We start from the raw sequence: 72089 nt of genomic DNA on the forward strand, positions 1-72089 counted from the left end.
TCCCCCTCCTCCACCCCACACCACCCTCCTCAGGTGTAAAGATGTTGATAATAGGCCTAAAAGGCCCCCTGTTTATCTGGTTCTGTGGTGGCCAACCAGAGCCCTGAATATCGATCTTGGAGATATGGGATCAAGTGTGTTGATGGCATAACCTATAGCAGTCCTCCCTGAGCAGGTGGGTCTCTTGTAAAACAATTATACAAGGGACCTGCTATATTAGGTAGCTCTAGACCTGTCAATGTTTGTTGGGGGAGTTGAGCCCTCAGACGTTTAAGGATAGGAGCTTTAAGTTGTGCATGGAATCCATACCAGTGTGAAAATGTGCAGCGTGCAATAGTAAGGACACCCCTCTACACCAGTGACAACCACAAGAGGTGGTAACCCAGGCCGTCGTCCCCAGACCCCACTGTGGGTAATGTGGATGGCATGGAGACCTGTTGGGAAGGATGGAAATGCGGGGGAACTTAAGGGGCGAACTGTGCCCACCCTGGTGAACCACTCCACTATGAGCCAAGTAGAGAGATCTACTTGACCCTATGGAGGTGTCGCCCTCAATGGGCAAAAAAAAGAGGGGTATGGAGACTGGGAAATCGCAGCAGAAGAGCAACCTCGAAAAAATGGCAGACAAATGTAGCAAAGAGGTGGTTAATACTGCTGGCGATTGAATGGGTCAGTGAGCCAGGAGATGATCGATGTAGATCAGGCATCACCAGCAGAGGAATGTGAAGATTCCTGTTTCATGTTTTGGAAGTGCACAATAATGTCTTCTTTGGCGGTATGGGAGACTTTTGCTGCTTTGTTGCAGTCTGCCAGGTAGGACACCAGTCGCCAAACAGCTAATTTGACGGGTTTCTTCTGGGCGAGTCCCCCCGCAGTCCAAGCATGCGTTCGGCTTTGGCAAGAGATTGTACCATCCTCTGTCATTCCATTGATAAAGCAGGCCAAAGGGATGGGCCCACTGGTATTTAATTCGCTGATCACGCAGCTTCTCCGTAATGGGTTTAAAGTCTTACCTCTTCTTCAGAATCAACAGGCATGGGTCTTGGACGATTTGCACAGTGTGCCCGCAGAAAAAGGAGTCTTAGTTCCCCCTTGCCACTTTGAGGATAGCTTCCTTGTCCTGGAAGAAGTGAATTCTGGTATGGATGTCTGGGATAGCATCCGGGTGACTGGTCATGACTGTAATACTGTGTACCCTGTTGAGAGTTAGAGGTTGGTCCTCCGAGCCTCCTTGGATGGCCCCCAATAGGTCCCTGGTGAATGTCATTCTCTCTTCAACTTCTGCTCCATGGGGAGCTTCCCTATTTTATATAATGTTGCGCTGATTGCAATTTTCGGGATCCTCCTGCTTTCCCTATACTTCAATTTGATGTTCTTTCAGGGCATTGACTCCACGACATCTCTTCATCTTCAGTGTGGGAGCCCATTGTGCATTCCACGTGATATACTCAATCAACCACAGCTGTGACATTGTTGCGAAGGTCATGGAGACATCTCTTAAAATAAATTTTCCGACAGCTAATCTCCAGACCAATGTCATTCAAAAATTTCTCCATATAGTGTGGTGTGACCGAAAGGGCCACCATGGCTTGAAGGGAGATCTGTCTTGTAGCTCTCTCAAATGTGGTGGATTTGGACCAGCGGAAGACTACAGAACTGTCTCTGGTGACTTTCTCCCTGGTCACAATAGATGGGCAAGCAAGTGGAGTCGGTCCAAAAGTGCCAGGGAGCATTCTGCAAGCAAAGCCAGTTCACAGTCTCCAAGTCAGGAGGCCCTACTAGGAGAAAAGCACCCAGGAGGCCCTCCTCGCTCTGTGATGATTCTGAAGGGCCCCAATGGGCTAGTCTGTGGGGCTAAAGGCAGATGGCCTGTCCCAGCAAAAATCCTGGAGAAACATTTAAACTTCCATCTTAGTACATATCTGGAGGATCATCAGCTGCTCAATGGCTCACAGCATGGGTTCAGAGGTGAGTACAGTACCAAGACGGTGTTAACCGTTGTATTCAACAACATCCGACAACAGGTTGACGCTGGTCATACCACCTTACTGATCTTTCTGGACCTGACAGCAGCCTTTGATACCATCTCTCCTCTAAGATTGGCTAAGAGACTCCGGGAAATAGGGATTGAAGGCCTCGCCCTTAATCTGCTTACATCATTCCTTATGAAACGTTCACAAAGGCCAATTCTTCTCAGCTCCTAAACAGTTGTTCTGTGGAGTTCCTCAGGGATCCTCATTGAGTCCTACCCTTTTTAATATTTATATAGCCCGCTTGCCAGAGTGGTAAGATCTTTCGGCTTAGAAGTGTTATCCTGCGCTGATGACACTCAACTCATGATTACCATCACTGAGAGTGTTGAAGCATTAGCTGCAAACTTTAAAAACTGTATGCAGGCTGTGGCTTCATGGATGGTAGAGAACTATCTAAGACTCAATGGGGACAAAATCGAGATTTTAATTTTTGGAGACAGACAGGAGATTTGGTCCAAGGCCTGGTGGCCTGATAAGCTTGGATCTTGTCTTTCCCCTGGCCTCAGTGTCAAAAATCTAGGCATCATAGTGGACACCTCCCTCTCTCTGGGCCCTCAAATTAATTGAACAGTTTCCACCTGCTTCGGGATGATAAGGACTCTTCAATTTCTCTCCCACACCTCCCGGAAACAGGCAGTTGTGGCCCTTGTGCTGTCTAGATTAGATTATTGCAATGTTCTTCATGTGGGGATAAATAAGGAGCTCCTGTATCGACCTCAACAAGTGCAGAATGCCGCTGCCAGGCTGGTGATGGGCCTTTCTAAATACCACCCTGTTTCGGCCACTATCAGAAGCCTGCACTGGCTTCCACTGGGGTGGAAAATTGTGTTTAAAGCCCTGTGCCGGGTGCACAAGTACTTTTACAATAAGGGGTCAGAAGGCATTAAAAAACAGTTTTGAAGATATGTCCCCGGCCAGCAGCTAAGATCAGCCAGCAAGAATCTGGTGACAGTTCCCATGGTTTAGGAAAGCCAGATGGGGGGAGGGTTTTTTCACTGGCTGCGTCGAACTTGTGGAATTCCCTCCCTCCTTCAATTTCAGCTCTGGAAATTCATTCTGCATTCCGTAAAGCCTTGAAAACTTGGCTCTTCACCATCCTGAATCTGTAAGCTCTTTTCATGGGCATCTCTGATCCCTGATACCTTTCGACTGTGCCTTGATGCCCCTGGGCTAGGTTCACACTTTATAAAGCTTGTATTTATTCATTCATTCACACTGCCACACAGAGAGAGGCGAATCAGGCCAGGAAGAGATGGATGCGGCAGGGACAAGCAACACAGAGCAGCGGTCCCCCTGTGTCTTCCACAGTCCGGAGAATATAGGTGAAAATACAGCTCCAGCCGGGTTGGTAACTAGCCTAGGTCCCACTGTTGAGTCAGAGAGCTAAGGAGTATGAGGGTGGCACCCCCAATCCAGACTCCAAATGATGACAGGAACCCCCCTTAAAGTTGGGCACGGCTCAAGTCTAGTGCTTTCATCTTGTCAGGTTTAAGGAGTCCAATCTAAGAGGTGGCCTCAGGGCGAGGCCAGGCATAAGGCAGCTAGAGCGGCCGACCTTGAAGCTTGGGAGCCAGGTATGAGTCTGGCGGAAGCCTCAAATGGCCTGTGATTTTGGGTAAATGACTTATGCAACTGGTGCTCATGTAAAGTCCTCTGATACTTTTGGGTCTAGATCACGCTATATAAAACTGTATTAAAAAAAAGCACTTGGCAGGCAGTTACATGTAGTGGCATGCCCTCCAGCCAGCGATGCAGGCAGTAGTTAATGTGAGGCAGAGGGGGGGCTACCGCGTTAGAGGTATAGGGATAGCAAAGGTAGGCCACCAATCGGGTCTCGTTGCAGCGAGAGCAGTGAGTGTTGCTCTCAGGCGCTGTGCACTCCTCCCGGGCCCAGACACTGCTGTATCTGACAGCCAGAGTGGGGGGCTCTGTCTCACCCCAGCAGTGTGACAAAACCACTCTGTCCATGTGGGGCTTTATTTGGGCAGACTACCTCATTCCCGGCTGCCTCGCATGGGACTGCTGAGTCCACCTACCTGACTGGCACCTTCGGGACCCCACTTGAATCCTATGGTCTGCACTTTGCTCAAGTGGGCCCCGAAGAGCATGGGAAACAGAAAAGGTCCCAAGTTCGCCACACTCCAGTGAAAACAGTGAGTATTTGGTCCGATAATACTTAGACTGCAGCATGCTAGACAAGTGGAATGTGCCCGCCCATAGAGTTCTGCGACAAAGAGGTCATACTGGGTGGCGGCCCCATCTCATTGCCCGCGACTCTGTGGCCACAGCACAGTGAGCTTCACTGGTCAAACACACCCACGACAACTGCAGGGGATGGGCAGAACTAGTGAGACAGCGGCCTACCCCTCACTGGCAAGTCCACTCCACTATGCCTTATGGTCAGCAATGCCCGGCACCAATGCCTGGGCCAGAGAACAGAGGGCTCGGTGCCTCACCTTACCTTGCACCTGAGTCCACTGATCAGACTGAGGTGCAGTCAGGGCCATTTAGAAACCACCTTGCCCTCTGTTTTGAGAACACCTGGAAGACGGAGATAGCGGAGGCCCAGCAACAGTCGACAGCACGATCACAGTGAGATGTGCGCTCTGGGCAGCGCTGCACACCGCAGAGAGCCCAATTGCTTGAGACATTCCTCCATTTCCACAATGGAGAAGGAAGAGATAGGAGAAACCAAACACCCCTACAAAGACACAATGTTGCCTCCGTGTGGATGATATAACCTTTCCAATTCCAGCCTTACGTGGCTACTCCAGAGGGCAGAGAAAGACCTGGGAGCCACACTGAGACCCCCTGAGGAGCTTCTGTCACAATCTGCTCTGATCTAGCACCCCGCCACGGGTGGATGCCCATTGGCTACAGACACCTGGATGCGTAGTATATGGAAAAATGTTGGACGGGTCCACCGGTCCATGCACTGCCCATCCGCATGGGTTGACTTAACGGTGTGAGAACTCAGTTATCTGCTGTTGACATCGCAATGGAGAAAACATGGCCACTACAAGATAGTGATAAAGAAACAACCATCAATAACTTGTTTTAAACCTCTTCTTCAAAAAAAGGGGATCCAGCCACCACAATGCTTGCTCAACCAATGGTAAACCTGGACCAGGAACCTCCAACATCAGGGACGACTACCAAAAGCTTTATGGTTCACCACTTTGCAGAAATCAAGAACAAACTGGCAGTTGTCCGAGCAGACCTTAAGCAAAACCTCATGAGTTACAGAGAGATCTGCAGGACTTGGGACCAGAGTAGATCATTTGCTGACAACCCAGGACGGGTGCCACTGGACTTTGAGGTGTATCGCTCCTGCTTAGTGATGATGTACTATCAACTGATTGCACTCCAGAAGAAACAGGAAGAGCTTGAAAACCAATCTTGCCACTGTACCTTCCAGATCAGGGGAGTAACCATGAGCAAAGATGGCAAGGACATGAAGAACTTCTTCCAGGGTCTGGTGGAGGCAATCATCGATGTGCATGTTTCTGACCTCATGCATCCACAGGGCTCGCAGGGTCGGGCATGGAGCCTAAAACCTCAAAGCTAACCCCGGACACCCTAGTCTGCTTCCACCACTTTGAGCATAAGGGGGCAATCTCTGAGGCAGCAAGATGAAGTGGGTCCATACGCTACAATGGGGACGACATCCAAATATTTGAGGACCGATCTCCCATCACACTAATCAAGCGTAGATAACTTTGCCTGTCACTGCGTTCTTGGGAGACAAGATTAGATCAGGTGGGGTTACCTTCCCTCAGGTCCCTCAAGGAGGCTTGTCAGGCATTAAACATCCCAGAGACAGATATACCACAAGAGTCGCAACAAAAGAGAAGTCCAGAGGGGACAAAAGTGCGGTGAGGTCGCAAACTGAATCTCCATAAACATGAAGAAATACTGGCAGGGCGGAAGGCGGCGCTGGCTAGCTGGTGAGTGTGGTGCACACCATACAATCAGGCACTGCTGTTCTACACATCTCTGGTGAGCTGGATTTGAATTCCTAACCACTGGACTTGTTGATATACTACTGGGGGACCGCACCATCAGGTGACTAAGGCTTGGAATTGTCCTTTAACAGTGCTGTGATTTGTTAAGTCTGGGGAGGAATGGGTTTATTGGCGCCTGCCTGACCATCCTACTACACTCTCTCCTTCTGTGTTCTGCAGGGTGAAATCCTATTTAACTGATTACATCCCTAGCTAGTTCCTCCTTCACTTGAATAATGAGCAAAATGGACGCTACGCAACAATGCTTTACTTTTGAGGCACATTGGCAGGAACCACCATAACATCAGCCAGATCAGATTTATGGTATTGGAGGTTGTTTCGGTGAATCAAGGCATTGCCAATAGAAAGAAACTACTCTAACGCAAGATGTTTTAGAATAAGAAACTGAACTCATGTAACCCCACGGGGTTGAATGATCGACTGGTATATAGTTTTCTATAATGTCAGGTTTTTCACAAAAAAACACGGTTAACACTATGTTACATACTATCCAGTATATATATATAACAGGATTGTACATTCATGTGAATTTGTGTAAATACGAGTTGATCTCACCCTGACATCTGATGATTCCACTCCATATTTCATCTTTTGACTCACTCTTTATTTTTTTAGGCATACTACACCATTCCAAGATGGCCGCCATAAACATTTTATACCACTCAAAGTATTTTTGGTAGCAACAATAATTGTAATTTCATGGTCATTCACACTTATACTTTGTTTCTCAACACACAAAGTTTATTGATTGTTTTTCACGACATTAACTTTAACACACTCGCAGCCCGTTGTTAGTCCGCCCACCGTCACATTTTATTTCCGGGTTGTCTTCATGGCAACATACAACATAATACACCATGTATGCGTCGCGTCTTTGCGAACTTTCATGAACAACAGACGAACAATTCTAACTGTGGCAATCGTTAAGAGCTTTTCTCGTGATTAATGCAATCACGGATACGAGCACAATTTCTATTAATGCATGCACTTTCTACAAATAGTTTACCGCGTTCAAATATCTGTTTTCCCGTGTCAAGACCCTGACCGCAAACTCTTTACTACCGGTAACAGGATACCGACATGATCAGTTTTCGCGCAAATAAGGACTCTCACACAACTCTGAATATAGCATAAAAGGTCACCTTTATTACCAGGACAGCCAAAGACAGACCCGCAACATTAAACTTTCCAATACATATCTTTTTCCCCAATGCTTTATTTCCAAACAAACCATAACTTGTTTTCATACCATCAGTATGTTTTCCTTCTTTCTTTTTCTTCCCCCGCCTACCCTCCCAAGCCCTCCCCCTTAGAGAAAGGATGAATCCGCTCTAGATTATCCTAACCCCTTCAAACACGCCGACAACACAACAAAAAGGCCTGCCTGTAGTGCCCTGAGGTGACATCCTGGACATTTCATTTGTGTTATTTTTTTTTTTTTTTTTTAATTATATACAGAACACAAAAACACCTGACTATTTGGACACACCAACACCCTTGACTTTTTTCAAAACCAGGGTGGGTGGGTGGGTCAAAAGCGACGCCACCGCTGCGATCACTCGCTCAGAGTGACGTAACCTCCCTCCCCTCCCCGCGCTTGTCCTACAACCCCTCCCTCCCTCCCTCCACCCAATCAGGACACGTGAGGTCGTCCCTCGCGCGAAATACCCCAGGGGGACATTGCTTTGCTAAGTCCCCCTGGGGGCCCATCGCGCAAATAAGGACTCTCACACAACTCTGAATATAGCATAAAAGGTCACCTTTATTACCAGGACAGTAAAAGACAGACCCGCAACATTAAACTTTCCAATACATATCTTTTTCCCCAATGCTTTATTTCCAAACAAACCATAACTTGTTTTCATACCATCAGTATGTTTTCCTTCTTTCTTTTTCTTCCCCCGCCTACCCTCCCAAGCCCTCCCCCTTAGAGAAAGGATGAATCCGCTCTAGATTATCCTAACCCCTTCAAACACGCCACCCAGGAAAACCCTCTGAGTTTTCCTGCCCCACCCAGACCCCCCTTCCTAAGAGGACCACTCAATTCTTGTGTATTTTCTCACTGAAGGAAAAAAACAGTGCCTTTTCGTTATTGTTCAGCTGATATGATTTTGCTTGGTGAGCACCAAAGGTCAACACACCACAGATTAGCCAGCGTGTCTCTTAGCTCCATTAAGTAATATGACTGACCCATCGGCGAGAGGTGAACTCCATCACTCCTCAGTAAATGCAGCATTTCGTTGTTGAAATGCTCATGTGCAATTACCGTGATGCCCATTGCCATACAGAATGTTTTCAAAGCCCTATTAACTTTGCGGCGAGCTCGTTCCACAGCCGCATGTACCCTGGCACCTTTCCATTGACTCCTGTATAAAAATTCCGTCCATACTACCCGCGTCCCCACCCATTTGTCCTTTATCACCGCCAAGTCCAGTTTCATTTGCTTGATTAAAGCCAATCCAGACAATTCCACCAGGTCGTTTTCCCCCAAGTGCAGTATCAATAAATCAGAAGTACCCCATGCCGCAGCCAATTTTGTTAAAACAGGAAATAGCTCCCTCCATTTCATCCCCCCTAAACCCTTCCAAATCACCTCATGGTCATTACTGTACAAACCAAGACCTCTCCCACACAGCTGCTGTTCAGCAAAGTTCGCTGCCCATTTTATTATTGAGTGCCCAACAATCCAGGTCCTCTTTTTCCGAGGAAAATTCGCCACTCGACCTGTGATGGAAAAACTAATATTAATACCAACAGAAAAAAACCTTTTTAAAAAAAAAAAAAACAAAAAAAAAAAAAACAACAGTTACAATCTGACATATTGAAAGCAACAATCCGATTTCCATCTCCCTATTTGCTGCAATTCCTCTTTCCCCCAACCCAGCCTGGCCGCTTCGGTAGCCGCACCAATCCTAAAAGAGTGCGTCCCAAAACTTTTGGGATTTTCTCCCACCAATGCTAATGCCTTTCTCAAAACAGCTAAAAATTGGAAACAATTCAACTGTGTGTTATCCTTATGGCAAAATATTACACCTTTTTGAAATACTGGTGACTGAACAAATGATTCCCATTCCCCCACCGGGCAACAATCCCCCACCCCACTCCTTCCGAGTCTCACCAGCATCCCACGCCCTCTCTGGTCTGTCTTTGACTGCCTCAATTTAATCTGCAACAATCCCTTTCCCAACACTTCAATGTCTGATGACTGTATCCCCACCTGATTTCGCAATCCAAGTAACTCCGATATCCGAAATGCACCAAAAAACAACCAAACCATACATAACTTGAAACGCAACCATTCCCATTCATTATAGCAACAGCCGGGCAGAACACCCAACAGTTTTTGTAATAAAGCAAAAGTAATGGGGTCTCTCAATTTTTTCGCATGCCAAGTGCTTCTTCCAAAACCCTTTAACATTTTTTGCAAACGGAAGCCCATCCGGACCTCACACCCCAAAAACAATTGGCTATAAAAAGAAATACCCGCCAACTTGCCTGTAATTGTCGAATGCGATAAACCTTTGTCAATCAAATATAAAACAAACTCCCACATAAACTGTTCATTTTGCACCGCTGTACCGTTCATGCCGCGCTGTGAAGCATAGCCTAAAAACCCAGACCATGCCAGCTGATAACTGCGTCTCGTAGAGCCCGCTAATGACTGTTCAACCTACTCTGCCATTCTCAGTTCCCCAGGTCCCACATGTTCGCCGGGATAGGAGTCTTGCATCTGTCTGCTCCAGGTGCCAATTCCCGAAACCTCTACCACTGACAACGAGATAAAGCGTCTGCAATAGTGTTGTTAACTCCAGGAATGTGTTGAGCTCTAAAAACAATATTTAACTGCAGAACCCTCAACATGAACGCCCTTAACAACTGTAGCACCCGTACATCCCTAGCCCTCTGACCATTAACCAGGCTCACCACTGCCATGTTATCGATATGGAATAACACGCAGCGGTCTCTGAATTCCTCTCCCCAAACCTGCAGTGCCACCAAAAGTGGGAAGAATTCTAAGAAAGCGATGCTACGTCTTTGCTGCAAACCAGAGTGGCGGCCACCGCTCCGCACACCATCTTCCTTCCCAGAATACTCCAAAGCCCATGGCTCCAGCCGCATCCGAAAAAATTTGTATTGTCCATACCGTGTCCTCAGCCACAAAATTGACAGACACGCCATTGAAATCTTCCAAAAATCTCAACCATATCCTCAAGTCTTCCTTAATTTTTGATGTCAATCGTATGTGATGATGGGGCAAAAATGCCCCTGCCATTGCAAAACCAAGCCGCCTACAAAATGTCCTACCTGCCCTGACCACTCTGCATGCAAAAGTCAAGTACCCCAGAAGCCTCTGGACCTGCCTCAGTTGCACCTTTTTGGCTCCTAACACTTCTTGAAGGAAAACCCTGATCTCCTGTACTTTTGCCAACGGCAAACGGGCCACCATTGCCGTGGTATCGATTTCTATACCCAAAAAGTCAATGTTTTTGTTGGACCTTCCGTCTTGTCCTTCGCCAAAGGCACACCAAATTCACTAGCCATATCTTGAAAGCATGCCAAAACTTTCGTACATTGGTCCGTACCAGCTTTTCCCACAAACAGAAAATCATCTAAGTAGTGACATACCTCCGCATGTTCAGATCGCCTTATGACACACCATTCCAAAAATGTACTAAAAGTTTCGAACAAGGAGCAAGAAATAGCACAACCCATGGGTAAAACCCTGTCTACATAGTACTCTCCTTCAAAATACATACCCAGCAACTCGAAATCCACTGGATGTATAGGTAAAAGGTGGAAGGCTGCTTCAATATCGCATTTCGCAAGATCAGCTCCCACCCCAACCTTACGCACCATCTGCAGAGCATCATCCACAGACGAATACGATACCGCTGAATCAGTAGTGGAAATGAAGTCATTTATAGACTGCCCTTCCGGCCAAGACAAATGATGAATTAAGCGAAACTCACCTTGCACTTTCTTTGGAATAACACCAAGGGGTGACACTATCAAATTTGGCAAGGGGCAGCTCACAAAAGGTCCAACTATTCTGCCTAAATCCAATTCTTTCTGCAGCTTCATCCGCACCACCATAGGCCGTTCCTTTGTGGATCTGAGGTTATCTGCCCAGCGCAAAACTCTGGGACCTTGGTAGCCAATTCTAAAACCCAGCCGAAAGCCCCAAAACAACTTAGCTGCTGCCTCCCTGTCCGTGTAAATCTCAAGGTAACTCAACATTGCTTGTAATCTAATTGGAGTAGGCGCCTTTTGGAATAAGGGGTGGCAAAGCTCCCCTTCCCCTCTGACCTCTCCCATGATCTCCGAATTGCTGGTTGGGAAAGCACTGAAATACGGCATGTCTGCCCCCACACTGTGCACACTCATGTTTAAATTTACAGTACTGACGCGCGCAGGAACCTCTGTTGAAGCCCCAACACGCTCCTGTTGTGGGCAACTGACCCCTTCCAAAACCACCCGCCCCCATTGTGGCGGGACGCTGGGAAAAGGGCCGATAAGGTATTGGCAAACCACTTGCTGTATGAATTGTGTTAGATGACGAATGACCTGACAACCACTGTAACCACAACTCTTGATCCACTTCTCCCCAGGGTTTATCTTTAAATAATCTCATCCTCGCCCGAAACTCTTCGTCGTAATTCAACCACGCATACCCGCCCGCTTGCAAATGCGCCCTTCTAATAACATCAATGTATTTAAACAGCGAAACCGCCCTTTCAGGGTAACGCTCGCAATACACACTGGCATAAATAAGGAATGCCGCCGTCCAATTTTCTATCGTTTTTGGCACTTTTGGGTGACGAGACAATTCCACTTCCTCCTCCTTAGACCCTTCCTTGGCTTGCAACTCCCTATGCAGTAGACGGAAAACATCCACATACTCCTGGTTCCAAATCCTTTGCTTAGCTCTGAGAGACAAGTGAGTACCCAACGGCATTGACACCCCCATAAATGGCAATTTCGTACCACTCATTCTCGGTGTGTCACTGTGTACAGAACTAGCTACCGATGAAATAGGGCTCCCTCCTCCCTCTTTATCCTTCCTCCCTCCTTGCCCTGCTGTTGATTGCAAATGTTCAACTGCATTTGTTCCCAACTCCTCGCCCCCCGCCCTTACCCCGTGACCACCCTCCGCAGGTGCAACACCTCAACCACCTGCCAACGGCCGTGTCCAAGCAGCCACCAGTCTGTCTTACTTGCTGGTAACTGCGAAGCTCGTTGACGAAATTCTTCTAGACCATCACGCTTATGATGTCCGCTCTGATTCCTACGTGCCGGTGAGAGAACCGCTCCAGAACTCTGAAACACACTGGCAGAAGTTACTTGTCCTACCCCTCTACCCACTCCCACCCTTCCTTCAGGAAACAAAACACCTCTTGAATAATTCTCATTTTTCTTATCCAATTCATCATTATCACCTTCATGATATGTATCAACTTCTGAAATTAGAAAACTTGTACCTGGCCTATTGCCATATGTCACATTAGTAAACTGATCATGAACCTCAGACTCAAGCCTCCGTGTGAAGTGCCCAGTCGCAGGAATAAAATCCGCACCAGATTCGCTTCTTGAACCAACCCTTCCCCCAAAAGCCACACTCTGCTTCGCAGATTGAGACAAAAAGAACTGCTCATCCGTGACCAAACCAACAGCCTCCGTAAGGTACTCGCCGCTCCAGCGAGGAACCGTCTCATACCTACCTGGTACCTGTAGAGTTGAATTACCAAACCTTTGTTTCACAGGTATCTCAGCATGCTCCACCCACACCCATTGGCCCTGCTGAGCCTCAAACCCCAAATCAACAACCACCTGAGGATGCCTAGGCGGAGGCCTAGCTTCTGGAAACAATGAACCATTACCCTTTGTTTGCCCCACACAACCTCTGCCACCCGTATCCCCCCGCCTCCCACTCTGGTACTGCCCAACTCGATGTTTCCACGCCCTCCCCCCCTCCATATTTTGATTATCCTGTGAAAAATATGTATCAAACGCTAACTCCCCACCAAGGCCTTCATCCAAGCTCTGCTTTGGGGGGCCTCTAGGCTGAGGAACAATAATGTCCTGGCAGTCCATAAACTCATCCTGTGGTAGGAGCTCCTCTACGTCTTGTGCACTGCCCATGACATTGCAACCTTCCTCAGCTCCTGTATGTCCATAGTCTTCCATATCACTATCACTGGAATAATCTACCAAAATCTGTTTGCGCCCTTCCAAAGACACTTCAGGCGCTATTTCAACTCTATTGTTGCTCTGGGATGTACCTTCCAAACTTTGAGGCATAGCTGCCGGCCCTGTCATGCTGGATTGGATCAGTGCCCTTCTTGGCACCTGTGACGCATGGTCCAAATCGTCATTGAACCCTATATCAACATTTCTCTCAGCCAGCTGAAACTGCGCCACACGCGTGTCAAACACGCCCCCCGCTCTGCCTCCGCGCCTGCCAGCACGTCTTCTGGGTTGCGTAGACACTAACCTTCTGTTGACTTGCATCACACTTGGGGCAGATGCTGGGCGCAGGGGAGGGAGCTTCTTACCCCGGCCTCTTCTGCCCACAGAACGCGCTCTCCTGGCTCTCACCGCCTGCACCGTTGCGCCGCCTTCCTCCTCAGAAACATGACTTGGCACCGACTTGCAAGCAGCCACAGCGCGCAGGACTCCTTCAGCTGCTAGGCGGCGTGGGCCCTTCACTGTTACTGAAGTGTCCACCACAGCGCCATGCCTCAGCAAATCATTCCGACCAACTGCCACCAGCGCACGAATTGCCTCTAAGGCAATGTCATTCGCCGCCATTCTGTAAGAATCTGACGAGAAATCGTCGGAAAAAAAAAGCTCACCGGCACTGCTACCACACTGACAGAATCGCCTCAGCTGCTCCTGTCAAAAGCGACGCCACCGCTGCGATCACTCGCTCAGAGTGACGTAACCTCCCTCCCCTCCCCGCGCTTGTCCTACAACCCCTCTCTCCCTCCCGCCACCCAATCAGGACGCGTGAGGTCGTCCCTCGCGCGAAATACCCCAGGGGGACATTGCTTTGCTAAGTCCCCCTGGGGGCCCATTCAAAACACCGCGCCTCCTGGGCACACCCTAACCATTTATCCTCACCAACACACACTTGTAGAATAAGGACGATGTTACCTTTTAAACTTCTCGCACTTTTGAAATTACGCCTTTGAGTTATTGTCCCTTTCGGATCACCATTTTTTAACTAACTACACATTGTTGAACATACAATTATACAGTCAATCACCGGCATTAATGTTTCACTCACCATCACACAGCTGCTTGTTTATGGCATGTACCCATACAATTTCACCTATTATTATGCATGAACACTCCATATATATATCGAAATCATTTATCCATAGGTCTACTTCCCTATCATTGACACATTCCCTTTTACTTTTTACCATTGATTAAATGCATTTCCCCTGATGAAGTGCCTCAGCACGAAATGCATAGGGATTGAAGTTTGAACTCAAGAAATTTTCTGGATTCTACAAACTATAATAAGGATGAAAATCTTATTGCAACAGAGGAAACTACTGAGCTGTGATGCAACAGCCAGAATGATTGAATACTAATGAAAAATGAATAAAACATGTTAATCACTTGGATTGATAAAAATTGGATTTATTTGGATTTCCATTTGTTTATGATGAACCTTATACATTGAAGACTTTCAATTCTCCCAAAGGAGTGCGACTGGGCTCATTGCTACGTTCAGCAGTGTACTTATTATTCATCAGTGAATTCAACTCCTTTAGGTCAGAGGGAGCAACCCGCCAGCACCCAAACACAAAAGACGGCCATAAAAAACAGGGAAACCAATTAAATAGGATAACCCACAGAGTGCCACGCCCACTTACAATTTCGACATTGGCAGGAACGACAGCCTGAGATGACAAATAGTCCGCCTCTAGAAGAAAGAGGAGATGGAAGGGGAGATTCCCCCCTAACTAGGATATTAAAGTTCTCCTGCTCGAAATGCGAACAAGCCTCAATGCTATAAATTGACACTAGACACCCTCACCAGGCTAAAGGATGACCTAAAAGATCAAATGGACAAAATGCAATACGAAACTGTCCAATGCGGAGCAGCATATTTATGACATCGAGGATGGTCATGCACAACTGGGTAAAGTTCTGGAGGCTCGAGCTTGGAGATTCTAAAGGTGCAACTTAAAAACAAAGATTTGAAAGCCAGGTGAAGAAGAAACAATGTCCGCATTCTTGGCATTCTGGAATCTACAGCCATGGAGCGCATAGAAGATTACGTGGAAAAGCTTCTTATCACTTTGTTTGGTGCCGAACACTTTTCTCTACCTTTTGTGAACGAGCAGGCGCATTAGTCCCTTGCCCGCGACCTGTCCCTGGAGCCTTACCTCCTCCTATAATCGCCAAGTTTCTAAACTATGGAGAAAGAGACCAGGTGCTTCATTTGGCACGTGAGTCTGGGGATGTGCGACAAGTGGGTATGCATCTCACCTTGTTTCCAGACTTCATGCAATTGGTACAAGATGCTCACAAGAAGTTCACTCCAGTGAAGAAGAAACAGCACGAGCGCGGCATCCCGTATGTCATGCTATATCCAGCCAAATTGCTTTTCTACTGGAAGGGCAAACAGTAGATTTTGACAGAATCAGCTGCAGCATTGCCTTTTTTGCAACAACAACCTTCGTCGCCAGGGATATCTCCACCTCATGAAATTGATGATGCCAATTCCTCACTCGATGCATTGGAATAACTGTTCCCATTTGTTCCACTTTGTGCATGTAACACTTCTTGATCTAATGATGTTCTGTATGCTGGTTACTAATATCTTATGGTTCCCCTGCATGATGATAGAATTTTGGCACTGGATGCTTTAGAATGATGTTCTATTGATTGGGTCGCCCCGTCTGCTTTAATTGGGCGTTCCGCTGAGCATAACATTTAAAATAATATTTTTCTTCAATAGTTGGCTGCCTGTATTTCACCTTTAATTGGTGCTCTGGACGACCCCAGTCACGAGCTGAGTTATGCAAGTTGGAACATGTTTCCGATTAGTGTTGATTTCTCCTCTAAAATTGGTTGCTTTTTTGGGGGGGCTTCACTGGGAGTTTGTGTCCTGATGTGGGTGGGATTACAGTAGTTTGGCAGTACAATACACTTCTCGCATTGTCTGATAATGGACTAACAGTACTCACATGTAAATTTGCAAGCTCTGTTTTTTCAGGTTCTATGGTGTGCACACACATGAACATAGTGATTTAATTCTTAAATTTGTTGAATGGAATGTCCGAGGCCTTAACAATCCTCAGTACACTGATGAGGAATGGGAGGAACTACTGGAAAATCTAGTCAAAGGCACCCGTGAAGCTAGACTAAAATTATGCCTTTTCAAAATCCTTCATGAGTGGCATTGGTCCCCTGCAAAGCTACAGAAGAGTGGTTTACTCTCACATGCTAACTGCTGGAGGTCCCCTAATACCAATGGTGACTCCACACACCTTATATGTGAATGCCCAATGATACAACCTTACTGGACTTATGTAGGTAGAATCTTATGATCTACAATGCCTTTATCTCTTCCGATTACGTCTGCTAATATTCTTCTTCATGATCTCTGTCTCTCCCCAAAACTTTCCAAACCCCAACGCCGTCTTTTTCATACAACACTGGCTGCTTAAAAATGTGTATCTTACATCCACATCTCATCCTTCACAAGAAGAATGGCTGACAACTATGATACACACAGCAGCACATGAAAAAGTGGTTTACAACCTTCAGAATCAAACTGACATATTTCTTCAGGTTTGGTCACCTTTCTTGAATATGAACAGTGGTATTAATATTGATGTTAATACCCCAATGCTACTATTTCTCTACCTCAGTCCAATTATATTCTTCCCCTTTTTACCCTTTACTCTTTCCCACCTATAGTTATCCTTTCTTATCTTATCCTATCTTATATTATCTTATCTTCTCTTCCCTTATCTCACGTCATATTATACTATTTGATATCTAACTTCTTTCCTGTACCTGTCCACATTATCTATTATTTCAAAGCCCCCTTTTTCTTTTTTGTTTTTTTATTTATTCTTTTTCATTCTTATATTTATTCAATTCTTTATTTACGTATTTATACACATATATATATAAAAAATTAACAAATAGTACTTATCTCCTATATATATATATATATTTCTGCTTACAATGTATTAATTTCTCTATTATAAATTGTTACATGTTAAATGCTATTATCATTATTGTTCCTGTGATTCATTTTTACAAAAATGCTAATAAAAAAAAACAAAAAAAAAACAATCCTCACAAAAGTCGTCAGGTCTTTACCTACTGTCACCGTCGTCAAGTGGTGACAGTAGGCACACTTGCTGCTTGGGAGGGAATCTCAGTTATTGACGACATCATCATGGGGCCCCTTCTGATATTTTACATCATACTCCACCTACTCGAGGGTGGTTGCTATTTTAATATGCTAATATGTGCCCTTCCAACCTCTTTAGTCTCTTAGTGATCCTGAAGGTATGTTCTGGCATAGGGCATGGTCGGGTGCACGCACATTACATTACTGAACACATATGGGCCTAAGGTGGACTGTACTGGCTTTTTTCTATCTCTTTTTAAACATGCCTTAGCGGTTGAGCCACGTTAAATGATATGGGGTGGAGATCATACCCTTATCCTAGATATCACCTTAGGTTGCTCCAATCATCATGGCAACATCTTACCAAGGCTCACATTGCTTTTCTTGATGTAATGGCACAGTTTGACACAGTTGACATTTGGCGATCTCACAGAGGATCCCACGAATATACCTTTCATTCCTCTGTCCAGGACACCTCCTCTCGGCTTGACTTCTGGGTGGGATTACGGGATGTGCTAGGTTGGTGGACGATTTACCAAGAACTTTGTCTGATCACTCCCCAGTGATATTACAAATTGCTCTACCAAACAGATAGAAATGTCAACCGTTGTGGTGTCTACAACCCCAAAACTTAGTGGATAATGTGTTCAAAGAGGAAATTAGGGCTGATATTAATGAATATGTTTCTATAAATAAGGGTTGTGTGGATTCTGTTGCCACCTTTTGGGAGGACCTGAAGGTTGTGATCCTAGTGAGTGTATGGCCAAAGGGCATGGCATCCTCAAATCTATCAGAAGTAGACTTACGAAGTTGGAACATGAAATTTGCTCTATGGAACTATGCTATGATGAAACCAAGAATAGTGAAATCATGGGTCCCATGGACTCTCTTCTTCTTGAATTCCAGGAGGAGGCTTAGAGGGAGGTTACAATTCTGGGTAAATGCTCTGAGGCCAGAAGATATGGAGAAGGTGACAGACCGGGGCATACCCTGGTGATGATACTTAAGCCTAAATGGGCAGCTAAACATGTGCACAGCCTGAAAACGCAGGATGGACGAACAGTGTTTGATCCGGTTGATATTTTACAAACATTTGTTACCTTTTACCAATGCCTTTACACTTCACAATTGCAAGCAGCCCCCTCAGACTTGTCTACTTACTTAGATAGATTGACCTTGGCGTGGTTGGATCAAGCAGAGTGAGCGCTCCTTGGTCAGCCTCTGACCATGGCAGAAGTCAAGTGTGCAATTGAGGAATGGGAAGGTGCTGGGAAATGACTGTTTTGTCATCGAGTTCTATAAAACGGACGTTAAGGAGTTGTCACCAACCGTGGATTAGATGGAATATATTGCAACTTCCATATCATGAGGGGGGCTTTGCTGCCCCAAATTTTGAGGTTCACTATTTGATCGCACAGGTACAATTCATTCATCATTGATTTCTCAACAGCCGACAGACTCCACATGTTGTTGTTGAGAGGGGATTGGTTTCCCCCACCCCTTTGCTTGCTGCCCCATTTGTGACCCTTCTTTGACCATCCTGGGAGATTCACACTTTCTAATGTACAGTTTGGGCCTTGAATAGACTGGCATCACTGTGTAATTTTCCTATTCTGTATTCGCCCCAAGTGCCCATCAAATACTATTACAAGTTGCATCTTGGTCGCTCTCCGCAGCTGCTGACTTTGGACGATCTGTTTACGGTACAAAAGTTTAAAACTTATGGAGGAATACCTGTCAAATTCCCGACTACATTGTTGGATATATGTACTTATGGTAAACTCTCTCACGAAGTTCCCCGTTTGTTCAGTGGGTTCCTGGGGGACCCTCCTATTTGGCCGGTTCTCACAATATTGTTTTTTAAACCACCTCAGTATAAACTAATTATACGATTATACACTGCAGTGATGGAGTGCATGCCTGCGAGTATGATCTGGGCCATTGTATCTCTGATGAACAGTGGACATTTTGTTGTCAGCAAACTAGGGAAGTATCCCCCAATGGAAGATATCAACTTATACATTACAAATATTTGCTCAGGGCATATCTTTCCCCGGTTGGTCTTCAATGCTACTAAAACACTGATGACACCCAGTGTAGGAAATGTGGGTTGGACTTTTTCCACTTAGCATGGCCCTATCCTGTGATGACTGAGTTTTGGCAGCAGCTGATGGCTACCTTACTGGACATGACAGACTATGTTTTCTAACTATCTCCTGTGATGGTCTGGTTGGGTTATGTCAAGGAGATGCCTAAGAAATTTCACAAGTTCATGGCCACAGGTCTGCTCCTGGGTAAGCGCAGGGTGGTTATGTTGTGGGGTGGCAGGGGAGTCCCAAAATTTCAAGATTGGCTATCAGATATGTCATCAGGTGAAGATTCTTCCAGCACTTATGCTGCTTCTCTGCCAGTATCTGTTCATCCACAAGATTTCTGGGACACTCTGAGATCTTATTTGTTGAAACTACACCCTGACTGACGTTCCCTTGGGGACTATTTCGATATTATGTTTGTTTGACGCACCTAGACATATGGAATTCCTTGGCATACCTAAATACATACTATTCAAGTGTGATTTCTTAACAAGTAAAGTGGATCTCTGACATGTTTGACTTTTTTTCTCATTATAATATTGTTGTGTTACTCTGTTGTGTTCAGTGTGTGCTGTCGGACAAAAGGATCATCTTTCTTGTTTTGTACTCTTACAAGACGCTGCGTACTGCATTGTGGACTTAATGTTGATACTTGCTATACGTTGTAAATATTTGGTATAAATAAATATATATTTTGTTTTTTAATTGTAGGCTTTCGAAATGTGGTGTGCATTCTACTAATTATGATGTGCAATTGCCTCTCCAGGACTTGCCACATTGACGCAACCACTGACATCTGAAGGCGAGTGTTGCGGGCCGGAGTGGGCAACCTTCTGGTTATGTTTTGACAGAGGCCCTTTTCTCCTCCAGACCTGGTATTTTCTTCCTTGCAGGGCCACTCCTGTTGACTTCCTAACCCCCAGAGGGTAACTACTTACTCTAAGATATCCATCTTTGCTGAGGTTATCTCTTTCGAATGTTCATTGTTCTTGTTTGTGGTTTTGATGGGGATTTGAGAGGGAACTGCAATAGGCCCCCGAACACATCAGTACACAGCACTCCCATTATCGCATGTAGCACTATAATACCAATGACTGTGCTTTAAGCATGTCCAATAAAACTCTCCACATTCTCACCTACAATATCTGTGGCCTTAATAATCCTGTAAAACTGCGCTCTGTCCAACTATCCCTCCTTAGAGCAGATGTAGGGTTTCTTCAAGAAACCCATTACCACGCTTAGGGGCCAGATGTACGACCCTTTTTTGCGGCCGCAAAAAAGGGTAATAGCATGAGCAAATGCTATCTTGCAAGTCAATGACTCGCAAAATAGCATTTGCGACTCTTGCTATTAGTAAGGGGTGTCCCTTCCTAAAAGCGAGTCAAAATGCTGTGCGGCCGCAAAACACACGCAGTTTACCACCTACTTCCTACTCACACCCCGTCAGTTCAGACAATACATCCACAGCCTCAAATAAAAACGCAACCAGTGCCAGATTCTACAAAAATAAATGTAGTCAACCATGGGGAAGCATCTTTGACTAGCCAGCCATCTACTCAAGAGGCCCAAATATCTCCAGAAACGCAGCAAGAAGAAGGTGGGAATGAGGCCCTGTCAGATAAGTTGGAGTCTGCACCTGAATCTGAATCAGAATTAGAGTCAGAGTCATTGAGAGCTGGCGAAAAAGTCAAACAAGATACCTCAGTACAAGAGATGCTTATAACTATCTTGCAAGAATTAAGAGATCTTGAGGTGTCACAAGCATTTGAAATATCACAGACTAACAAAGATGGAGAAAAATCTAGGCAATCTACCCAGAAGAGTTACAGAAGTGGAGGCTTGTGTCTCAGCCCTGGAAGATAACATCATCACCATGCAAAAGCTCTCCAGGCAGGTGATGAATAAAAATAAGTCCCAGATGGAATCGAAGCTGCAAGACCTTGAGAATTATAAAAGGAGATTCAATCTACGCCTTGTGGGAATATCGGAGGGCCTGGAGAGCACGGAAATGGTAAAATGGACTGAGTCTCTCTTGAAAAAGGCAATACCAGAACTACAAGGAGATCTCACGATTACCAGAGCCCATAGGGTGCCTGCACATAAACCTTTGAATGCCAAGTACCCACACACTATTCTAATACATTTCTCAGACTACAGAATCAAGGAGCAAATCCTAAACGCAGCAATATCAAGGAGATCATTTGCTACCAATGAAATCAAAAACTTTAAAAATACTTTCTACTATGTCAGCAGCTACAGCCCATAGATGGAAGGATTTTATAAAAATGATTGACGCTTTCAAGGCTAAAGGAGCCCAGGCAATGATTGTGCAACAATTTACATTAAAAGTGCTAGCCTAAGGAAAATTCCTTATTTTCACGGACATATCGGAAGCCCAAAACTTTTTGGAATGTCTTAATGCTACATAGAGAAAGGAGATTTTTTGGTCATAAGTTGGTTTTGTACAATAATGAGATGTACTTGAGCAGTTTTATAAGAAATAGTTAAAGGTTTTTAGGGGCGGCCATGAGGTGAATCAGGAGTCGCAAAAGGATGCAACAAGATGGCATCCTGTAAAAAAAGGGAGGAGGGGAGGATAGTGGGGCTAGCTGGGTTTTCCCTTCTTCCGGGGAGGGTGGGGTGGGGGTGGGGTGGTGGGGTTGAAGCAGTTAGAAAAAGAGAGTTCATAGATGATATTTTCTTGTTCAAGAAGAGGAGAATACGCACGGAGCACTTTAATATTTTGATATGTCTAGGTGTAAACTGCAATATTGCATATCACAAACTACCTATTGTTTAACATGAAGTGGCTGCATTGTTTGCTATATATTGCACATTGTACATTGAACTTTAATGTATACTTTGCACAATTGACATGATCTGTACTGTAGTATATTGGTCTAAAATTTGCGTGATTTGCACAATTGAAATGGCTTGTATCGTAGTGGGTAATACAGTCCGCTTCTTTCCTACTAGGAAGAAAAAACATAATCATTTAAGCTGCTGTTTATATGCGCATTTTGCACACTAAGCACAAGTTGCACTTTAAAAATGCATCTTGCACATGTAGTGCAAGCTGCATTGTACCTGGTAAGTGATGTGGGTTGCGGATTAAGCAAGCCATGTTTTCTCTGCCTGTAAAAGACATATCATGAATAGGAATAAATTGACAATTTTGTCTTTGAATGCAACTGGTTTAAATAATAAACGGAAAACCTGCGCAGTAGAAAGTTAGCTGAAAGGCCACCACCCGGATGTGATCTTCATACAAGAGACACATTTCCGAAGCCTTAACTGATGCTAGTAACATTTTTAAAAACTGGGCAGGTTAATATTGTTCATCTGTATTGGGGACAGCTCAGAGGGGTGTGAGCATCTTTTTAGGTAAGCATGTCCAATTTCATGTTGAAGCATCACATTCAGACCGGGGTGGTAGATGGACATTTCTGCAAATATTTTGAAAAAAGGGGACCCCTGTATAGTATGGTTCTACTTGCTATACATAGGGAAAGAACATGAAATTTGGAAAAGGTCTATAGCCAAGTAACAAAAATTCTCTTTTGTTTTGATATCTAAGTGTTTGGTTATATTAACAAATATAGTCCAATTGTAGTAAAACACTTTCAAAAGATAGCTAGTTAGATATTAGATTTTATTGATGATTTATGTTTTGCATTTGATAAATGTTTATATATTTTTTATCTTTTATATATTTCTCTTTTTTTGTGAAATATGTTATTATAAAAAACAATACAATGTATAAAGTGACTAATATTGTACATAGAATTCGTGTATTTACATATTCATTTACATTCAATAAAGATTTAAAAAACATATGAAAAAAAGAAGAAAGACATAATCAATAGACTTGAAAACTCAACAAATGAGTTGAAGGCAATACGGTAGATAACACTACGCGCGTTTCGGCTCTGTGGCCTTCTTCAGGTGACCGTCTATTGTTAATATGAAAAATTAGCCCAGACTTGATATATGGTAAGGGTGAATTCAGACAGCTGCAGAGCAGAGGGATCGCTCAGGTATGAAGGTTTCTGGATATCTGAATGCTTACACCTTCTTCTCACGTGAGCGTGGTTGGTAGAGAAACGTTGCAATGGTTCAGTAGCGTCTTTAGTTGTCTATGGATCACCTTAGATGTGATGATCTATTATATTTCAGACATTGTGCTCAGGCAGATGTTTTATAGATAGTTGGCAACGGAACTTTAAAATGGTGATCTGTCGTTTTCCAGGAGTTCGAATCAGATGAAAATATGTAGATTACAGAAAACGTGACTGTTGGTGGCCAGCCGATAGCAAGGAACTCCCGGTACTAGTGCACGAGGATGTGTCGGCTCTGGACATTTCTGCACCAGAAAGTAAACCAGACAAATCTTATACTTGCTACAATTTATGCACCAGTGATAGATGATCCCCTCCTTATTTTACAACAAAAGCGAACACTATCAGGTATACCGGGTCAGATTATATGGGGAGGTGATTTAAATATTTTACAAGACCCCGCTGTTGATTCAACAAAAATAGAGCGAAGACAAAATAAATCACAAGTCACGATGGCTTTGTCTAGCTATAAAACAGATTCAGATATTCTAGATAATTGGCGTTTTAACAACCCGGTTAAGCGTGGGTACTCTTATTATTCAGCAAAATATGACTCCGCATCAAGGATAGACTTCTTTCTAACTTCTCATAACCTTGAAGTTAGTAAATATGACCATATACTAATGCCTTCGCAGATCATGCCTTGATTAAGATAGATATCCCTCCAGGGAAGATAGTCAAAGAAGCATCAAGAAGGTGGTATTTTAATAAACTTAATTTAGCAGAAAAACAATGGTGTGCAGAAATAGAGAAGGAGATTAGCTTCTTTTTTAATATATTTAAGGACTCTGCTCCAATTAATGTAATATGGGATGCTGTCAAAGCTACATTAAGAGGCATTGTCACATCAAAAGATATACCAAAACAGAAGTCTAAAAAGGAGGAGAGAATAGCGATAGACAATAGGCTAGCCCTTGCGAATCAAGAATATTTTAAGAATAGGAGCCCAGATACTAGACAAGAAGTGCTGAATGCCAAAATGAGAATAAGGGAATTTTACCATTAACTAGTTGACATGGCAAGTAGGATATATCTTCAGACAGGATATGAAGATAGTAAGTATACAGGAAGACTATTAGCCTGGCTAGCAAAGGAGAAGCAGGTTTGAAATAGAGTCGAATGTATTAAGAACAAAGCAACTAAAACTTGTGTGAAGGCTATGTCACTAATAGGCGAGGTCTTTCTTAAACACTATAAAGACATCTATCAGACATCTCACCAAGTCTCCTTAGAAACAATTAATGAATTCCTACAGGAATTGTCAATTCCAGTTCTGGGAAATAATTTTAAAGAAGTTTTAAAAGCCGAATTCACGAAGGAAGAGCTAGATGTGGTTATCAGCTCCTTGCCTAATTGTAAAGCTACCGGGGAAGATGGTATTCCCGCAGAATAAAAAAATAATAATTCTACAATCCTCTCCCGCAAAATGTTAAGACTTATTTATCACAAGGGGGTTACCCGCCAGTATCTTTCCGAACTGCAGTAGTAGTCAGTATTTAAAAAAAAGACAAAGATAGTGAAAATCTAAATTCTTATAGGCCAATGAGCCTTTTAAATACTGATTAAAAAAAGTTTACTAAACTACTCACCAATAGATTAAATAAAATGGTGGGATCACTTATTGGGACGGATCAATGCAGGTTTGTTGCAGGGAGACAGCTTTATACTAATACAAATGTTTTATTAGAGGCATTGGATGTTTTTTATGCCAATAAGGTCGAGGCTCAGGTCTGGTTTTTAGACACCGAAAAAGCTTTTGACCTTGTCTCGTGGAATTATTTGTTTATGATTTTAGAAAGGTTTGGCTTCCCAAATGAGTTTGTATTCTTATTAAAATAACTTTATATGAATTCTCAGGCGCAAATTTTAATTAACTCTGTTGATATAGGGACATGTCAAATAAATAGAGGTGTGCAGGCGCATACTTCATTTTGCATTTTCAATTTAGGCCCTTAGGGTCGCCCGCACTCATTAAATTACGATGTCTTGGAAAGATATAGCCGACCTTACCACTAATCAGGCCACCACTAAAGCATACACATTGGATGAAGCAGAATCTATATACTCACTCATTAAAGAAGTTCGTGCTTTTGGCACGTCCTCAGGAAATACAACACAACAAATTCGACAATTGGAATATTTACTAAGAAGGGAGATAAACCAACGCCTCCACGCCACGACTCTAATAGAATATCATAAAGTCAAGAGAATTCCTAGGGGTCTACGAATTGCGTTAAAACCAATGCTCTTCAAGTTTAATAAGGACTTTATGAATCGCTGGTATGCGATTCTAAATAAATGTTCGCTTGATTTGATTCTTCTTATTATTGAAGAAATTTCCACTATATTGGAGGATTTAACATGTGATATCAACAAATTAAAGGATGAGATTTCCCAGAAGATGGACACAGAAGATTGGAACAAAGTACTAGAGAATATTAACAACAATCTTGATAAACACGCTAAGGAAGTACATGAGCGCAAAATACGCAAATTTCGTAGAGACACCATTGACTATAAATTAGACGAGGTGTACTCATGGGCTGAAGCATATGCGCAAAAACGTTTCTTTAAAAAACCTAATGTGAATTCCTCTGAGGAGAGTCTAGTTCCAGATCAGGACTTAACGGTCCAACGTTCAAAACCACCTTCAATAAAAGCGCAGGCGGGTGTTACAATGGATAAAGGTGCTTCTACCTCTAATATTCAACCGTCTTTTTTGTCGGAAGGTCAAGCATCCAAAGCTCCACCCGAAAAAGTGGTACCTCCACAAGATCACGTACCAGAAGGGGACAAAACCACAAAAAAAGCTCCCGAAACCGGGAGACCACAAAGAACTGTGAAGAAGTAGAATCACTAGTAATGAACATTTCCCAAAGAAAACTTAAAAGTACCGAGTTGAAGGTTTTGAACAAAGGTTTATCCTTTGTTCCGACGTACTCCTCCAACGCATTAGAAACTGAGGTTGCATTATTCAAATTCATGCGCAAGTTGCGCTTACGATGGTTCTTTTCCACATTACCAACACCTGATGATCAGGATGAGGAAACTAAAAGATTCCGTCCGAAAAGCAACTTTATGTCACCAATGACTCACAAAACTCTTGACACTTTTGAATACTTGGTGAAAAAGGATTTCGAGACGATCAACTATAAGAGCAGCTCCAAATCTAATCTCTCACCAAAAGAACGACATGTCTTGAATACTCTTAAACAAGATTCCTCAATTGTTTTTCAACCGGCGGACAAGGGTGGTGCCCTTGTAATTCTGGACAGTGATTACTACAATTTGAATGTAGATTCTCATGTTCAAGACTCTGAGACCTATCTGCTGTTGGAACAGGATCCTACAAATGAGCTGATGACTTTGTTATCAGACATTGTATCGAAGGCAGTAAGTGATAACATCATTGATGAGAAGGTTGGAAAATCTTTAATCAATCCTAATCCAAAGATACCGCATATATACATGCTGCCCAAGATGCATAAGGACAATTTGAGACCACCTTTCAGACCCATAGTAGCTGGGTGCAACTCAATTCACGAAAAAATTGGGCATTACATAGACTACCATCTCCAACCATTGGTTCAGTCTTGGGAGACTTACATAAAGGACACCACGGATTGTCTACAAAAAGTGGAGGCTATAAAAGACACTTTCAAGGATAACGTTCTACTTTGCACTATTGATGTAGTCGCCCTATATACCTCTATTGCCCACAATGAAGGAATAGAGGCTGTGGAGTGGAGACTATTGGCCTCTTCCCTACCACCTGAGAAAGCTGTTTTTCTTATTGAATTGTTACATTTTTCTTTATACCATAGTTATTTTGCTTGGCAACATAATTTTTATTTACAGAAAACAGGTACCTCCATGGGCTTTCCCGGAGCCTCCTCATATGCTAATACATTTATGGCTTATTTTGAGTACAACCACATCCTAACTAATCCACATTGGAGTACCAACGCAGCAGCATTCTTTCGATACATTGATGACATTCTGGTCATATGGAAGGGTTCAAAATCTTTGCTGGAAGAGAACATTTTAAAATTGAACCAACAAAACCCCAGGATTCAGTTCACCTACAACATTCAAAAAGAGAGAATTCACTTTCTCGACATAGAAATTCAGAAGACACCACAAGGGTTAACAACTTCAGTATACCGCAAGCCGACTGATGTAAATAATGCACTACACTTTCAAAGTGCTCACCCTACCCACCTCACAATTCATGAGGATAAAAAGAATTACGTCAGACCCACAACAGTTCACACAGCAAATCCAAGAACAAAAATTGAGATACCAAAAGAGAGGTTACCCTTCCAACATATTGATACAGGCCGAGCAAAGAACAGATTTAAAATCAAGGGAAGACCTTTTGAAAACATCCTTGAGAGTGACAACCCAACGGGAAGTATTTGTATTAAAACATTCTTCACAAGCAAGACAAATTAAATCTATAATTCGGAGACGTTGGGAAATTGTTGAACATGAACCGGATTTCATTAATTTGTTCAGGGACCCACCACTTTTTGCACATAATCGACCAAGAAACATACGTGAGATACTTAAATCCAAAAGTAAAGATCAAATTCAACTGAATAAAGGAATGAGAAAGTGCCACAATTGTGGACAGTGCAGTAACGTAATTACTGGGGATACATTTGCGCATCCTCGCACAGGCAATCGAATCACTTTGAAGCACACGTCTGACTGCAACACTGAAAAAGTGATATATGCAATAAAATGTCCCTGTGGTTTAGTCTATGTCGGTAGAACCAGTAGAAAAATAAAGATCAGAATAACCGAACATAAAAGCAGGATTAGAAATAAAAACACAACTTCACCTATTGCCCTACACTGGGAGCAAGCTGCACACACCATACCACAATTACGTTTCATAGTTCTGGAACGAATTCACATAAACCCGGGTACAGACATTAACACTGTTTTAGCACGTAGGGAGACTCACTGGATCAAAACCCTAGGAACGGTAACCCTGGGTGGGATGAATGAGCACTATGAGATGCTATGCTTTGTGTAAAAAATACATATACTGTATCAATGTTTTTTATTGTTTATAATTTGTAAAGAATTTGCACTCTCTTGTGTTTCTATGCTTTTACTGAATTCACCAGGCTCCCATAACCCCATACAAGGACCACTTCATAATTTGTGGCCATTGCATATATTCACACGTGTCCAGCGTTTCTTTCGGCATATATTGTTTACACAGTACTTGCACACTCGGTTGGATTATAGTTAGATTATTTAGAATGCGCTTTGCTTAGGCAACCGCACTGCTCTTTTTTGTTAATTGTGTTTGAGAAACCTTCTAAATAAAGTTGAACAGAAATGGCATCGCGAGGTCCCTTTAAATTTGCATAGGATTCTGGGATACTTTACACGCTAGTGTTTACTCGGCGTTCTTCAAACAAGTGATAACTGCGGAGACAGAGTGTAGATCCGAAGATAATTTTCCCACGGTATGTAGCGGAGCATTCACTATAGGATACGCTTTAAACAATAGTATGACCTTGTACTTATAACGTACTCACGGCCGTCCACTTATTCTTTTTTAGATTCATGGACGGTTCACTCACGAACAAACCTTCACGGAGGGGCGGAGCCCACCAAATTCACCGCACGGTGAGAATCCCTTATAAATATTGTTACTTGTACTCATGTCCACTTGTTATTAGTCTCTGACGCTGGTCTTACATTTTACACAGGTCATTGTGCATTAGTGATTACGTTCACAGCATATACCTTTTGGCAGAGTGGATAGACAGCTTTTACAATCCAACGGAATTTATCGAAGGGTAGGTACGGTTGTGTACCGCCATGAACGTCCCACTCCATTTAATCACAATCACTCTAAATACCACCATTGGAGGTTATTGTAGTGCTCTTTTGCGTGTATTTATTGCTCTTAAACACAATAAACTTTCACATCACCAAGCACCTTTGCATGTCAATTACAGTCGACGCATGTCACTTTCTTGTGTCCTCTTGATACTGGTAATCCCATTTTCTGTTGTTGTTGAGAGTGCAAATTCTATTCCTTTAAGCTTTTGTAATGATTCTTGAAGTTCTGTTATGTTTTCCAATTGATCAAATGCTTTGACATTCATTGTGTTCTAAATTACTGTGGACGTGACCACAAGTGGAAGAATAGAAATTTTTGATCAATTCAAAAGTTCCCCTGAAGAAGGGTTCAACATTAGAACCTGAAATGCATTGGGATTGCTAATTGAATTTTTTTTCTGTATATAAAAATGCTATATTTTGAAAAATAGATCAATTTCACGATGTAAAATGTTGATTTTGACACATGATGCCTTCTACTAGTATGTATAAAATACTCGTAGACATTGAGTATAATACAGTTTATGAGTTTTTATTCATGTCATGATTACATTGTTAGCCTTTAGAGCTTTATGAAAATTTTTGCACTAATTACCTTTAATTTCACATGAGACATATTTAGTGTCCTTCGCTGTGCACTACCTAGGCTGTGGGTATCCCACAGTCCCTCTTGATACTATTATAACTGAGAGAACACTGGGCCCCCTCTCACATTAGGGTGGTAGCACGCAATCTCATCACAAGCTTAAAACATCACATCACGAGGTGATAAACTCTTCAAAACAGGTGTGCAGGCGCATACTTCATTTTGCAAATAAATAGAGGCACCAGACAAGGCTGTCCCCTCTCCCCGATTTTATTTGCACTATTTATAGAGCCAATAGCAATTACAATCAGGGACAAAAATGTCCATACGGTGGCTGTTCAAGGAATGACAAATATAAAACTTTACACCGACGATATTGTTCTCTTTCTGGATTCAATAAAAGACACCCAGGCGGAAGATATGAGGATTTTTGAAGACTTTCAAAAGATAGGAGGCTATAAAATCAATAAGACCAAAACAGAAATTATATTATGCAATTGTGGTGCAAATTCTTTACTACCAGAATTCAGACAGGTATACAATACTCGTCCAAAGAGATATTTAGGGATCTATGTAACAGAGAGAGTAGAAGACCTTTTTTCCTTAAATTATATTCCATTGCTGAAAAAGGTGAAATCTCAACTAGCACAATGGCACCAGCTCCCGTTATCGATAATAGGCCAAGTTGCGTTCATTCGAATGTCTATTCTTCCACTATTCAATTTCCTTTTTAGCGCAGTGAGGATTATACCTTCCGAATATTAGAAATTAATATTATGTGACATTTGCACATCCCAGTTTTAGATTTTTCTTTTTAGACCCTCAAGAGGTAGAATATTTCTTTATGAAAAAGATCCTAAAAGAATATAATATTACTGATCCTACAAGAGCTACTAATTACCCTAAGAAAGTATGTTACAAGATCCTCAATGGGCACTTAAACAAAAAACCCAGCTTCTAGCATACTACGACATTTTAAGAATAAATAATTCAACTAGGCTATCGAATATATATACGGAGGAAAGAGGTATCTTAGAGGCCAATATCCTAAGGCTGTGGGAAGAAAATGGGTATGTACAGATCCAGGATTTTACCAGGGGGAATTGTTGGAAAACTTGGGAGGAGATTGAAAGGAGGCTTCAACATTCTAACACAATGCTGAGGTGGTCATTTATCAGATTAAAACCTATATTGGAAAAATATGATATGGAAAATTTGACCTATAAAACTAGTATTAGTGAAGCTCTCAATTGCCTGAGACAATGGAAGATTAGCAACTGGATTGAAATTTTTGATGAGAACAAATCTCTCTCACTATTAGAAAAAGTTAGGGATAGATGGAAGAAAAGGGAAGACATACACATTTTTAAATCAACCTGGAATATGATTTTTTTTTAATTATTTTTACTGCAGATTCATAAACAAGCAGTGATTCATGTCAACCTTTCAATTTCTGACCATCGTGAGTCTCCGGCCAGTCATAACATTGTACACAGCCATTCAGCCCACATCCCGGAGGCCGGGCGGCGTCAAGCGAGGCAACTGGTCAACAACGCAATTTGGCTTCTGCTTTTCCGGAACTCCCAACCCCCCCCAAACACGATCCGCCAAGCACAGTTTGTCCCGTTAGCGCCTGCACACAATGCAAACACGACTCAACCATGTTCAGTCATCCTTCGTAGCGTCCCTTCACCGAGATCTCCTGGCTTGATACAGTCAATCAGTCCTATCACTTAATTGGAAATCTGTGTCATGGGAGTCCCCTATCGTCGCCCTCATCGGAGTGTAGCCTCGCTTGCGTCTCTCAGTAGCCCCGGCGGTCGCCTCCCAGCCCTCCCCTAAACCCTCCCCCCCAACTGCTGCTGACGTGGGCCATATCCATAAACTCTCAGTTAAGTCTGTTGCGATCTGAGGGAGCCTGCTTCACATGCCTCCACTTCCCATGGAACCTCCCGCGCCGACCATCTCCTAGGGTTTGTCTACAATCAAATAGTCCACTAAGGCTTGCACTATCGCCTCCCAGGCCCTTGCCATTTCCAAACCCTTCTCATTCGCTGTTCTTGTGGCCTGTCGAAGCCTAACAACACTTTTGCTCCGCGCCCATTTTTGCAATTCGTTCGACCATCACCTCGTGGACGGGCCCTCTTTCGACTTCCAATGCCAAGTGATCTCTCTCTGGGCCAAAACAAGTCCTAAGTCAATGAATTTACTCGTGATTTTCGTCTTGGCCGTGTGAGGGAACCAGAGCAACAAACATGTCGCCATGTCGAACTCCACCTGTCTATCAGTGACCGCGTTTAGGAGCTCCCCCACCTCCGACCAATACGTCCCTAGTTTCGGGCAATCCCACATTAAGTGGTCCAACTCCACCTCCGGTGTCAAGCATCTGGGGCATGTTGCATCCTGCACTCGGAAATACCTCCTAATCTTCCCCGGGGTCAAGTAGGCCCTGTGTATGACAAAGAAATGCACTTGCTGGAATCGGGCATTTCTACACCCCTTCCATATTCTCTTCAATATTTGGCCCCAAGTTGTGTCTGGTATGGGCTTCCCTAGACTCTCCTCCCATTTCTGCTTTAATACTGTGAGCGGTCCCAGTCCCTCGTGCAGCATTCTAGAGTGAAGGCAGGTGACCGCCTTGAACGTGCCTGCGGCCATCACTACATACTGGCAGGCCATGGTCACGCAAGGTTCGGACAACCCCAATTTTCAGTGCTTCTGGATCGCCGCCGTCACTGCCGCATGCTACAGGAAACTCCCGTCAGGGAGACCAAATTGATCTTGGAGTACTCCAAATGGCACTAACACCCCATCCACATATAGGTCACCTACCACCTGGAGGCCCAATTCCTCCCATTCTAGTAATGGGGACCAATCCCCACCATGAGGTAACGCCGTCAGCATCCCTAGAGGAATCTCCGGTGCATACGGGCGCTTCGCTCTCGCTCTCTTCAGGCTTCTATGCCAGCATAACCGTATCGTCCTCTCTTCCCTGGTGAGATCCCGCAGCTCGATCGCTGTTGCATAACAATATATGATAGTATATGTCTCTGAATCCCTGTCCCTCTATCCCGGTCCGGGCCCCTAAATTCTCTAGCGATGTTCTGTGTCAAGATTTGTAGTTGAGCGGCCAAATAATATAGTTCGAAATCAGGGACTGCCATACCCCCTTCAAGCTTAGGTCTCATCAACGTGGTCAGTGCCACCCTGCGCCTCCCGTGTCCGCACAGGAAGTCAATCGTCAGTGTTCTCAATTCTCTAAAAACCCTTTGTGGGATCCACACTGGCAATGTCCTAAAATAATAGAGCAATCTGGGCAAAGCCACCATCTTAAGCAGCGCCACCCGGCCCTGTACCGACAATGGGAGAGATGCCCAAAAGGTCATGCACCCTTTCAGGGCCCTAATACATCATCCAATGTTGCCCTCCAGCAGGTCAGTAGCCTCATGATATATGCGGACCCCTAGGTAGGTGAAGCATGAACCCTCCCAGATGATATCCACCGGTAGGGGTGGTTGTGGCATATTCGCTCGCAACGGAAAGAGGCAAGTCTTGCTCCAGTTAACCCATAGGCCCGACAGTCTCCCGAAGTCTGATAGCATTGTGACTGCTCCCTCTAGCGCCCTCGCTGTGTTCTCCAGGAACAACAGCAGATCATCCGCGTACAATGAAATACAGTGCGATGTCCCGCCGTGTGTTATCCCATCGTACGCTTCACCCGAACGCGCCTGTGCCGCCAGGGGTTCCATCGCCAGTGCAAACAGCAAAGGCCAAAGGGAACACCCCTGTTATGTTCCCCTGTGCACCGGGTAGTCAGAGGACACCACAGGACCCAGCCACACCCTGGCTGTTGCAAAAGAGTAAAGAACCCTCGTCCAGCGCCCAAATTGCTCCCCAAGCCCGAACTTCTCCAGTACCCTATCAAGGTAGTCCCATTCCAGGCTATCGAAAGCTTTTTCGACATCCACAGACAGCACTGCCGGCATCACACCCGGTCCCAGATGGCACTCCAGTACCCGAAGTAGACGACGGATACTGTCCGAGGTATTCCTAGTGGGAATGAACCCTGCCTGGTCTGTATGAATCAGTGTAGTCATATGTGGTAACAGTCTAGTTGCCAGAATTTGACTCAGAATTTTATAATCCACCGTCAGCATAGACAGCGGCCTGTAGGAGGCCACATCTTTAGCATCTTTTCCGGGTTTCAACAGCGGAACTAACAGCGCCTCTCTCATCGATTGAGGCAAATACCCCAGCTCCAAGGCTTCAGAGTATACCTCCAGCAACCTAGGCGCCAGAACATCAACATATTTGGCATAAAATTTGATCGGGAGGCCATCAACTCCCGGCGTCTTGTTCCTAGCCATCTGTTTAATGGTAACTCTAATCTCCGACGTCGTTATATCCTGGCCCAATTCCTTCACACTATCCTCGTCCAAAACCGGGAGTTGAACGCCCGCTAAATAGTTCTCTATGTCAGAAGCCTCCGCGTCCAGGTGACTCCTATATAGAGTCGTATAGTAGCTCTTAAAGCGTGACAAGATTGCTGCCTGGGAAAATACCACCTCTCATGTCGCCTCCTCTATACTCATAATCGGGTTCCCTCTCAGCTCCGGGTTCGCTAGTCTCACCAACAACGTTCCTACCTTGTCCCCTTCCGCATGTACCTTGGTAGTGTATAGTCTGTAGTCATAACTCTTCAATCTTTCTGTTTCGGTTGCGACTAGTTCCCTCGCCTCCTGCAGTCGCGTGTGCAGTTGTGGTCGCTCCGGTCTCTGTTGTTCTAGATCTCTTAATGCACCCTCCGCCCTCTCTACGTCAGCCAGGACCGTTGTACGTTCACCCGAGGACTTACCCATGCATAGACCCCTCACCACCACCTTGAATGCATCCCATTCCACTGACCTAGAGGTAGCCGTTCCCCCATTCTCACCAAAGTAATGCTCGATACCCTCCCGGACCTCAGCACTGAACACCTGATCCTCCAGCGTATCGGGCTGCAACCGCCATGTGGGGACCACTGATCTTACCCTCTGCCACTGAACAGACACCAACAGAGGATTATGATCTGAAATGGTCCTAGTTAAATATTCTGTGCGCTTCACCATGGCAGCAATTGATCCACTACACAGCATGGAATCTATTTGCACGTGTAAATCGTGTATTGCTGAGAAAAATGAATAATCCCTGTGGTCCGGGTGGTGCCCTCGCCATACATCCATAAGGCCCCATCTCTCCTGCCAATCTTTCCTATGCCTAGCAAGCCTACGTACCGGGGAATCAGTTAATGGTGGATGCGATCTGTCCAATGAAACGTCTACAATGGAATTGAAGTCCCCCCCAGTATCACCGGTCCAGCCAGATAGTGAGCTAAGGACCCAGTTAGTCCCTCAAGAAAGCGGGCTTGGTCCACATTTGGGGCATACACACTACACAAAACCACATCACGGCCGAACAATCTCCCCTCCACTGCCACAAATCTACCCTCAGGATCCACTAAATGGTTCGTGGCCTGGAAAGGGATTCCCGCCCTCACCCATATCAGCACCCCTCTCGCATATGCTGAATAGGCCGTGCCAAACACCTGGCCCCGCCAACGCCACTGCAGAGCAATACATTCCTGTCTGGTGAGATGTGTTTCTTGTAACATTGCGATCTGAACTCCACGTCTCACCAAGTATGCATGCACCTTATACCGTCTTGACATTGTTCGAAGGCCACGGACATTCCATGTGAGACATTTTAAATCAGGTAAATCCCCCATTGTGATCGTCCCTCATTCGCCCCAACAACCGCTCTCGACCGCCCACATCACAGCAGCTTGACCCCACATACAAAACTCCCTCCCCAACTCCCCGGCCCCACCCCCCCAGAAAAGGACCCAATAACACAGTATCTGCCCCCATCCAAACTTCCTTTACAACACACACAACACTATTCTGTAGTCGTCACTACAGACGGCCTTAAGGGCAGTTGGAGGGTGGTCCAGGGCCAACAGGAGGCAGGCCCAGCCCCCACCCCGAGCCCACGACCCCAGGCGATAATGCGCCACAGTACCAGCAGTTATTTAGTTTACCAGTTCAGCAGTACCGTCAGGGTCAGCCAAGCGTAGTCCACTCCCTGCGGTGTCACTCATTAAAATCCCATCAGCCGTTTGGGGAGTAACCAGCGGACCCCCAGGACTGTCTGCATCCGAGAGGTCCGCACCGGATTTCCCCTCTCCATCCTCGAAGTCAGAGCCCATCGGCTGCCCCTCTTGTTGTGAGCCTGTGATCACTGCCGTCGCCACCAGAGCCCCCTTTTTATCCGCCGCCATTTGGGTCCCCTGCTGCGTCTTCTGGGTTTTGTTGCGCTTGCGGATGCGCTGCGACTTGCGCACCTGGGTAGGCTTCTGCTTTCCTCTCTCACTTCTTCCACTAGGATCCGTGCCGGCCCTGTATTACTCAAGCCAAGTCCACACTTCATCAGGAGTTTGGAAGAAGTGCGTCGTCCCATCCAGAATCACTCGCATCTTAGCAGGGAAGTGCAGAGAGTACTGTATCCCTTCATCCCGAAGTTCTTTTTTCACAGACAGGTATGAAGCCCTGCGTTTTTGAACCTCCTGGGTGTAGTCCGGGAAGATCGTGACCGCACTATTCTCCACCTGAAAAGGTCCCATTGAGCGTGCCCTCTGTATCAACAAGTCTCTGTCTTTAAAGTTCAGTACCTTGATCACCAGCGGCCGAGGCGGGCGACCCGTCTGAGGAGGCCGGGCCGGAACCCTATGCGCCCTTTCCAAGGAGAAAAAGGGGGACAGGCCCTCCGGGGCCACTACCGTCTTGAACCAGTTCTCCATATAGGCTACCGCATCATCCCCTTCCGCCTTTTCCGGCAGGCCTACCACTCGCACGTTGTTTCTCCGATTGCGACTTTCGGAATCCTCCGCCCTCTTTTCCAGTGTTGTCAGGCGATCTAGCACATCCTTTAGCTTATGTTCCACCGTGACCACCGCCGGCTTAAGATCCCGAAGCAGTAGTTCATTCTCCTTTACCCTGTCCGCCAGCTTGGAATGATCAGCTCGTAAGAGACCCAGTCCCGTTGCGACCTGAGCAATGTCCTGATGTAGGGCCTCTTTGGTCGCCGTTATGGCATCAAGTATCCCATCTAGGCCTTTGTTCAGCCTCATTTCCCGTGCTGTTCCCTTCGGGTCGGTTGTAGCACTAGCGTCGTCCTCCAGCCCTTTCGCTTGATCCTGTCCCGGTTTCTGCGCCATCCCTCTTGTATTCGAGGCCATCCCGGTCATTAGGGCCCCCGCCTCCGCCACAGGTATCTTCAACGCTCTTCGCAGTCGTGCGACGCCAGGCCGGTACTTCTTCAGCCAACTATCTGCTGCTCCCCCGACTGCCCCGCCGCACACTGGCCCCACTCCGGGTACTCGAGCTATCCACAGCCCGTCTCTGCACCAGCCTCGGCCAATGAACCACCTCTCAGGCCTGCAAGGTAGTAGCAGTTCGGATGTTACTCCTCTCCTAGCACCCAACTTCTCAGGACAACCCTTTGCACCTCACAGCCGCACCGCTGTTCTCCACAGGATCCCGGCCAGAAGCACACCCGGCTCTCAGCAATCCGAGCGCAAGGACTCCAAGCTCCTTAGTCGCAGCGGGTCTCATGGCCCAGCACACCCTCCGCTCTGGCGGCCAGCTTAACCTCCTTAGTAGATCGTCGCCGCTCTCGAAGTGGGGGCCAATGGCGTATGAACTTAATGCACTCCGGTGCTCCTCCTCGGCTTGCGATCAGCAGAGGTCCCACTCAGAGGCGCTACAATCCAGCTTGGGGATAGCTATTGTGTTCGTGTAGAGCAGGTTCCCTTAGCGCCTGCTGAGCTCCAGGAATCAGCCCAGCGCGGTCCAACAATGCCGCTTATCTATTGCCACCATCCCGTGCCACCGAGAATCCTCCTTCCGTTAATCCGGGCAGCGCGATCAATCTGCGCCCCCGCCCGGTACACCACCACCATTCACCCCACCGGGACCAGGCCCTTCGTGATGCTCTCACCGGGACGGGGTGTTTTGCGGCCCGCAGCCCGCCTTCTCCAGCCTGCCCCCTGTGTTGTCCGCTGTTCAGAGTCTTCGCCGGTACCCCCGCCGGAAGCCGCCAACAGGTCCCAGCCCGTAAGCGGTAAGTGCCGACGACCGCCGGTCATCTCCACCAGCTCCTCCTTTGCCTCAACGCCGCAGTAGGCAGCAGTCAGCCTCCTCTCCACAGCGATCCCTGCGGGTCACCTCCGGTGCTTAGAACAGTCGCCTTGCGGCTGCCATCTTAGGAAGCCACTGCCCCGTCCCCGTGCACTGCTTTCTGGAGCCGCGGTGGGGTTCCAGCTGTCCCCAGAACCTTTCCTTTACGTTTCAGTGGGAATGTCTCCAGCGTCACAGTCCCTCTGTGCCGTTAATCCAGCCCTGCCACGCGTCTCCGCATCTCCGCTCCCTGCCGCTCTACTTCTCCGTTTGGGGCCGCCGCCGTCTTGCAATCAGGGCACGGTTCCTCCAAGCCTCAAACAGCCCTGCTATCGCCACCGGGTCCACCGCTTCACCGGCAGGGATCGCCTCAGCGTCCCCTGGTGTTCCCCTCAGTTCGTCTGCCTCGAAAGCGGCGTTCAGGAGGGATAAACAGGATAAATGCTGGGATCGGGCTCGGAGCTACAGGCTCACGCCGAAATCCCCATCGGCGCCCAAGTCACGCCCCCTCCATCAACCTGGAATATAATTAATAAGTTTAATGCAGTTATATTCAGAGGGGCGAATTTTAAACGTATGCAATATTATTTGAAATGGTTAATATATAGAACACCCTCTTTTCTTCACAAGATATACCCGCAAATGGACGCTAAATATTTCCGTTGTGCAGAGAAAGGCACCTGGACGCATATTATCTGGGAGTGCCCAAAAATACGGAGTCTATGGGAGGAAATAGAGAAATATCTCAGATTCACAATAGATCCACTTATTTCAATCAATGAATCTATTGCAGTTTTGGACTGCTCACCTGCTATCTCTGCGCACAAGGAAGGCCTGTTTATTGCAGCATTAAAAGCAAAATCTTTAATCCTACAACTCTGGAGAACAGAGTAGGTACCCACCTTCAATGTGTGGATAGCAAAATTGTGTAAAATACAAGATTTGGAAAAAAATATGCAATAAGATCAGGAGCAATAAGAAAGTATGAGAAATATTGGAGTTGGTTGTAAATATAGGATAGGATGTTGTATTCGGTATAAAAGGATAGAATTTATATGTGCATATTATCCTGATTTAGCACTTTGCACTTTATTTTAATGTGATCATGTCCCTGTACTTTTGTGGTATTTGATATAATAGGATAGAATATATATGTGTGTATCTACCCTTATTGAGCACTTTGCACTTTAACTTAATATGATCTTTTTCTGTATCATAGGAATATTATGATTGCACTGCTGAACACTTTGAAATGAGTATTTACACTTTTTTATAAGAAGGAAAGAAAAAACCCACAAAAAAACATGCACTTATATTTGATAACATTGAGCACTTTTGTACTTTAATTTTAAGCCAATCTCTTTTTTCCCAATATTCTGGAACATGTACTTTTATATGATATTATTGCATGTTTGTAACACCTATGAACTCTCAATTAAAAAAAATAAAATAACAACAACACAGAGAAGTATCACAGGTGCTTCCACTGCAGTCTTATAGCCTGTCACTAGCAACAACACAGCCCAACAAAAGCAAGTGACCAAGAAAACTTTATTAGTTATGGACATCATTACTAAAACACCATCTTCTCTGGCAGTAATATTGATAGATGTCATCAATATATTGAGAGGGTGGCATTCAAAGAGCTTTGGGGTAACAAATCAATATTATAGTCATAGAATTGGGAGGCGAACAGAAGGAAAAAGTTAAAAGCAATCGAAAATGAATGGTTCCTGCTGCATGTACTGTACCCCACAGGAACTTAATGTAAACAATCAAAGATGGAAATTCATCCAGCAAAGCATTGACTTCACTCGAGGGTATAAAGAGACCAGGAGAACTGCTTTCCCCATCAAACTAATCTCTGAACGGAAGAATGTGTCTACTTTGAATAGTGTGACTGTACATCACATCAGTGGCCGCCATTACGTAGACCACTCATTGCAGGAACTACTCCAAACCCAGCGCAAGCAACACAGGGGCTGGAGGTTGGCTTCAGTAATAGCACTCAAAGTGATGGAGGTGCATCCTTGGAAGAGGTGTGGCACAGCGCCAGGGCAGCTGACTCTGGAACACCGGGGCTTAGTTTCGTTCCCCGGCAGCAGCTCAGCCCAGCACCATGTGACACTGGGCAATAGCTTGCTTAATCTTCCTGACTGCCCCCAGCGCCTTGACACCCTTAAGAGTAATTGTTCGCACTTTACAAATACCAGTATTTCATTTAATTTCACCCTCTGGTAGTCAGAGTCTAGGGGGCAGATGTACGACCATTTTTTGTAGTCGCAAATGGGGAATTCGGCTTGTTTGCAACTGCCGCATGTGCAAAATATGGTTTGCGACTTGCTATTAGGGAGGGGCATGCCAAGGGCGTCACTTACTAATAGCGAGTCAGATTGCAATGTATGATTGCTTTGTGACTGCATTTGCGGTCGCAAAACACTTGCCCTAGGTGAATGGGTGTGAAAATATTTTTTAAAAGCAGGCAGTGGTCCCAGGGACCCCTGCTGCCCATAAAATATTTACCTGAAAAGTTTAATTTTTCTTTTTTAAATGCATCCCATTTTCCTTTAAGGACATGGACAGACACGTTGGTCTGCTGACCCCAGCAGGACACCATCCCTGTGAGTGCTAGCCATTACCAATGGCGTCGCAAATTGAGCTTGCCTCATGAATATTGATGAGGCATCCAATTTGCGACCCCATTGGGAATCGCAAACAGTGTCTGAGACCCTGTAGTACATTGCATTTTGCGAGTCACAAATTGACACAAGCGTCGTACATCTCGCCCTAGGACTCTTATCGCTTGGCAGAAAAAAGTCAACCTAGAAAATGTGTTTCTTCCCAATGTTTTCAGCATCTGTCTAATAACATCTCAGTTTTGCTGAACTGTCCTATTAATTGATACATTTAAGATTATTTTTACAACCACTGGACATTCAGGCCAATATTTACTAATACTTGGTGCTGCATTTGCATCACAAAAGCTACACAAACCCAGCACAAATTGTTGTGGTGGGGTTTACTTTCCAACACAAATCATGATTTGCATTGGAAAGTTGCTTAAAGCAATAGGCCGATTCTATGATTCCGGCCCCAATAAAGTCCTGTAAATTTGGCCCCTTAACTTAGTTTACATGGCTCTGTTCTACTTTTTCTCTTTCACCCACTGGAGCACAACAACTATGATTGCTGCGCTGCGTTGTGTGAAAAGTTGGTAAATCTTTCCCTCAGTGTCAACCAACCACTTTATTGTTTGCACTGTTTAATCAAGGCCTCCAGCCGGCTCGCCTGAGCCCCTGGTGCACTGCTTATACCTATGACTTTAATCCTTCTTGGATCTGCAATACAATTTCTGTCCTGGAAGGAACCAACCCAGGGGTTCCCAAAGGGAATCCAAGCACAGTCATACTGACCCTGCCAGGTTTTCTGCATGGGGTGCCCCTTTGCTTCAATCTTTATGCATTTACCAACATTGACTCTCAGTTTTAGAATCACATTACCATGAGTTAGATGCTTGGGGAAATGTCGGGATATATGGGCCGCTCTGCTGACATAGACCCCTGACCCTAATTTGCCATCCCTCGTCAGTTTGAAGCCATTTCTGATAATATCCTCTGCGGCGTCCAGTGTGGTCCCGTGGTACATTTCGTAGAGCTTTCCATCTTTAGGATCCATGTAGGCCCCCAAAGCCAAATCCCTGTACAGACTCGATTTCGATTCTGCAAACAAATCTACCTCTGCGTAGCAACTCATTCTGCCTTCCCTGCAATAAGCAAAAAAAGGGGGAAAGAGGTAATTGAGAGCAACATCCATATGAAGAGAAACAGTTCACTTTCTCTTTACCATCACAACACTGCTTATTTTCCTTTAGCTGCTAAAACATTGCCATGTCAAGGACAGAGAAAGTTGAGCCTGTGCGAAATTTTAATTCCATCAGCAGAACTGCCAGAATTTGTTCTTCACAAAATGTGTGACATTTCTCAACATTTTGTATCACGTGATCAAATTTTTTTTTTTTAACGGAACAAGCACTATTGCTGGCTCTCACAGAAATGGCTCATCAACAGATATTTGCTCCTCAATCCAGTATCCTGCTGGTATCTTGTGAGATTTATTTATACAGGGTTTGATCTTAATTAAAATTGGATATCCCCAGACCACATTACAGTATGAAAGTGTAATTTTGTGTAATTTTGCACTATTCTCATCATCATCATCAGACGTTATTTGGGCACAATGAACATAGTAACAAAATAAAAAACACAATAACAAACACATTTAAAACCGTCAAAACACGATAAAATCATGCCATTTTCAACTCTCCCCATATTTAAAAAGAGAAATGAGAATACTTAAATGTAGTATGAATCCACATAAACCACAGAGTATCATATTCATTTTTAAAACAACAACAAGGTATTGATGGAAACCAGGTACCATGATACTGGGAAAGCCACCAAAAAATTAATCCTATTCCCGCGCAGCTCTGGGGTGTTTCCCCAGGTCAAATGGAGCTCCAAATCTTTGGTTGTAGACAATTGCATATGTAATTGAAACGTGTCTAGACCTAGTACCTTCATGACCCTAACTTTTCTTTTACTAGGTTCTTTGCATTTAGGGGTATCTTATCAGGTTCTACAAAAAAATTTATTCAACCGCAGGTCACAGCAAGTATTCTTAGTATACTTAGGCCATGGAACAACTTTCATGTTACTCTGTGCAAGGCAGTCTTCTATTATATTACAAGTGTAACCCAATTAATTTGTGTTCCAGATTTTACACCGTAATTGGATGGGGGCCATGCCTACCCTATCTTCCAAAAGCCCCACCCCAAGTTCATTATGAGTGATGAAATTTGAGGCAGTCTTTGGGGTCCCTAATAACCTATTTAAAAATGTATTTTCTGCTCCCTGTAAAGCCTTAGGAGTGGAATAACCCCAAACCACTGCTCCGTATGTGCCCGTGCTAAGAGCTTTGCTATTATGAAGCGTAATCATTTCTGCCGGGGTTGTATGTCCTAGCTTCTTAGCAAATCTAAAAATGGATTCGGAAGCTGCCTCCATCTCCTGCCTTCTCTGAATTAATAATGTTTCCCAGTTCATATTCTCATTAAACACCAGACCTAAATATTTGAAATCTTTTGTTTTTTGAACCTCAGTCCCCCCAATAAAAAAATGTTTTGACCGGGTGTTCTTTGGGTCACCAGTCATGACTTAGGATTTCTTCAAATTCAACTTAAGCTTTAAATCATGCATACAATGATTAACCCCTTCGAGGCGTATGACGAGCTCAGCTCGTTATGAGTTACGCCTCTCATACGCTCATGACGAGCTGAGCTCGTCATGAACCGCGGGTTTTTTAAAAACCCAGCGCGCAGCGGGAAAACCACTAGCGCGCATGCGGTTAAAATCATTTAAAAGAGATTGCTGACCATTTGCTGTGCTCACAATTAAAACAGTGTCATCCGCGTACAATAGAACAGGGACTAAGCGGGTACCTATATTATGAAAATCGCAGGTGCATGAAATCTAAAAAGTCTCCATGGCATTTATATACGCTAGAAGTAAATAAGGAGCCATAATTCAGCCATGTCTAACTCTGCATTTGACTAGAATGGGGAGGCATATAGCCTACTTGCTGCGAATAGTAGACCCTCATATGGGTGTCTTGATGTAAAAAATGTAAAAAAGTGTACTAATGCAGGGTCAACCCCTGTTTGGTCCAAAATTCCCCATAGTATATATCTGTCCATTAGGTCAAAAGCACAAGAGAGGTCCATAAAGGCCATGCGCATGGCCCCTCTCCTGGACTTGATGTATTTAGCTAAAATTAAAGTTAGGTAGATTCATGGCTTGTTCAGTGGTACCCAACCCCAAGTGGAAACCGAATTCGAATTCCGTAAAAAAGGATTTCTCTTTCATCCACTCTTCTAATTTTGCTAAAATCACCCTACCAAAGATTTTAACTGAGGCATCTAATAATGTGATAGGTGTGTAGTTTGTAATCTAATAATGAGATAGGTCTTTAGTTTGTAGGGGAGTTTCTATCACCTTTCTTAAAAATAGGAACGGTAATAGATTCCATCCAGGTCTCTACAACTCCTTCATTAATAACTGTTCTAAAAACAATTATTAACAGCGGGGCACAGAGGTTAAGATTATGTTTAGGAAACTCTGCAGGGACTCCATCTGGGCCTGGTGCCTTCCCAGTTGCAGAGCCCATCGAAATGGTCTCACTAAATTTTAAAAGTTCTAAAAATGAAAGTGTAATTTTGCAAAAATGTTCAGGGAGTTTCACTTAACTTCTTGAGAAAAAATTTGGTGAATTTGCACACATCTTAAACAATTTCTCCACCACTTGACACTAATCGTCTCATTCCTGACTTTCAGGGAAGAATCTAAAACCCTCTTGCTCTTCATGTACCTCATCAAACCTTGAACTGCTCACACCAGTAACTTCGCCATAAATGGATTAGCGGGCCACTGAGATCTCAATCCCCCATCAACCTGCCCTTATGATGTCAGTCTTGACTTCCTTATAATTGTCACTGCTCTCATGATCAGCTTATGATCAAACAATGATGTTTTCATGCTTCAATTTTAGGCCTGAATAAATTCAACAATAGCTGGCTGGACAGATCTTACGTGAGCAACATCATTGACACACTACTCAACTTCAACATAGAGTAAGGGGCTTTGGGCCAGCATTGGTAAACCATTGTTGTGTTATGCTCAGAGTCTTTCAGCCACTGGCTGTGTAAAATGCCCTTCACATTTGGGATCAGCCCACAGCATTTCAAAGATATGATGTGCCCTTTTGACATTTTGCACTGGTCAAGTAAAGTAGTCTCTTGTTTGTTGTTGCTTCTCCCGCAGGTTGCATGAGTGCCTCCTGACTCCATTGCTGTCCTTGTCAGGCGGTTACTGTCCTGATCGCAGCTGTAAACATTAAAGTAGCTTCACTTTTCTGCAGAATCTCAAAAGTTCTAATCTGCCACAAGGCACCTAAAGCAATTTATCTCCTGTAGAACTTCAACCATATTTTTACGTGTTAGAACTCATAGTGGTGTGCCGTATGGCTCCCATGCGTAGTCCCTGGTCGAAATATCAAGTACATTTACCCTTTACAGAGCAAACATGCACACAGGCGTACAGAACACCAGCAGCATGCAAGGTCCTGGTTCGAAACCATGCTTGCCTGCTTTCTTCTCTTCTTTTTTTAAAGCAGTGCTCCTCATGCATATGTTAACCCATGGCCACATGTTGCTCACAGCACCCTAAAATGCTAAACACTAGACATGAAGCCCTTATATATTTATATTTGTCAATGCTACTCTGCACACACATGAATTTTCTCTTGGAGAAAGGATGAGATGTCTCTACTGGTTTGCTGTCCCCATGACAGCTACTCCTATGAAACACACATCCTGGAGGCATTGCCTGAAAAAAGCACAAAGGTTCCAGGAACCTAGTTTATGAGGCAGTGAAGCTGAATCCTTTTTAATGGTGGGTTGGCGTCTCTGAAAGGGTGCTGCAAGCTTCCTGTCCCAACAGAGTCAAGAACAAGAGGCATCAAGTAGCTGCAAAAGCATAGAGCATCTGGGTAGAGAATGAGCAAAACAGAGAGAAGACGTATTCAGCATTTGCCTTCTTGCTCTCCGATCTGAGACAATGTGCCAGATGTACTAAAAAGTCAGTTTGCGAGTTCCTAATTGTAAATTTTGGCACTTCGCAATTAGGAATCATAAACACCCGTATACAAATGTGACTTAGACACAATTTGCAACTCTAAGTGGATCGCAATTAGACCTACCTCATTAGAGACGATTTCAATTCCCTAAACACCAATATCCACCTCACTAGTGTTAACCCACCAAACTCTGGTATAAAAAAATTCGAATTACATTTACTGGAAAAATACTCATAGGACTCGACGCACCTCGAAACATCCCTCCCTGTCTGACCTCCCTGAATTCTGCAGCTTGTACCATCCTACTTCAGTAATCAACAAACCCACCTTCGCTACTCTAATATCCCCGTTATCCTAGGGATGAATATAGCCCCCTCTTCAGCGGTCTCCCCCAGACCTCCACCTCAACGCATCACTATCCACTCATGCCCACCCCCCAAAAGTATCATCAAACCTCTCACCTGCATGCTCGTTAACTGTCGATCCGACGTCCGACATGCGACTGAAATCGCTTAAACTATCCTTAGTGAATCCATTGACATGGCTTTCCTCGAGGAAACCTGGCTTAATGACCATTCAAAAAGCATGCTCGACCTACTCTACCCTCCCGGATACTCTATCCTCAGAAAAAACAGACCCATCAGAATAGGGGGTGGTTTAGCCATAATCTTCAACAAGCACTAGCATAGCCAATAGGTCTCGCCTTTGGGGACTTATACATCTTTAACCATGCAACAGTTCATGTTGTTGCACCAAGGATATTGTGCTGCTTAACTAAATACTTATAAGGTTCCAAAAGCAAGACCTATTGGCCATGCCAATGCTTGTTCTATTTGCCAATATTCCAATTGTCCTCCCGGCGCACTTTATTAGAAAGCAGAGGCTTGTGGAATAGAGTGCAGCTTTAGGACACACTATTTACAGATAACAGAAAGTCACGTGTACAGCTTAATCGCATACTAAACTCTGCAGCCCTATTAAAGGCGCAGAGCCCAGCCATTCAGTGTGCAGCTTCCTCACAGTCCTGAGCTGGCATCTAATGAGCAAACCCCTCTATTATAGATGGAAGGCAGGATCACAACCCAAACGTCTGAAGTGGTTCAGTTCGGAGTTAAGTTCTATAGTTAATGTTAGGCTTCTAGATACAGCCACAGCCTAACAGATCCCATTAGAGCTCTATTCTCCCAGCACATAGACACCAACATTTCATGCATGTGCACTTTCTCACAAGCATCAATACTCCCCAGCATGCCCTTGCGCACACAGACACATCACTACATCATCCCGTTTCCTTACAGACAGCCACCACCACTACCAAATCCATTATGTAAAGTTACCCCATAGATCAGCGTCAGTCCAGAAGGTAGAATGACACCACCAATTGAATTGTACAGTTATGACCCTTTCACAACAAGGCATTCAAATCTTTGTTCTTTTCAGCGCCATTGTTTTCGCAAATAAGCACGCCCTTTGTCAATGGGCGGTTCCAGTGAATGCCTTAACTCCACTTTTGCTGCCGGCTCTTGTCTGGAGCATTTGACAACCGTACACACAAACTTTTCTCACACTAATCAAGAGGGAAAAAAATGGGGACTGTCAGCCATTTAGGAGAACGGTAAAAAAAAAGTCGAGCATGGTGTCAATCCAAATAAAACCACATGCGTGTGTTATTTACAAGACTACTAAACTGTAACAAGCTTATAAAACCCATCGAGGAAAGCTTGCAATGATTTATATGAAATGAAAGGTGTTAAGCGCCGATGAATTTGTGCCTCGTTGGTTAATAATCACTTTGATTCATACATTGATCAATTAAAACTACTAGCTTTTAGTCAAAATCAACATTATCCACTTTTAAAGACCACATTACCTAGTTCTTCTAATCTCGCACAGACAAAGTAAGATGCATTCCGATTGTCATGCATGCGACCAGACAGAAACTACACTTGTCTCATGCAAGCTAGTGTAAAACCTCTACACATGTGAAATAATACAGTGGAGCAAGCAAATAGAAGTATAAGAAGCCTATACAGTAGTCCTTTGAAGAAATTAGACACTGCAGGCGGGGGATTCTTCAAACCCTACTTTGGAGATATATTATATGTATATGGGAACAATATTCTATTTCCTGAAGAAGGTGTTGGCTGCCTAATTTTCTGCCCACCGAAACGCATTGATGCATTTATAGGAGAAATTCATGCTAAGTCTGGGGAAGCAACAACTCTGATTACAATTCTTATATGCATCAGAGCTAATTACTTTGTGACTACTGTTTTTTCTCCTTGCTCTAATAGGAACTAGCTTTCCTTATTGTGTTTCCCATTTTCTGTGTGTTTTTAATTGTGTATGCCCAAGATATTTGCACAGTTTATTGATGAAGATTTTATTTATGCTAGGACTGCATTGGATTTGAATGCTTTTTTGAATAAATTGTATACTTTTTTATGAATTTTGTTTTTACTATTCCTCTTTGTTCATCCCTGTATGTTGTGATTTTGGTGCAACTCATATTAGTATGTGTGTTGTTGACTTTGCCCAAAGGGGAATTTTTGTTTGACATTTATTATCTGGGCCAACAATTACATTTATTAGGTGCAAAAAGGCATACGGTATGTAGAGTAGGGTATATAAAAACACATTATTTGTGGAGTTCTGTGGTGCTTTGACTTATTTTCCTAAAAGGTGACTGAATGTTTAATATTGGGCAGTGTACCACCTTCAACTTTGCAAAGCTCGAATGTCAGGCAACAGTCATTGAAAAATCGCACTCGCTTCGACTTTTGCCTGGGAAAAAAAAACTCAGTCTGGAACAGGAAACATTGGCTTTTTTTGTCTACAAGTAAAGACCACGTGACTGCTATGCTTTTCACCACTGGTCAAATACACAAACTTTTCAAAATGCAAGTAAACACTGGCGGAGCTTGTGTGCTTAATGAGCCTTGACAGAAAGCAAGATCGCAAGTGCGATCGCGATCAAAGAGAAAGATGTGCGGCCGAGTGTGATCCGTGAAAGACAGATGGCGGCTGTGCGTGTGCACGCTCGCGTGAACGCAGGTGCTAGGCCAGCCAGTAGCACTTTTAAAACTCACCTACTAAATGTCTCGTCGAGCAGCGCATGTGCTGACTCAGCAAGACCTAAAAATGAACTTCAGCTTTCCCTTGTTAACAACTCTGACCACACTACCTTCGAATACCTTGTAGCTTAACTAAAATTGCAAGGTTCCCACTCTATTCGTCTACAAAATATCTACCACCCGCCTGGAGATCCTCTTCCCTTCGTTGATGAACTATCTGACCTTCTAACTCCATCCTCAATTTCCAATTCCAATAACCTCTTCCTTGGAGACCTTAACCTCCACTGGAATGATACTGATGATCCCACTACCACCCTCCTCAACAATCTTCTTGAGATTAATGACTTCAAACAACTTTGCCAGTCCCCAACCCACACCAAAGGAGCTATCCTAGATGCCATGAACACCAAGAAGGATTTGGACTCCCTTTCCAATATCATCCCCATAGACTGGTCTGACTACCAACTCATACTGTTCACCATAGCTACCATGGACCCCCCTAACACCCACTAAAATCATTAAACCTAGGAAATGGATCAGAAATCTAAAGCTTATCCCCCATGGAGAATTGAAGTCTAAACTCCAAGCCCAGCTTCTCCTCACTCCTCTCCCCCAAAATGCAAATGAGCTCACTGAACACTTTAATAAATCAGTCACTGATGTCCTACACCTAATGGTCCCACCCAAACTAAAACATCAAAGAAATATCCCATCCAAATCTTGGTATAATACAGAGCTCAATAGCGAAAGACGCTCACTAAGACTAATAGGAAGAACATGGAGACAGCATCCTTCGCATCTGGCACACCTCAGACTAGCTAGAACCACATACAAAAAACCTATCTTTAACGAAAAGGCTTCCTTCTTCCGTACTCAACTTAATTGGGCCAAAAACAGACACAAAGAATTGTTCAACTTCATTCGTAACCAAACTTCCTCCGCTCTTCCAAAGCTGATTGCCTCTATTGCAAGATGTGAAGAAATTACCCACGTCTTCTCAGAAAAAATCGCCAAAATTGACCAAACCTTCCTTTCATCCCACATCCTATCCAACACCCTACACTCTCTTGACATCACCTCTAACATTCATCCCACAGTCCTCACATCCCTTGATCCCACCTACTAACACACCTTCCCTGAATCATTCTTCAAACTTTCCTACTATGGCACCTCTTGAATACAACACCCAGACCCCCATCTCAAAAACAATGCCTCCTGGCACACTTTCCGCCCTGTAACTGAACTTGAAGTTTCCAAAATCATTGCTAAACTAAAACCGTCATCTCATATAAAAGACCCCCTCCCTTCCAAACTTTTCCAAGACCTCAAGCACATCATTAACCCATTCTGGACGTAAATCATCAGCACCTCCCTGCCACGGGGTGTGTCCCTTTCTCTCTCTAATTTGGTCAAATCACCCCCATCATCAAAAACCCAAATGCCGAACCCAATGACCTGAACAACCTCCGCCCTATCTCTAACCCCCCCCTACTTTCCAAAGCCCTTGAAAAATGTGTACTGCTCCAATTAGACAAACACATTGATAACTTCAACCTACTAGACCCCCTACAATCAGGCTTCAGGAAATGCTGCAGCACCGAAACTGCCATGTTAAACATTGTTGACGACATCCACCACCCCCTTGACAATGGCGAGTCCTGCCTACTTATTCTCCTTGACCTCTGCACAGCATTTGACACAGTCAATCACCTTGTCCTACTTAATGTGCTCAGAGATCGCTTTGACCTCAATGATACAGTCCATAAATGGTTCGTCTCACACCTCCAGCACCAAACACAGCAGATCAAAATTCATGCCTGCCTATCTAACCCCACTCCGGTCTTCCTAGGAGTCCCTCAGGGATCCATTCTCTCTCCCTCTCTCTTCAACCTCTTTATGGAACCCCTCACTCTCATTCTAAAACAAGCCGGAATCCAATACCTCCTCTATGCTGATGATACCCGACTCCACTACAAGATCAAAACCCGCTTGGATATCATTCATCTTAATAATACCCTTTCCAAGATTCAATCCTCGATCCAATCAAATCATCTTAAACTCACCCCTAAAAAACTCAAATCATGCTCTTCTCCCCAAAAAAGAACCCTCTCCAATCCTGTATCTCCGACCTGAACGCCCTCAACTGTTCAATCACCCTGTCCAACTCCGTTAAATCTTTTGGGATCTACATTGACAAGAGCCTAGCTCTCAATGTCCACACTAAAAACTCGAATTGATTATGGCAACGCCATCCTCTCCGGAATCCCCAAGGTCCACCTTGCTCCTCTCAAATCGCTTCTCAACCTTGCAGCCAGGCTCATTACCGATGGCAAACGTTTCGACCACATCTCCTCAGCCCTCCAAACTCTTAAATGGCTCCCCATCGATGGCAGATCCTCCCACAAAACTGTATTTATAACACACAAAGCCCTCCATCAAAACACACTGCTGCACCTCGCCAACAAACTCTGCAAAGCGGGCAGCACACGACGAATGAGAACCACTAACACCCTCCTGCTAGTCCCACCCCTGCCCAAATAGAAACCCACACAATCCCACTTCTTCTCAGGAAATGCCCCAAAAATCTGGAATGCCCTTCCCTAAGACCTACGATGTAACCCTTCCTACAGCAGCTTTAAAAAAGAGCTCAAAACTCACCTCCTCAACAAATATTGGGGATCTTAACCTACGCCCTAATTTCACCCGCCCACCATTACTACTCCATTCCGCCCCTACTCTCCTACGGCGCCTTGAACTGCTCTAATTATCTGCTTATCCAATATGTGTTAGCCCAAACTGTTTCTCTTCTATCAATCCTGTTGTTACTCTGGGCTTCTTACATTTTGTTTGTACCGCTTATTAGCATAATTCTCCTGTCTCACATCTTTATACAATAGTTTGATCTCCCCTATCCATGCTATATATAGTCATGTACCCTACTCTCATTTGTTCTATTTGATATGTGTTAACTCTAGCTGTTTCACTTCTGTTCACCTGTTTTGATAATCCATACAGTCAAATTATTGTTGTTTGCCTTTACTATCCTCATTCTCATGTAAAGTGCTCTGATACCTCTGGGTCCAGCCAGCGCTATATAAAACCTCTAAATAATAATAATATTCATGAGGTAGGTCTCGCTTTGCCACCCATTGGGAATGGCCAGCACTCAGAGGGATGGTGGCTTGGTGAGGACAGCAGTTCACCATGTCTGCGATTGCTTTTTAAATAAAGCAATTTTTTTTGTAATAAAGCTTTAAAGGAAAATGAGATGCATTTAAAAAAGAAAAATGGAAATCTACCTTTTCATTTTTTAAGTGCAGGCAGCTGTCCATACGACCACTGCCTGCTCCTAAAAATGAAGGGCCCACATTCACAAATGCATTAACACCAACTAGAGTTGGTGGTAATTGCTAGATGTGGCCCGTGATGGTTAGAGCGGTGGGTGCGGGTGAGTCGACAGATGATGAAGAGGGAAACTTAAATAATAAAAAAGAAAACCATGGTTTTCTTTTTTCTTTTATTTAAGTTTCCCTCATTGTCATATGTCGCCCCACAGCTCTTACCTGCACAGGCCGCGCCTGGTAACTGCAAATGTTTTGCAACCGGATTCCTGGTCGCTCTTAACATGCCCCTTCCTTATAGCGACTTACAAATCCTATTTTGTGAGTCAGTAATAGATTACCGACTCGCAAAATAGGGTTGATACATGCCAAAAAGCATTTTACCAGTTGCAAACACCCCAAAGGCCCATTTACGACAAGGAAAATGCTTTGAACAACTGGCCCAATGCCACTGCTGTGCTCCTGCTGATGCCTTCACCTTCGGAGGCAAACCAGGCAGTGTAATGCACAGGATAAATGAGGATCTATGAACACCGCAGGTATCTTCCCTCAGTTCATTTTCATCAGAGAGTGTGCTGAAGCCAAATTCCACAGAGTCAGAAATACATCATGCATTGTGTGTCAACTAGGCCACTATGGAAACGTGGAAAGAGTGTTTGCTAGGTATTTATGGCACTTTGGAAACTGGGAAAACTTGGAATTATGAATTATCCCAGAATGTGCATGGTTATCTTTTTGGAGGCTTGCAAAATCAACTAAATGGAGTATTACCAGGAAATCTAAAGAGATACCTACGGCATTTAAATAGCAATGCATGCTAGCAGAGTATTACACAAACCTGCAATGGGCTTGCAGGAGGGTTATTGAAACTTACATCACTCAACTTTTACCTCTGCGATGGTTATGGAATTGTAGAGCGGGGTATCTGTCCCAACAATATAAAGTAAATGCCCTGCAGCTTAGAAAGCTGCTCTGACTTCTGACAGCTCTGATACAGGGCCCATGTTTATTAAGGATAAATATAAGTTAGTTCTTAATTAGGATCTGAAAAACTATTGGAGCCAATGAGTTTGTCTAAAGAACTATTATGAGATTTGCAAGATATGCATATTGGTGCTACTAAGGTTGCAGAGCTGAATCAGTTAAAGAGATACACTATGTAAATATGCAAAGTGTCAAAACAGTGACAATATAGATCATTGTAAAAACACTCCCTTCTAAAGTGGTCATATTCCCAACGTGGTTCCCAAGTTTTACGAGCCTTCTTTATGTTTTAATTTGCATGATTTGTCAGGGACCCTCCCAAATAATTGCCTGGGGAAACTCTAATTCCCCACTTCAAACATGGCCATTTATATCGCTACAGTTTTTCATCAGTTACAAGACCAATATGGTTAAATGGCATCATTTCCACTGCATTTGCTGGAAGTTCTTTGGCAGGAACACTCAATCTCCCCATATAAAATGTTCTTTGACTCTTAAGAGGTTTTGACCAATGCTACTGTCCTAATGTTCTTCATAATTCGCAAGGTGTCCTTCTGTCATCCCTGTTGTAGAGAGATCTTAAAGTCCTTCCAGTTTTGGACAATGTCCATTATAATCAACAGTTCACTATTATTTTTCTTTAAAAAATCCACATCCGCTATGAGTTGATTTTAAAGCTTACCACATTTTGATACCTGATAATGGCCTGTAATCCGCCTAAAATTTCAGTTTGCCATTAAAGTGCCCCCAAGTACTGCTGCTTATTGCTAATAATATACATCATGGTCATATATTGGGGCCGATTCACAACCTGCATTTTGTAGTACGTAAAGTACTACTACAGTAGTACCATTTACTTACTACAAATTGCAATTCACAAACTTCGAGTAGGCCCACCTCCAACTAGGTGTTGGCAGGATGGGCCCTCCTGCTGAGTTCAATGGGGTGGACCTGTTCCTTGTCCTACTTACATTTCAAAGGGCTGCCTCCAGCACACTCAGAAAGGAACTTTGACAGTGGCCCATTGTCACCCTGGGCCTCTTGGAGCCTGGGGCAGGGGAAAGAAGGACATTTTCCAGAACCAGATAGAGGAGAGCCAAGACGTTTCTCTCAGAACAGCATCTGGTATAAATATTTGACACTCAGACCAACCTTTCAGTTCACTCCTGGACCGGTGGGGGACCCCCAGAAGGACTGCTTAGTACTTTGGAGGACTGCCAGCTGCTTGTGGCTTGCTTTGTACATCAGAGGACTGCCCTGCCCCTCAAGAGGACTGCTCTGCTGCTTGAAGCTTGTATTTTAACCTCAGTGGACTGCCCTGATCTTGACACTTGCTTTGCTGCTTGATACCAGAAATACCAGATTGACTCCAAGGGCATATTGAATGGCCTCCTATTATGAGTTACAGAGACACAGCAAGCCCTCACAACCTTGAACTCACACCTGGACCCTGCCTGAAGTAACTCCTGCCCTACCAGTGGTACCTAACCAGTCCTTGGAAGTGGTGCTAAAGGTACCCAAACAAAAGAACCCTTCAACATGGGACTTATGAAATGTTCCACCAAAATATAGTCTGAGAACCGACCAGGAGACGGGGACGTACCTGCTCGCTGATCCGCCAGAGGTGCATTGCTGGTCAGCCTTACTTTACGTTAGCTTCAACTACATTTTTCTCCGAAGCAGCAAATTCTGTTGAGCGGGACTGCTGAGGAAGGGCATCCGGCCTCATGGAGCCCCCGTCAGCTAGAGCCCACAGATTCATACCACTGTAAATTTCTGACTTCCCAAAAATTGGCAAGGTCCAAACTTAGAAATCTCCATCTATAGTCTCCTCAACAACAATTCTTCCTCCTCAGACAGTGTGCCCTACCTTGCCCCGTTGAACTTTACTTTCTCAGGAGCTATCTTCAAAATTTCTTCTAAGTCCGACTGTAAGCCAAGACCGAGCCCAATCCAACTCAGGTATCCAAACCAGAATTTATAGTTATCAGCCATAACTTTTGACTTTGCCCCAGTCTTGCACGACTATATGCCAGTGATTGGCGCGATGTCTTTTATGTTGGGGGGGGTTTTCACGACAAATGTATAAAGTAAAAAACTCCAGTTATGCTGGTTGGATTTAATTTTTTTGGGGACAAATTACGTATTGCATTTTCTATATTTTTCCAAGTTGGTGTAGGATTTTTCTTGTGTTGTGTTTTCACTTTATTGCTGTTATGTGCTGCATAAATACTTAACACATTACTTCTAAGTTAAGCCTGACTGCTTTTGTGCCACGCTAACAGAAGGTTAAGCACAGGTTAATTAGTGACTTTTTTGTGGTTCACCCTGACAGGGATTGTGGTTGTTGCTTGACAAGAGTCTTCACCCCCCACAATCAAAAACCCAATTTCCTCCAACAAGGTATTGAGTCCTTTCTTCCACTCATGTCACATTACAATGCATTAAGTCAGGGGCTCTTGGCCCAGTAGTGCTCTGATGCTCAGTATTTTGCCCTTAGCTGAGTCAGAAATATCAAAGTGCCACTCTCTCACAATTCAGCATAACCCACCTCCTTTCCCATCATTCATCCATTTAAATATCTCTATCATTGGCAGCTAAAAATGTCATAACATACAAATGGGTGGCACATCAGCTGAGCAGGCGCAGTCAACTTCTGAAAGACCAGGGTACATAGCACACCTCCTTCATCCATTCACTCACTAGATGTGGGTGAGCCACTTAAAACTCAAGCCAGGCTTGAGCCAGATGCCTGGCTCTGGCTCAGCTCGAGATCCTTTTAGTCCCTCAAGGTCATAACAAGCCGAACTTTCATAGGTGGCGATATGGCCCAGTGGATATTGTTGCCTGCTGACCATGTAACATGAGGAACCAGCCTTGAATCCCAGCCTCGGCTCATCATCTTATGAATCCTGGAAATCTCCACATGCCGAAATAAAAGTGTAACAAAATCTGTGTCTTTTGAGAAGCGCTCTTACGTATGTGGGCAAGGTTTGCTCTATGTAAAACTGGGAAAAAATAAAACATGAATTTGGCTTGTCACCCTCAGCTCTAAAAACATACTCCAAGAATTAGGGACAAATCTTTACCTTTGAAGTGAGAAAGAGATACCCATCTTGTGGGTCAATTGCACAGTATGGACTTGGAAAATCTGGGATCAGTCCTGACTTCAGTGTTTGACCAAATGGTGTAAATCTAGGCAAATACCTTATTTCATAGAGCCTCTTTTTCTCATTATGATGCATGAGATCACCTTCAAATATGCGAGTTCAAGGTTTGCACTGTACCAAAATCTTCTGTGCGTTTGATAGCCTGATATTACTCCGTCGATAATAAGAATCTAGGGGCCCGATGTATGACACATTTTAGCAGTCGCAAATGGAGAATCGGGCCATCTGCAACTACTAAAGAGTCGTCTGGCCTGTACTAACCCTATTTTGCAAGTCGATAACCTATTACTGACTCGCAAAATAGGGTTTGCGAGTCAATATTAGGAAGGGGCGTCCCTTCCTAATAGCAAATCTCAGGGGCATGTATGAATGCTTTGCGACTGAAATGCAGTCGCAAAACATTCATATATTACTGACTCCATGAAGAAGTTCGCAAGCGGGAAGGGGTTCCAAAGGGACCCCTTCATCTTTAGGAATGTGAGCGCCAACATTTTTTAGGAGCAGGCAGTGGTCCCACAGACCACTCCGCACTCTTAAAAAAAAGAAAAGGTAGCTTTTCGATTTTCTTTTTGAAATGGATCCCATTTTTCTTTAAGGAAAACGGGCTGCATTAGAAGTAAAAAGTTGCTTTGTTTAAAAAGCAATCACAGGGATAGTGGTCTTCTGACCCCAACAGGCCACCATCCCTGTGAGTACTGGCCATTCTCAATGGGACACAAATTGTAACCTGCCGCATGAATATTGCTGAGGCAGGTTCCTTGCGACCCATTTGGGCATTGCAAACAGTGTTAAACACACTGAAGTGCAGCGCAGTTTGTGACTTCCTATTAGCAAATCACAAAAATGTGCTATTAGGAAAAAGCAAACCTGCGATTTTGTACTTCTGGCCCTGGGCCACATATGGGGTATATATGACAACTAACTTGCCTCTTAGTTCACCAATAGGATTGTCATCAGAACAGGGGAAGAAATGTTTCTCAGTTCATGTTGAAATAATCTCCGATTTAATAAATGCTTCTTTGTGCAGATATAGGTCCTGATTAAGAGTCTGACAGTCGTTGCCCACCAGATTCACTGTGGGGCAACGGTGGCGGTCCCGCAGCCGCCATATTACGAGGCGGTTATTCAGACTGTCACTGCTGTGCTGGCTGCGCTAGAGAACCTCTGTTGCCTGGCGGTGGCACAGCGGACTGGAGTATACAATATGCAAGGCAGGACCACCGCGATCTGCTGAGCATACGATGTTTCCCCACTGCCAGCCTTTTTAAGGCAGTGATCCCGCCATGAAAAGGTTGCCGGTGAGGAAACAAAGGGGGACCTGCACCGCCTTGGGCATGCATTCAGCAGGAAACAACAAGTTTGCATGCACCCCAAGTTCCAGCACGGCATTACTACACAACCCATGCAGTGCTGAAACTGCTTTTGCGTCCCAATTGTGGTGCCCCTTTTTAGGGCACTGCCACGGGAATGATAAAAGAAAAGCCCGCCAAACACAAGTTGAACTTGCAATCTGATGGGTGGGTCATGCACGGCTTTGGCAGTGTTGTGCCGACGCAAAGCCGGCGCAGCACCGCCAAAGTCGCAATCAGGCCCAAAGTCTGCTCTGCTAAGGTGAAACAAGTCTGCTTCTCAAAGAAATAGAGTTTAATAAAAACATGATATATATTGCATTATTTACATGCCTAATATTTTACAGACTTTACTCATGTAGAGTCTCTTTGAGGGGGAAACAGTCTTTACAATGCAATTTTTACATCGCAGTGACTTTGCCATGCATTTATTATCAAGCAAGTGTTTACCATGTGTAGGCCTTTACCACGCATTTAAGATAAGAATGGAAGTTTGGGGGGGTTTCCCCCGCCACAAAAAAAATATATGTATACATGTATATATTTGAACTTCCGTTACTAATACTTACCATAGTTAGACTAATAATGACTGGCAATGGCATGCGAGCTAAAAGCCTATGCATGATAAAGAAATGTGGGGTAAAAAATGCATTGTAAAGGCATGCAATGTTTTTACATGCATTGTTCCGTCATACAATTTAAAGACAAGCCAGACCATAGGCGTGCCTCGCCCTGTTAAATGATGGATTGCCCACCTCTTTCACTCATCCATTCACCCCACCATCTATGGAATCACCCATTAAGCCATCCATCCATGCACTTATTCATTCATCTATGTACTCCAGTGAATGATTAATTTAGACACACACCAACTTGCCCTTCCACCAAAAATACAAGGTTAGCATTAAATGAAGAGCCATTTCCTCTTTAATAATTATGAGCGTGATAATGTTGGCCTATGAGTGAGGGTTATGTGTGAGCTGGTGTGCGGGGCATGTGATCAGGGAATGTATGCGTGTTCATGTGAGAGAATAAGTGAGGGTTTTGTCTGAGCTGATGTTTTCGTTATTGATGAAACAGTGAGTGTACAAGTGCATTGCTGTGAGTGAGGTCCCTGGGTGAGCTTGTGCAAGTACCTCGAGAAAGAGTGGGCCTGATTCATGAATGTAAACGTACACGTTTGTGTACGTTTGCTATTTTTTTAGTATTCACAAACGACAAGTGTCATTTTACTAATAGCAATTTTATGACTGCGGAGAGTCCGCAGTCGGGGCGAAGAACTCTGCTCATAAAAAGAGAGGACGGGACTTACTTTTTATGTGCAAAGTCTCCGCAGTCGTAAAATTACTATTAGTAAAATTAAACTTGTAGTTTGTGATACCGAAAAAAAAATAAGTAATATTACACAAAAAGTGCATGTTTACCTTTGTGAATCAGGCCCAGTGAGTGTAAGAGTGCATTGTAGTAAATGTGTTCAAGTGGCCTGCAGTGCAAATCTGTTGTCAATCAATCAATCAAGTGTCTTGTAAGGCACAACAACCCACCTGTAAGGGTCTCAAGGTACTGGGGGGGTGGGGGGTGCTGATACGTAGAAGGCGCTGTGGTTCAGTCGAAGAGCCAGGTCTTGAGGTCCTTGATGAATTGAGGCAGTGATGGTGATTGGCTGAGGTGGTGAGGAAGGGTGTTCCAGGTCTTTGCTGTGAGGTAGGAGAAGTAACACCATACTCAAACATATAAGTGGCAACAGGATTGTTTATTGTGCTAGTTACAGATTGTCAATCGAAATGCATTACCATTACAGCACATGCACATTTTTTTCATTTAACAAACTGAATTTTTAACACAATTAGCAAACAGAATATGTCTGGTCTACAACTGAAATTCCAACTCAGACCTATTTACTATGCCAAAGGCTGTTAAAGTCTGCCTTGCATCTGTGATCAGCACATACTTGCTCATATTTCCATGCTCTACACACAGCACTCGGCTGCCCTCTAGGGTTAGAACCGCATTATGTAAATATGTTCCAATCAATTAATAAACAAAATACATTTGAACAACTGCGTGTTTATTTAATCAGTGTTGTAACTAGATACAGCCACTAAAAACTACCATGTGGAGTTTAAATATTTTCAGTTTCTTCATCGATTTTCTATCCCAAATTATTAATGAATATGTCTTTATAACACACTGCTGTCTCTTTCTGGTATTGTGGCATTTGTAGTTATAAGGCTGGGAACTAAGGGTCCTTTTTAGGTCTGTATTAGCTATCTGGAAGACATCATGTCATCACTTCTTCAAAAATAGTTCAATAAGAAGAGGTACAGGGAGTGGGCTTTGGTTCTGCCACCTTCAACCATTGGCTTTTACATGTTTGTAGTTGTTACCTTTCCTTGGGTGGGCTTTCCTTCAAGGGAATGATATTTTGTGGGTGGTTACATTGTTTAGTATGCACCCATTAGGTTAGGGAATCTGTAGCTCATTTGATAAACTGCAACTGCAACTTCACTTCTAGCTTCTATGTCATTCTATGTGAGTGCTTTCCTATATTTACTTTTTTAACTCAACATTTTTAACGCTTATATATCACTTTTCTGTTTAGGAAGGGATTGCTATGTGGATGCCAGGCTCATGCATCCAAACAATTCCATAATCACTCTTGCAAAATCATTTGTTTTACTTTGCTATCATCATAAGATGCTGTTGGAATTGCAGCAACTTTTGTTCACAATGGAAATACCTGTACACACAGAGGAGTTATAGGCTGTTGTTTCAATCATGTACAGTCACAGGGTATTTTGGTCGGGGTTGGGGGTAAATGTAGGGCAAGTAGGACAGATCCTTGACAGATTTTCAGGATAACCATTTCCTATGCAAATACATTCTATTAAGATGTATTGTCTTCGAACATATTGAATGAGGCTATCCTAGAAATCTAGCATGATGAAGCCCTCCTGGCCTGTGCTAGATGTGCATTGGTCTACTTCATCAACAGAGACAAAGCTGATATTTTTTCAAGGACCTCTCCTTGAGCAACATTTTATTTTATTATTAAATCAAATCTATGATCCATTTTTGCAACAGTGTTACACAGTATTTAAATAACCAGTTGATGTCTGAGAAAACAGTTTGACAATGTCATCATGGTGCAAGAAAACAAACCTTAAGAAATGATTGTCAATTCTCCCTTAAACAGTTCTAATAGAAATTGAAGTTGGAGCCAACTGTGGCCCGTCCATAGGGGCTGGGGGCCAGGCCCCCTCATCTTTTTCCCTCAAGAAGAGTGTCTGTCAGGCTGAATAAAGGTCTGCCTGACAGATACTTTTTATTTTCAGGTCAGGCAGTCAGGAACTAGACATGTGCTAAATAAGCAGGCTCCTGGCTGCCTGAGCTAAAATTTGCTGGGCTGAGGATGTTACAGCTCCTGTGGGATGCCTCCTCAGCTCAGCAAAGGTCCTTGAGGCCCTCCTCCTCGTGACGAGGGGTAGCATCAATCATTGTCTCAGACCTGGGTGCTTCCGTTTTAAGCCCTGAAGTGCCAGAGGCCAAGTGGCATTCAGTTTAACCTTGTCACAGAGTGGGGTGGGGTCAGCAGTCTCACTGACCCCATCCCACTCTGTGAAGAGTTTGGGACTGCTGATTTGACTCATTGGCTGGCTTAAGGTCAACCAATGAAGGAAGGCAGCAGTCCCAACTCTCCTGGGGCCTCCGAGGCAGAGCTACATAAGTGTTCTTTTTTTCTAATTAATATTTGGTGCATGCATGTTTGAATATTTGGAAAGGAGTTTTGTGAATGGATGTGTGTGTGGTTGGGCATCTGTGATGGGTGTGAGTGAGTGTGTATGTGTGCAAGTGTGTCCCATCTGCCCCCACCCTCCTGGTAGAAGCAGTGTCAAATGAAAGTGGAAACATGTTCGAAATCTTGGGAGTGAGAAGAAATAAAATCAAGATTTTTCCAAGGAAATTGAAGAGAAAATGCAAAGATGACTAAAGATTCAGAGAATATATATTTTCCTTCTGGAGTCCTACTGCACACTTAAAAACATGGTTCACACCTTTTGCAGTAATTTAATGCTACCAGTAGGTGGTGTACTAATCATTTGGAACAAGCCACCTTTGTTTGCATTTAATATTTACATTTTCTGGGACAAGCTCAAAAATGCCCTTTGTTTTTGCCAGATTCGGGACTATATTACGAGTTGGATGGAGCTGTATCCCAGGGTGGGTTACTGCTCCACTGACCAGAACCGGCCCAGTGCCCCTACACCTGGATTCTTGAGGTACAGTTATACCACATCCTATTTTAATATCTGGAAATATTTACCAGATGTTATATGCGGACCTGGCAGGGTCTGCGAGCTCTAGTACAGCTCGATCTGTGCCCAAGCTATTCCTCCAGCACTGAGGCAACTTGGATGTTTCCTGCCTGTCCAGCACCAGCTTCACCTCTTCCATGACAACCTCACCATCAACCTCCCCATCCACAGACAGACACCCCCGGCCCAATTTACCACTGACTCAGTGTCGCAGTTGAAAGGGAGAGAATGGGGCAGTCTCGTGGGAAAAGAACCACTTATTCAAGGTCCACATGTTCTACCCAATTTCAGGGACAATTACTCCAAATAGGCAGTTTTAAAATGTGCGAATACTTCCCAGAAGTGTTCATTTGAGAAACCTGTTTACTGCACACCTAAATGCACCCCTTTTCTTGCACCTGTTGTCAGCAACATAGTACGGAAATGGGACTGGGGGAACCAGGGCCCAAAAAACTGCATCTAAGTAACTAATGCCAATGTAGGATCTAGGGCATAACAAGACTAGCCCATCACCTGAAGTTAAAACTGCAGGGAGAAAGTTGGGGCCAGATTGCACATAGAGGTGTTTTGGAGTTTTCAGCAATGTGCACCTTCACCAAGAGCTGCAAATGTTCATGTGCCAACAACACCTCTCAGTTATGGTAAATTATTTACCTATGTCAGAGAGCTTTCTAAATGAAACTTCTTTCATGTGTCGTCGCCTCCAATGAGAGACCTGTGGAGATAGAAAAAAGAGGGAAAAGTGTCAGCCGTAGTCTTCAATGATGCCTGTGCAGATGCTGCATATGTCCATCAATTTCCCTCCAGCTCTGTTGCACTTTCTTAATGCAGTCAGAATGGCACCTGTATGGGTGCTCTGTGCCATCTAGTCACTAGCCTCATTTTGAGCCGATGTATTGCTTTGTTTCAATCTGGTGGTCTGCAGTGGCCTCTTCTGATGATCCCAAAAGGCAAATGCTGATAGTGGCCATAACGTTATACCACTCCCTGTCTCCCTCACACACTGATGTGCAGTTTAAATAGGCTAAGGGCAGAAGCATGGACACAGACTGACTTCTTCAAAGCAACACATAAATTGAGGAATTTGGAAACTGTGAGGCAAATTTACTAATGTTTAGCTAAGCCAGCAAAGCTGCTGCACTGCGTTGCGTCAATGGGAAAAACAAAAACAGGATCATAGTTACATAGAGAAGCACTGTTTTTCTCTCCTTTTGTGCTGGTGTACTTTTAGCTGCCAGACTGGAACACAGATATCCTTGCACCACAGTGATGGTGTGTGTGCCTTGTGTCAAGCATAAGTATTGTACTGGAAGAGGACCTTCCAGGACAAAATCTATGATGTATTACTTATTCCACTTTATATGTTTGCTGTACAGTGCAGAAGACTTCTGAAGTTTAAAACGTTTTGGGAAAAACCTTATGGCTGCTACAAGAGGCATATGTTCTTTGTTGGAAAGCATTGTCGATCAATGTTAGTAGAGCTATTTTAGCATCATAAACCATTGGTGGTTGCATGGGAATGCATATGTACCATCCATGGAATGCCCCCTTGATGCAAATTAGTGCATAGGAAAATCCTTTTTTTCATTGGAACGTAAATTCTGACACCATTTTATGCTGGGATTGCATCACTTTTGTGAAAGTGTTGATACATTTTTCCCTTTATTTCAAGACTGATGCATTGTGTTTACCCAATTACAGTTCTTGACTTAGTGGCATCCGGCCATTGGCAAAGGAGTACTCAATAAAAAAAAAATTGGGGACTTTTTAAAAGAGAAAATACATAAAATCTGCCCCCTCTGAGAGTCTTGTGGTTATTTTGTTATTGATTGTATTTTTGTAAACCTAAATGGATTTAGTGAGATTTGCAAGGTCACTGGCCAGCACCACCACTCTCAAGTTTATTCCACCACCATTGGAGTTACTAGGTGGTTACAGACACATGGCCGAGGTCTACTGAAGTGAGCTTATAAAACAACATAGGTGGATCATCCTCAGAGACATTCATTCCAAGGGGCAATGAAGAATTGCATTACAGGAGCAGGGAGAGTGGATATGAAACTCCGTTGAGCCCAGTCTATGCAAATTGACTGATTTGCCTTTGTACGCATTTTCGGGTGTCGGGAGATAAAGAGTAATGCAGGTTGAAGGGGGGGGTACATTCCAGAGCAGGTGTCTCCAGTCGATTGGGAGCTACCAGTATTTTCCAGGAAACTTAATAATAACTCACAGCCTTGTGTTACTTTTTTAAATGTTTAAATAAGTATAACTTGGTCATATTTTCCTTTTAAAGTTAAGGGAAGACTGTCTTTATTTTATATTATTGTCATCAGGCTGCAGATACCCAGGCCTGGTAATGAAAAGTGCTCAATCAGATGTATGACCCAGGCTGTGGCACAGAGGTCAACAACTGAACTACTGAGGTATTTAACTCATAAATAAAAGTCCTTGTCAACTCAGTATTGGAGCTGTGAACATAATGATGTTTCTGAATGCTTTTAAATGGGAGACAATTTAAATTGAAAGTTACCTTAATGATTAAGTTAACTCTTCATTTTAATGTTCTCCCATTTTAAAGTGTTGCATTTACAAGCAACAGACCTCTTACTCTTGGTGGCAAGTATACACTGTGGCATAAGTATAACTTGAAATTTAAAGTGCAGAAAAATGTCCCATATTATGAACATTGTAACAGTGCATTATTCTGTACTTAACATTTCTCCAATTAAAAATCAAATGAGTGTGTTATACATGTAACAGAGCCACATATGGCGTAAAGTATGTCCTGTGCTGCAAGTACATACACAAGGCACACAGGTGATGGATTTATGCAGAGCAAATCAAACATTCACCCCCAGTCAAGAGATCTGGGTTAAATCAATTGTTCTTTTGCTCATCATGCCACCCCAGTTTAGACCCAGCCATATGCAAATTAATCTTGACCCTGTTCCTCATAGGAACAGTCTAGTCTGAACTGCCAAGCCAGGTCCTCCCTGGACCGGAAACAAGCATCCTGGGACCGGTTTCGGGCCATCACCCCTCATCCAGGTTTGCTTAGATGTGGGTCCTGGGCTCACTGTGCCACTGAATTCAAGCTAGCCTGGCTGATGACGGGTGATGCCCTGAAACCGGTCCTAGGATGCTAGTTTCCAGTCCAGAGAGGACATGACTTGGCATTTCGGGCTTCACTTGTAAATATGGCCCCCTTTCATGCATTACTCTGAGTAAAAGGGGCGTTCCAGTGGTGTTGCTGTGGGTGTTTCCACACAACACCCATGAATTGTGACGCATTCCCAGATTTATAAGGTTTCGTACAAGGGAATGTGTCAGATTCTAATGCCTCCCCAGCTGAGGTGTGAAAGTGGCGTGACTAGGAGAAATTCCTTTATTTCTCCTTATTTTTTCCTTTTTCTATGTGTGCTGCATTTTAGCAAACATAGAAGGAGGAAAATGGCATCAATTATTGTTTTTCTGTAGAAAGGTGTCTCTTTCTGCACAAAAACAATCATCGCTGTAACACAGACACCCTTGCACCGTGTTGTGAGGGTGCCTGCATCGGTGCTAGGCAGCCAACTGTGCGCCAGCTCTGAGGAAAGCACAGGAATGCATCGTATTGCTGTAAATACAAAGCATCCCTGCACTTTCCTAATGACACAGCATAGCACAGCAAGATGGCTTCCAGACTTGCGCTGCATCATTTCCTAGTAAATATGCCGCCAAGAGTCGTTTGACAGTTACTATCTCACAATGAATCAAAGAACATTTGTCAATCTCAATTCATAGGCTGTGTTTATCAGCTGGCCTTGCACTCATTCAAACTAAGATAAAACTATCCATTTAAGATCCTGTAACACACCTACGCAGCCATTTAGGTCACTTCATCAGATCCATGGGGGTTAGGAGAAGGGGCAGATCCTAAGCAAAACTATGGAATAATTTTAACATTTTCCAGAATTAAAAAATGAAGGCTGAAATGTGAGTAAAGCATGTAGTGTGTTGCAGCTACAGCCCCCAGCGACCCCTAAGAATACCCCTCCTGTCAGTGAGTCTACCACAGAACGCTGACTCATCAGTTATCGGCTGCCTCCTCCTGGAGGGGGAGATGTAGAAAGGTGTGTATAGTCCCACTCCCATGGGTGCACAGCCCTTGTTACATGTATACCCCTTGGTAAATGCATGAACATAGGATGCGACCGCTGCATGACATATCTATGTTTATTAAAAATAATCTGAAAAGGAATGACGCGATCTGTATTATACCAGAGTGACGTTACAAAGTCAGTAGTCGAGTATGTCGTATTAATATTGATAAGAATGCATACGCTGCGTAAACATGAAAAGTAACCTCAAACAAAAAAAAGAACACGAAAGAGAACTACTGTAAGAAGACATTATTAAGGGTTTCAAAGCCTAAATTTGCAACAGAATAAATACACATGGCTTAAAAACCAACCCCTGCAGGCAGGAAAATCCCACACTGGTGATTATTCGATTAGCATTTTGGAAAGCGTTAAAAAAAACAAAGAGGAAACACAAAACGTTTATAAAGTTCAAGGTGTTATCCACAAACTGCACAGAATCCCCCATGAATAAACTCCACAACATCTCTACAGATTCAGCATCACTCAGGCGCTGCGAATATCTGCAAACTGTCTGTGCTGCTCAAAGCCATTGAGTCAACTTACCTACTGGTTCTGGTTCAGTACACCTTTGGGAATGACATACAAAGAAATTATATTCAATTATAAGACTTTTCTTGCTGGTTAACAGTTTACTAAATATGGAAAGTAGACGTTGCGAATTAAATACAAAAATATTATGAAAGTATGTTTAAATTTCTCTCAGACAATATACATTGGGGGAAACCTTTAAATGCGTGTAAATCTGTATAAGAGAGAAAGGACACTTACCGCAGAAGAAGACAAAAGAGTCTTTCTCCGAGCCCTAGAACACCTTGGGCTTTATAGGTCTCCAAATGCTGCTATTCTGGTTTTTCACATTCCAGTCAGTGGTTTTATGAATAGATCTGGGACGCAAACCAGTTCCCAACAATGGTGACTATTTGGCTTACTGGAACAGCGGAATATGCATGTTATGTGATCTGTAAAACAGGTCCACGCCTATTTTCTTTTTTTATGTCACAGGTGAAAGCTGAGCTCCATTTGAATTCTCTGACAGGACTACCAGCGCTCTGGGATCAACCTAAGTAACACAACTAGAGCCTACAAATATTAGTGCAAACCCATAGTTTTGATCTTCTCCATTTCAAAAAGACAAATGTAATACTATCTCAAAACATTCGTGGTTTTGCTTATTTTAATTTTTGAAAAGCATTAATTAAACCAGGCACTTGAAAAAGCCAGGAGTGGTAGCATTGCTTGGGCAGAACCTCTCTTGATCTACTAATGTCAATATTTCTATACCGCTCTACACCACAAGTGGTCTATAGGTGCTGCTGATGGGACGCTAGTATGTCCTGTATACCCAAACTCTCAGTCATGTCTTGAAGTCTCATCCTGAAGAAGTGTAGGAGGTTTCCAATACCAGGACATTCCACATCATGGCTGCTTGCACCCAGACGGTCCTTCGGCCATCGAGGTCCAAGTTATTCAAGTTATGGTGGCTTTCTTTCATAAAGAGTTAGGCGATCCGCCACTGGCTGAGGTGCTTTTACCAAGACAACCAGGAGAATCACAAAGGGATCCTATGCAAACAGCAAACCCAGCATCTCTTCCATAACAGACGCCTACTTCTTTCCAGAAGGGCAACATCTTGAAATCTCACGGTCATCATAGAAAATTCATGCAACAGACACCCTCTCTCACACTTTATCAAACGTCAGACAATGAAAAAACTTGCATATCTGCATCGGAACCACGGCCATTGATCCACAAACTTGTATTAAGGACATTGAAATTATGTAGAAGTCCTGAAGCCAATTATGCAGCAGCTATGACTTATTTATGGAACAACAAGAACAGGTTGTTTACCTTCAGCAAAAATGTTTCTGGTGGACCTTCTCTATCTGCAGATTTCTCACCTTTTGAATCTCCATCACCATGCAGAAATCCAGCCTTAGCTCTCCTCCACCAAGAGATGCAATCACACGGCTCCAGCTATTGCTCTGGTACCTTCTTCAGATTAGAGGTCACAGAGCCATATAACGCATCACCCTAAGTGCTGACACTTTAGGTCTACTTCCAAGGGCCCAGGACTGGGGTGGCACCACTTGGCAGGATAGACTCGCAGATAGCAGAGTACAGGCACAGGAGCAGGGTTGTTGGAAGCCTGATGAGTCCCTGAGGCTTTAGATCAGGAGGCCAGCTAACTAGCCCTTGGAGTCACTATAGAGTTCTAGGTTCAATAGAAGCATATCCACTCCTTCTCACCCAGAAAAAAGGGAACCAGGTCAGCACAGCAGGGCAGCAATAATTCAGAGCAGCAAACCAGCAGAGTGGTAGGCATTTCAGTAGCACAGCAGTCCTTCCACCTGGCATAGTATCCACAGATCCAGAAATGTACTGGAGTTGGTACCTGAAGCTCAGTATTTATACTAATTGCGCCTTTGATGTGGGGAGAAGCTTCTAGAAGCATGCCCTTGAAGGGCACAGGTATCCTGCCTTCCTGGCTAATTATAGGGGGTATGCTTCCCTTTGTGTGCAGCAAGGACACTGTCTAACTAAGTGTAAGTGGGACTGGGTCCAACTCCTCACTTACATCCTACCAGCAATGGCGCTTCCAAGCATACATAAGCTCCATATTGTGTGTGGCTGTCTAGGAGGAGGAAAGCACAAAGCCCAGCTGTCAACTACACCCAGTCATGTGACCCAAAAACAGACTGCATGCACTAAATGGCTAAGGCAGGAAAATGCCAACTCTCTAAAATTAGATTAAAAAAAATTAATTTAAAAATCCGACCTCACCATAATTTAGGATATTTCATAACAAATCCAAAAATACCAAACATGAACTGGTCACCAGCTCCCATTCGGAAATTACAACATATTTAAATGTGATAAGGTAACTCCAATGTTATCCTTTGGGAGCGTAAGGTCTTGCAGTAGTGAAAAACGAATTTAAATGTTTTTCACTACCAGGGCATGTAAAACTTAAAAGTACATGTCATACTTTTAAATACATTGTACCCTGCCATCTGGGCTTGACAAGAGATTTATTTTGCCAGGTTGAAATGGCAGCAGTGGCAGGCCTGAGACATGTTTAAAGTTCTATTCAGACGGGTGGCACAATCAGTTCTGCATGCCGACTAGTAGCATCTTATTTACAGGCCCGGGGCATAGGTTGTGCCATTTTACTAGGGTCTGACAAGTAAATTAAATATGCTAATTGGGTGTAAGTCAATTCCTCCATGTTTAAAGGGGAGAGCACAATCACTTTATTACTAGTTAGCAGTGGTAAAGTTCACAAAGTCCTGTGGCCACCAAAAACATAGTAAGCAAAACAGGTGATCTGAAGGCAAAATATTAAGGGCAAAAAACACGCAATTGAATATGCCAATTGGGTGTAAGCCAATTCCATCATGTTTTAAAGGGCAAGCACAAGCACTTTGGAGCTGGTTAGCAGTGGTAAAGTGAGCAGAGTCCTAAGGCCAGCAAAATAGGGAGCCTGAAACAAAAAGTTAGGAGGAAAACCATGCCAAGGATGTCAGGTCTGGCAGGTAAAACCTGGTCTTAGGATGGCAAAACAAGGAGAAATTATTAATTTCTCCTCATATTTTGCTCTTTCTATGTGTGCTGCATGATGCAGCAAATTACCTTTCAAGATTGTTCATGCACAGGAAGGTATCTCTTCCTGCACATAAACAATCACCCCTGCAGCATGGGCACCCTTTCAACATGGCTTATAGGTGCCTCCACTCGCGCTAGGAAGCTATTCAAGCGCCAGTGCTAGGGGAAACGCAGGGGTGTGCCATATTTTTCTAAATACCGCACATCCCTGCTTTTAAAAAATGTCAGAGTGGGACGTTACAAATTTTGGAGTTACACAGAGTTCAGACATTTTATTGTAACTATTCCCCCATGTGTGTTGCCAAGTGGATTAGTTGAGTTCTCTCGCATGGTTTGGGTAGGCCGAGGTAGGTTCAGTCACATGCATAGTTAACTCTGGCACAGCCCAGCCATCCTATATTTGTGGCAGAACTGTTCTTTATCAGTTTACTCGTCATGTAGACTATCTCCACAGCCTCTGTATTTTGAGCATCCCGGGCAAAATATTGTGGTCGGTACCACCATCATTCCTAGAGTTGTTGCGTTTCAGGGTTGTAGTAGATATGAGTGAGGGAAGCAATAGCTTAGAGGCCCTGCCAATAATGGACCGATGGAGTGAGGGGTGCATGTGAAATGAGGCAAAGCGTGGGCTAGGTTGGAGGCCCCACAGGTGGATAGAGGGCCCTTGCAGCTTAGAGAAGGGGACACAGTAACACAGGGCCAGGCACACCAGAGTGGACCTCAGCACAGAGAAGGCAGGAGTCTCCGCAGCTGGCACATGGAGATGTTAGTGGAGGAGAGGATACTCAGGAGGAAATCAAGGGCCCAGCAGGGTGGTGAGGAACACAAGGGTGACAAGGCCATGCTTTGTGCAGCTCACATGGAAACAGCAAAACGCCAATGATTGTTTTTGTGGAGGCAGGTGTCCCTTCCTGCACATCAACAATCATTTAAAAAAATTACGTTTTGCAACTTCTATGTGTGCTGCATTAAGCAGCACACATAGAAGTTACAAAACGAAATTTAAGATTGTTTATGTGCAGGAAGGGACACCTTCCTGCACATAAACAATCTTCCCATGCCATGCAGATACTCTTGCACTATAGTGCAAAGGTGCCTTAGTTGGCTTGAGGCAGCTAAATATTGTGTCAGTGCAGTGATGATGCACGGAGATTACCAGCTTGGGTTATTCGTAAAACTACCATACTCACCTGGGCCCATAAACATTCATACATAAACCGATAATCACCACTATGATCAGGATTTTATATTTTCCTTGATAAATTTACTTTTAAATCAATTCTTACCAACCTTTATCTCATTGGTTCTTGATTTCCTCTGGTCAATAGATCAGGTTGTTTGCAGAGTAGGCAGAAATGACGTTTACCTTTATTTCTTTGAATAATCACAGACTCGAGAGAATTTTAAACGCTTTATCTATACATTAATTTTGCTAGTCAGATACCAATACATGTCAACCACCAACATCTTTATGGAAAAGGATCAAAAGTAAACATAAACTTAATAAGATCTCATGATGTTGGTACCTGGGAAGGGTGGAAAAGGAAATAGTACAAGGACATACCATACAGAATTATATTTACCTAAAATGGTGTGAGGACCAACCGCTGGCCAAGGAGCTGGGAAAGGGACTCCCGAGTAGTCAGGAGCCAACAGTTCAGGACAGGTTCAGGGCAGGACAGGTGACCTCTTCTAAGTGCAACGCCAGCGTCACACCACTCTCTTGTACTATTCTCCTCGATTCTTCCCCTTCTGGATGGGCAGATTCCTCCTCTTCAGCAAGCTCTCCGACTCTTCTCTCTCTCCGTCTCTCTTCTCTCGATTCTTGTTTCAGAGTGCTTGAGCAGCTTCTCTGACCTCCGTGGCGTCTGCCCTCATCTGCTTCGGTGATGGGTCTGTGACAGGTCAGTGACAAGTCTGACAAGCTAACTGACTGAGCCTACCTTATTTATACTATTCTAAGTGCATGTACCACCCCCCAATGTTTTAATATTCGTGAATCCCCTACTTCTGATTGGACAATGGGATGGGGACAGATCATCACACCATACTAATGTAATGCCATTTGTTTAGTTCATTGTTCAATATCCCCGCCCCTT

The sequence above is a fragment of the Lissotriton helveticus genome, chromosome 3_1 (genome assembly GCF_964261635.1).
Source record: "Lissotriton helveticus chromosome 3_1, aLisHel1.1, whole genome shotgun sequence".
Lineage (NCBI taxonomy): Eukaryota > Metazoa > Chordata > Amphibia > Caudata > Salamandridae > Lissotriton > Lissotriton helveticus.